Source organism: Phoca vitulina, unplaced genomic scaffold (genome assembly GCF_004348235.1).
Source record: "Phoca vitulina isolate PV1807 unplaced genomic scaffold, GSC_HSeal_1.0 scaffold2, whole genome shotgun sequence".
NCBI classification, from domain to species: Eukaryota; Metazoa; Chordata; class Mammalia; order Carnivora; family Phocidae; genus Phoca; species Phoca vitulina.
In genome coordinates, this window is record NW_022589705.1 from 2,954,594 (window position 1) to 3,026,682 (window position 72,089).

Here is a 72,089-nt window from a genome sequence, read left to right on the forward strand (position 1 = left end):
AATATACCGATGCAAATATGGCCATTATATGTTAGATAAAATTACAAAAGCAAATCAATAGAGAAAGGATAGTCTTTACAACAAATGGTTTAGAAACAATTGCACATCCATATGCAAACAACAATGACAACAACAATCTTGGCCTATATGTCATATCTGATGAACAGATGGACTCAAGATGAATCATAAATCCAAATGGACAATGTAAAACTATAAGAATTTTAGAAGAAAACACAGGAGATAATTTTCATGCTGAAGAGTTAGGTAAAGAGTTCTTAGACATGACATGAAAAACATGATACATGAAGGGAAAACTGATAAATTGAAGTCTCTCAAAATTAAAAACTTCTGCTCTGCCAAAGATCCTATTAAAAGAATAGGGAAGACAAGCTATAGCCTAGGAGAAATATTTACAAATCACACAGATGAGAAAAGGACTTTCATCCAGAATATAGAAAGGAATCTCAATACTCAACAATAAGAAAACAATGGACTCAATTAAAACATGGGGAAAAGACTCTAATATACACCTCAAAAAAAGAATATATGGATAACTGTAATTACATACATGAAAAGATGTACAACATTATTAGCCATCAGAAAAATGTAAATTAAAATCATGATGAAATTCACTATCCATTTATAAGAATGGCAAATTTTTTTAAAAAAACTGATAATATGATGTATTTGTGAGAATTAAGGGCAGCTGGAACTCTCACACATTGCTGGTTGGGGTGCAGTGTGATACAGCCACTCTGGAAACAGTTCAGTAGTTTCTCATAAAGTTAAACATATGACTCAACAGTCCCACTCCTGGGTATCTACCCTATAGAAATAAAGACTTATGTTCACACAAAAACCTATGCAGTATGTTTATACCAGTTTGATTCATAATAATCAAATAAGACAATCCAAATCTTTTTCAACAGGTGGATGGATAAAGAGATTTTAGTAAATCACATAGTGCAATGCTAGTCAGAAATAAAAAGGGATGAATTATTGATATAAGCAACAACTTGGTTGAATCTATAAGGCATTATGCTGAGTGAAAGAAGCCAGTTTCAAAACAATGAATCATGGAACAATACATCAAAAAACTAATGACGTAATGTATGGTGATTAACATAACATAATAAAATTAAAAAATTAAAAAAAGGGTTATATGCTGTATGAGTCCATTTGTGTGACATTCTCAAAAAGACAAAACTATAGTTAGTCCACTGAGGACAGGTCATTGTTTGCCAGAGGGTAGGACTGGGTGAGTTTATTACTCTTTAGGAGTAACACAAGAGAGCTTTTTTTTGGAGGTAATAGAACTGTTCTGTGTCTTGATTGTGGTGGTGATTAACATGAATCTGTGCATGTATTAAGAGTCATAGAACTAACTGCCTTCCTCCCACAAATGTCTATTTGACTGCATTATAATTTAAAAAAGTTTTAAACAACAACAACAAAAAACCATGATGCTGTGCTTAGAGTGTTATGACAAATTCTTTACATTGGCAATCAAGAAGAAATTGACTTAAAAAGTTGATGTTTGAGGGGCGCCTGGGTGGCTCAGTTGGTTAAGTGACTGCCTTCAGCTCAGGTCATGATCCTGGAGTCCCTGGATCGAGTCCCGCATCGGGCTCCCTGCTCGTCAGGGAGTCTGCTTCTCCCTCTGACCCTCCCCCCTCTCATGTGCTTGCTCTCTCTCATTCTCTCTCTCAAATAAAAAAAAAAAAGTTGATGTTTGAGCAACAGTCCTGAATGATGAAAAGATGTCAAAAAGAAGGTCTATCAACTTTAGTTATAAAGTGATACATATTGTAGGTTTCTGAAAATACTTCTGGGATGATAAAAAATGAATAGATGAATGACTTCTAATAAGTGTCTTTTAGAAACCTTGTCTTTGTGTAACATTAACAGTACAGATTTCATACATAGTAGCAATATCATGAGGGAACAGAATGTACCCTCTCTATAGGTTCCCACTTTTTTCTCTGTAAATATAGATTATTCTGGCAAGGAGTACAGAAGAATTTTAAAACATAGTCCTTTGGAAACAAATGATGAATAGAAAAGAAAGAAAAAAGAAAAGAAAGCCTCTACTATAGCAAACAGCAGGACAAAACCTGGAAAAGCTGGATATTTATAAACATCTTGCAAGTACGTAGCACATGCACAAGTATTTGCCACTTATGTAGATACCGTCCAATGTATGATGGCCAGAAAGAGACCATGTATTTTCCATCTCTGGACAAATGAACCCAAAGGAGATTGATGTAACTGTTTCATACTCAGCTAAATAAAATAAATATGGATTCAACCATCATTCATGTTCCAAATCCATACTCCATTGCCCTTTCCCAAGAATTTAGGACCTAAAAATACTATTTTTGCTCATTTATACAAATGTGGCCTTTATTTATTCACCTATACAAGTTTGTTGAACAAACTTATAAGCCCCACTGGGTTGAAAGGATTCAATTCAGCTTAAGAACTTAGCTTCTGCAGAACATCAGTGGTACAGCTCCTTGGAAAGGCCATGCCTCCTAGTAGGTAAGTCCTTGCCTTTCATGAGTAAGAACAGATTTACTACTGTTTTACTTCTCTATTCCTCTTGGCTCAGTGTTCTTACCTAGTTAAGAGAACTCACTTTAGTATCTGCCTGGTAATTGAGAAATACAATTATCTTTGCATTTTGGAAAAAAGAACATCTTTCCCTTTTCCTTTGAATTGCAAATAGCTTTAAGATGGTAAAAGATCCTAAGAGGAAAAGGGTGAGAGGGAGTGTGGACAAATACTTGTGCCTGCATTGAATATACAAATGTAAGCTATGGAGTAAAAGGGATACTCCCAGGAGTGTTTGTATGGGACTCTCCTTTGCCATTCATTCATTCATTTATCCTACATGTAATTATTAAACAACTGCTACGTACCACTATTTTCAGTGTTAGGCTAAGGCCGATGCTAATCAACAAGTAAAATGGGATTTTGAATTCTTGAGTAAACTTATACAAAAAAAACACAAAAAAGCCCACTCTCCTAGTCATCCCTCCTTATAGAAATACTCTCACTATGTTTGGGGAAAATGAGAAAGACCCTACTTTTATGGGCTCCCAAGCCTGGGTGACAGGTTGAATCAGTAACACAGAAAGTCAGAGCTCAAAGGGTCCTTGTGAGTGTAACCTTTTCCTTTTGGGAATGAAAAAAACTGAGGTTCAGAATGGAAATTTGGTCAAGGTCACAGAGCCTGTTTAGCAGTAGAACTATATGAAAAACCAGTCTCTTAACTGGACATTCATTGCCTTTTTTCCCTCTGATCTACCTTATTGTACATTTCAAGGAGGAGAGAAAAATACCTCCCTGCAAAGAATTTAGCTATCTGAGCCTGGGGTCAAGTATGAGTTGGTTTCTCTCTTCCTGCTCTCCACCTTGCTTAAAGACCTTGGTGGTCTATTTCCCATTGATTTTATTTTTTTAAAGAAGTCTTCAATTATCCTGTAAGTCTCAAGGCTTGTCCTGGCCTGACTTATTTGGATCACTGTGCCTTGGCATATGTCCTTACCCAGGAATCCCTGCCCCCTAAAACATGTCTTCCCACTAATGACAGTATAAACCACCTTTTCTACTTTTGTCTTACCCCTGGGCATCTGCTGTTATTTATCATATAATTATCGGGCTATTTGTCCTCTTTAAAATGCATTTTAGAACTAGAGTGTCTGACACTAATCTGTAAGTGGAATGTCCTGTACTCTTGCAGGCCTGGGAGTATGTTATCTAACTGGATATTGGCCACACACACACACACACACACACATACAAAGTCTGTAGTCTCCCCAATATCTAGTTAGCATGGAATTGAAAGGAGAACCTGAGACTTCTAAGGAGAACAGGGAAGTCTGCTAAAATTGCAGGTCAGGTGTACACCAAAAACAAGACAGCCTAACAGGCTTTGCAAACTCCAGGACAACAGAGAAGTTCCTTAAATATATTTGAAGAAAGAAGACAAGTAGGATAGTTACGGTGATGATCAGGAATAAAAACAAAGTGGTAAAGCAGATGAATGACATCTTTACCTTGTTATTTATTGAAAAAGTTTTTAGCAAAATTCACAGTCCAAATTATTTTCTCAAATGGCCATCCCAGTAATACTAGATCATAGTGGGTTCCTCCATGGCAGTAATCCCTGCCAAGACCCCATCTCCATCCCTTGATCATGTAACAGTAGGAAGAGAATGGGCATGTAGATGTAGACCTGTTATCTGGAATTAAGAAACAGAATGCAAAACTGGAAAGAGAAAAATAACGAGGAAACCCCACACAGTATAAAGGATATGTGTAGCTTTTATTTATTTATTTATTTATTATTTATTTATTTATTTATTTATTTGATATGTGTAACTCTTAAGGCCAAACTTGATGAATTTCCTTTTATAGTACCTCCTTAGAATTCAATGGACAATTCAAATGTCTGTTTACCATAATATAGTACTTTAGAGTTTAATAGAGCTCTCACTTACTTCATTCAATTCTCGTTTGACATATATTTGTTTACTAAGGGCTGTAATTATCAACCTGCTAATTTACTTTCCATTAAGTACTGCATAAGCGAGTCTGTGTTTATGAGCATCTTGATTATAATTTCCATATTAGGATAAAGCTTCATTCTGAGCATCTAAAAAAAAAATAGAACCTTACTGGCAGGTTCCACTCCAATTCAAAAGTTAGCAAAAGACCACTGGAGGAAAAAAAGTTAAGGTGTTATGTTAAAATAATCAACATAATTGGGGTCATACTGGTAAAGTTCTGTTAGAGGATAGGGGTAGGAAAAGTACCAGGTTGGAGGGTTCAAACAGGAGGGACTTTACTGGAAAAAGAATCAGTCTCACTTTGTTTCTGTTAATTCCTACTTGGAGGGTATAAATTATTTGATGCTTCTTTCTGTCTTCCCCATCACATTTGGGTTTCTTCTGCTCTGATTGGTTACCACTTGGCCATCCACTTTCTTTTTTTTTTTTTTTGTCGTGTAGTTTTTTTTTTTTTTTTGTTATTATATTATGTGAATCACCATACATTACATCATTAGTTTTTGATGTAGTGTTCCATGATTCATTGTTTGAGTATAACACCCAGTGCTCCATACAGTACGTGCCCTCTTTAATACCCATCACTGGGCTAACCCATCCCCCTACCCCCTCCCCTCTAGAACCCTCAGTTTGTTTCTCAGAGTCCATAGTCTCTCATGGTTCGTCTCCCCCTCCGATTTTTCCCCCTTCATTCTTCCCTTCCTGCTATCTTCTTCTTTTTTTTTTTTTTTAACATATAATGTATCATTTGTTTCAGAGGTACAGGTCTGAGATTCAACAGTCTTACACAATTCACAGCGCTCACCATAGCACATACCCTCCCCAGTGCCTATCACCCAGCCACCCTATCCCTCCCATCCACCACCACTCCAGCAACCATCAGTTTGTTTCCTGAGATTAAGAATTCCTCATATCAGTGAGGTCATATGATACATGTCTTTCTCTGATTGACTTATTTCGCTCAGCATAATACCCTCCAGTTCCATCCACATCATTGCAAATGGCAAGATTTCATTCCTTTTGATGGCTGCATAATATTCCATTGTATATATATACCACTTCTTCTTTATTCGTTCATCTGTCGATGGAAACTTGGATCTTTACATAGTTTGGCTATTGTGGACATTGCTGCTATAAACATCAGGGTGCACGTACCTCTTCGGATCACTACATTTGTATCTTTGGGGTAAATACCCAGAAGTGCAATTGCTAGGTCATAGGGCAGCTCTATTTTCAACTTTTTGAGGAACCTCCATACTGTTTTCCAGAGTGGTTGCACCAGCTTGCATTCCCACCAACAGTGTAGGAGGGTTCCCCTTTCTCCACATCCCCGCCAACATCTGTCATTTCCTGACTTGTTAATTTTAGCCATTCTGACTGGTGTGAGGTGGTATCTCATTGAGGTTTTGATTTGGATTTCCCTGATACCGAGTGATGTTGAGCACTTTTTCATGTGTCTGTTGGCCATTTGGATGTCTTCTTTGGAAAAATGTCTGTTCATGTCTTCTGCCCATTTCTTGATTGGATCCTTTGTTTTTTGGGTGTTGAGTTTAAGAAGTTCTTTATAGATTTTGGATACTAGCCCCTTATCTGATATGTCATTTGCAAATATCTTCTCCCATTCTGTCAGTTGTCTTTTGGTTTTGTTGACTGTTTCCTTTGCTGTGCAAAAGCTTTTTATCTTGATGAAGTCCCAATAGTTCATTTTTGCCCTTGCTTCCCTTGCCTTTGGCGATGTTTCTAGGAAGAAGTTGCTGCGGCTGAGGCTGAAGAGGTTGCTGCCTGTGTTCTCCTTTGGGATTTTGATGGACTCCTGTCTCACATTTAGGTCTTTCAACCATTTGGAGTCTATTTTTGTGTGTGGTGGAAGGAAATGGTCCAGTTTCATTCTTCTGCATGTGGCTGTCCAATTTTCCCAACACCATTTGTTGAAGAGACTGTCTTTTTTCCACTGGACATTCTTCTCTGCTTTGTCAAAGATGAGTTGAGCATAGAGTTGAGTGTCCATTTCTGGGCTCTCTATTCTGTTCCATTGATCTATGTGTCTGTTTTGTGCCAGTACCATACTGTCTTGATGATGACAGCTTTGTAATAGAGCTGGAAGTCCGGAATTGTGGTGCCACCAGCTTTGCTTTTCTTTTTCAACATTCCTCTGGCTATTCGGGGTCTTTTCTGGTTCCATACAAATTTTAGGATTATTTGTTCCATTTCTTTGAAAAAAGTGGATGGTATTTTGATGGGGATTGCACTGAATGTGTAGATTGCTCTAGGTAGCATTGACATCTTCACAATATTTGTTCTTCCAATCCATGAGCATGGAACGTTTTCCATTTCTTTGTGTCTTCCTCAATTTCTTTCATGAGTATTTTATAGTTTTCTGAGTACAGATTCTTTGCCTCTTTGGTTAGATTTATTCCTAGGTATCTTATGGTTTGGGGTGCAATTGTAAATGGGATTGACTCCTTAATTTCTCTTTCTTCTGTCTTGTTTTAGGTGTATAGGAATGCCACTGATTTCTGTGCATTGATTTTATATCCTGCCACTTTACTGAATTCCTGTATGAGTTCTAGAAATTTTGGGGTGGAGTCTTTTGGGTTTTCCACATAAAGTATCATAACATCTGCAAAGAGTGAGAGTTTGACTTCTTCTTTGCCAATTTGGATGCCTTTTATTTCTTTTTGTTGTCTAATTGCTGTGGCTAGGACTTCTAGTACTATGTTGAATAGCAGTGGTGATAGTGGACATCCCTGCTGTGTTCCTGACCTTAGGGGGAAAACCCTCAGTTTTTCCCCATTGAGAATGATGTTTGCTGTGGGTTTTTCATAGATGGCTTTTATGATATTGAGGTATGTGCCCTCTATCCCTATACTCTGAAGAGTTTTGATCAAGAAAGGATGCTGTACTTTGTCAAATGCTTTTTTGCATCTATTGAGAGGATCATATGGTTCTTGTTCTTTCTTTTATTAATGTATTGTATCACATTGATTGATTTGTGGATGTTGAACTAAGCTTGCAGACCAGGGATAAATCCCACTTGGTCGTGGTGAATAATCCTTTTAATGTATTGTTGTATCCTATTGGCTAGTATTTTGGTGAGAAGATTTGCATCCATGTTCATCAGGGATATTGGTCTGTAATTCTCCTTTTTGAAGGGGTCTTTGTTTGGTTTTGGGATCAAGGTAATGATGGCCTCATAAAACCAGTTTGGAAGTTTTCCTTCCATTTCTATTTTTTGGAGCAGTTTCAGAAGAATAGGTATTAATTCTTCTTGAAATGTTTGGTAGAATTCCCCTGGGAAGCCATCTGGCCCTGGGCTTTTGTTTGTTGGGAGATTTTTGATGACTGCTTCAATTTCCTTAGTGGTTATAGGTCTGTTCAGGTTTTCTATTTCTTCCTGGTTCAGTTTTGGTAGTTGATACGTCTCTAGGAATGCATCCATTTCTTCCAGATTATCTAATTTGCTGGCATTGAGTTGCTCATAATACGTTCTTATAACTGTTTGTATTTCTTTGGTGTTGGTTGTGATCCCTCCTCTTTCATTCATGATTTTATTTATTTGGGTCATTTCTCTTTTCTTTTTGATAAGTCTGGCCAGGGGTTTATCAATCTTGTTAATTCTTTCAAAGAACCAACTCCTAGTTTCGTTGATCTGTTCTACTGTTCTTTTGGTTTCTATTTCATTGATTTCTGCTCTGATCTTTATTGTTTCTCTTCTCCTGCTGGGTTTAGGCTTTATTTGCTATTCTTTCTCCAGCTCCTTTAGGTGTAGGGTTAGGTTGTGTATTTGAGTCCTTTCTTGTTTCTTGAGAAAGGCTTGTATTGCTATATACTTTCCTGTTAGGACTGCCTTTGCTGCATCCCAAAGATTTTGAACAGTTGTGTTTTCATTTTCATTGGTTTCCATGAATTTTTAAAATTCTTCTTTAATTTCCTGGTTGACCCATTCATTCTTTAGTAGGATGCTCTTTAGCCTCCATGGATTTGAGTTCTTTCTGACTTTCCTCTTGTGATTGAGTTCTAGTTGCAAAGCATTGTGGTCTGAAAATAGGCAGGGAATGATCCCAATCTTTTGGTACCAGTTGAGACCTGATGGTGACCTAGGATGTGATCTATCCTGGAGAATGTTTCACGGGCACTAGAGAAGAATGTGTATTCCATTGCTTTGGGATGGAATGTTCTGAATAGATCTGTGAAGTCCAATTGGTCCAGTGTGTCATTTAAGGTCTTAATTTCCTTGTTGATCCTTTGCTTAGATGATCTGTCCATTTCAGTGAGGGGGATGTTAAAGTCCCCCACTATTATTGTATTGTTGTCAATGTGTTTCTTTGCTTTTGTGATTAATTGCCTTATGTAATTGACTGCTCCCATGTTAGGGGCATAGATATTTAGAATTGTTAGATCTGCTTGTTGGATAGACCCTTTAAGTAGGATATAGTGTCCTTCCTCATGTCTTATTAGTCTTTGGTTTAAAATCTAATTTTTCTGATATAAGGATTGCCACCCCAGCTTTCTTTTGGTGTCCATTAGCATGGCAAATGGTTTTCCACCCCCTCACTTTCAGTCTGGGGCTGTCTTTGGGTCTAAAATGAGTCTCTTGCAGACAGCATATTGATGGGTCTTGTTTTTTTATCCAATCTGATGGCCTGTGTCTTTTGATTGGGGCATTGAGCCCATTTACATTCAGGGTAACTATTGAAAGATAGGAATTTAGTGCCACTGTATTGCCTGTAAGGTGACTGTTACTGTATATTGTCTGTGTTCCTTTCTGGTCTATGTTGCTTTTAGGCTCTGTCTTTTCTTAGAGGACCCCTTTCAAGATTTCTTGTAGGGCTGGTTTTGTGTTTGCAAATTCCTTTAGTTTTTGTTTGTCTTGGAAGCTTTTTATCTCTCCTTCTATTTTCAATGACAGCCTAGCTGGATCTAGTATTCTTGGCTGCATATTATTCTCATTTAGTGCTCTGAATATATCATGCCAGTCCTTCCTGGCCTGCCAGGTTTCTGTGGATAAGTCTGTTGTCAATCTAATGTTTCTACCATTGTAGGTTACATATCTCTTCTCCCGAGTTGCTTTCAGGATTTTCTCTTCATCTCTGAGACTCGTAAGTTTTACTATTAGATGTCAGTGTGTTGACCTATTTTTTTTAATTTATCTGTGCCTCCTGGATTTTGATGCCTGTTTCCTTCCCCAAATTAGGGAAGGTCTCTGCTATAATTTGCTCCAATATACCTTCTGCCTCTCTCTTTCTTCTTCTTCTGGGATCCCAATTATTCTAATGTTGTTTTGTGTTATAGTATCTCTTATCTCTCAAATTCTGTTCTCATGATCCAGTAGTTGTTTATCTCTCTTTTTCTCAGCTTCTTTATTTTCTATCATTTGGTCTTCTATATCACTAATTCTCTCTTCTGCCTCATTTATCCTAGCAATTAGAGCCTCCATTTTTTATTGCACCTCATTAATAGCCTTTTTGATTTCGACTTGGTTAGATTTTAGTTCTTTTATTTCTCCAGAAAGGGTTTCTCTGATATCTTCCATGCTCTTTTCAAGCCCAGCTAGTATCTTTAAAATCATCATTCTGAACTCTAGTTCCGACATCTTACTAATGTCCATATTGATTAGGTCCCTGGCAGTTGGTACTGCCTCTTGTTCTTTTTTTTGAGGTGATTTTTGCATCTTGTCATTTTGTCCAGGGGAGAATAGATGAATGAGAGAACAAAATGCTAACAGGGTAACAACGTCCCCAGAAAAATATACACCAAACAAATCAAAAGGGACCTGAAACCAGGGGAAAAGAAAGGGAAAGAAAGAAAAAAGAAAAGAAAAAGAAAAAGATAAAAAACAAACAAACAAACAAACCAAACACCAGAATATGATCAAATATGATCAGGCTGGTGCATAGATCAGTGCCACACACTAGATTTTGGGCGTATTTTGGTCTGTTAGAAGAAAGTGCCTCCCAAAATTTTAAAGAAAAAAAACCTATATATGTACAAAAATAAGGTTTAATACAATGAAGGGATGGAATATGACTGTAAAGATGAAAATTATAAAAGATTTTATAAAAGAATTGATAAGAAGTTGGTTGAAAAAAGAAAGAAGAGGATTAAAAAAAAAGGGGAGAGAATGTGATCAGGCAGGAGACTAGAACAAAGCCATACACTAGAGATTTAGGGTATATTTTGGTCTGTTAGAAGAAACTGTATCTCAAAATCTTAAAGAGAGAACAACTTATATATATGTACCAAAAATAAGGGTAACTACTATGAAGGGATAGTATATGACTCTAAAAATGAAAAATAAAAAAGATTTTTTTAAAAAGGGATTGATAAGATGTTGGTTGAAAAGGGAAAAAGAAAAATTCAAAAGAAAAAGAAAGTTAAAAAAAAATTAACTTTGAAAGACTAAAGAATCATGGGAAAAAAGCCATGAATTCTATGTGCTGTATTTCCCTAGCACTGGAGTTCTGCTGTTCTCATTGATCGGTAACCTTGGTCTTGGCTGGCAGTTCTTGCTGATCTTCTGGAGGAGGGGCCTGTTGCAGTGGTTCCCAAATGTCTTTGCTGGAGGTGGAATTGCCCCACACTTGCCGGTCCGGGCTAAGTAATCTGCTCGGGTTTGCTCTCAGGAGCTTTTTTTCCCTGCAAGCTTTCTATTCAGTTTTGGAGGATGAGAGTGAAAATGGTGGCCTCCTAATCTCCACCCCGGAGGAGCCAAGAACTCAGGGCCCACTCCTCAGTGAGCCCCCAGAGAAAAGCAGTCAATCACTCCCATCTCCCTGGTCTCCGGCTGCACTCCATGCTCACCTGGCCTGTGACCGAGCATCTCTATCTCTGGCACCCGACTCGGTGTGGAGTCTCCAAACACAGCAGAGTCCTGCAGTGCGCTCCTGCGCCACTCCTCCCAGGGCAGGAAGGGGAGACTCCCCGGATCTGCCGCTTGTTGGGTCCCTGCTGGAAGAGCAGTGGCCCGACTGTGCTGTGGATCATGGTTTATGGCAACCCCAAGCTCAGAGCCTGCTCCTCGGCTCCATCCCCGCTTAGCCACTGGAGTGACATCCCTCAGCGGAGCCGACTTCTAAAAGTTACGATTTTGTGCTCTGCTGCTCTATCACTTGCCGGTAGTGGCTGATGGAGGTCCCCTCCCCCGCTGTCTATCTTCCCAAATATCGCCTTGGATTCACTTCTCGGCACATCCTACCCTCCAGAAAGTGGTCGCTTTTCTGTTCAGAGAGTTGCTGCTATTCTTTTCTTCAATCTCCTGTTGAGTTCATAGGTGTTCAGAATGGTTTGATCCCTATGTGCTGAATTCCTGGGACCAGAAGAAATTTAGGTCTCCTACTCCTCTGCCATCTTGCTCCTGTTCCCTGGCCATCTACTTTCAACCTCCAAATTTTGTTGACATCTCTCATTCCTTACTCATCTCTTTTCACATTTATTCATGGTTATGCATTGAAATTTAAGAAATTCCTTTACTATCTTTATACTGGGATCTCAAGAGGGAATATAAATCAAAATAGGGAAATTTTGTTAGCCCTCTAAAGTGTAAAGCTGATTCTATTATATCTTATCAATAATGCTTCTATTCAATGGAGTTTTTTTTACAGAAAAAGAAAAAACAATCCTGTAATTTATGTGGAACCATAAATACCATGTAGTTTCTAGTTGTCCTCTTAATTTCTATAAAAATTTTAATGAAACTGCAGAAAATGAAACACATCCAAATACAAACTAGACATTGCTCATCCATCTACATATTTGGCAGATGGTACAAATGTAAATTTTGGCAAATTCCATTCAGCCTATAAACTTTTTTCTAAAGAAAACAAAAAGCTATTACTTGCTAAATATCCTACGCACCTTGTATACAACACTGCCAAAAAGGAATATGACCTGTTTACCAGTGATATTGAGACTTCCATAGTGAAATTTTTGGTTACTTTTAAAAATTTCTTTGAAGTGTGAAGAAGCAGTTAATGAGATTTTTGACTGAATGGAAAGAGAAGATAGCCTTCTTAAACATATGCTTATGAGATGGCTATTGTGGCCAGCCATGGGAAAGATATTAAAATGTTGACCTGAAGTAAAATTGTATTTCAAAGTGTGGAATAAGAAGAATATTTTTATTTAATTTAGAAATATATTGAGGGTGAGCATAGAGAAAAGAATTACAGCAAAACAGAAATGTATATGCTGTTTTACCAAAATTGTTTAACAGTCTTTGAAGAAACCCTAAGGAGCCTTGAAAAGGATGAACTAATGGCACCTGGATTGTTTGATGTTACAGATGTTGTGACAAAAATTCATACTGTTGGACACAAAACTGCTTTGGACCTAAAGAACAAAAACAAAACACAAAGTTACCATAAAAAGGCAATCAAGTCAAACAGAACTTTTTAAATTTCTTTTTTTTTTTTTTACTTTTTAAATTTCTTTGCTAAAACTATGGCTTATTTTGAATCCAACTTCAATTTCATAAATTCAGATAACTTCTGTGCTTTAAAACAAATCTCTCTGAAAAAGAGAGCTTTAACTTAGGATGATATTCAGTGTACTTTAGAAATAATGTCTGAAAATGATGGGCCTCTTATTACTTATTTCTAAAGAGATAGAAGTTTACTGAATATGCTACAGGGAGCAACAGGAAAAGGAGAGACTCTCTGCCGCAAGGCAGTGGTGAGAGGCCACGTTATAGGATAGAGTGAGGAGGAACACATGGAATTTTCCCTTTTTTGGTAGCTGTGCCTGGTTTTAAGAGGCCCATTGGTTAGTTAGGGCCTACAGTGATTTTGAGGTGGTTCGCTTAATGAGCCTGCTTATGTTCAGCTTAGTGGTCGCTGTGGGCCGATTTGTTGCCTAAAAGTGGCCTCCACATTCCCCTGACAAATCAATAATGACAGATCTTTGGCATTTGGGCAGAGGTCTCATCTTCACTAGTTTCTTCCTGCTGAATGGGGGGTGCAGAGATGTCCCCACCTATGAGTTCACATTGGTCAGTTGGGAATTTGTATGTAGGAATTACAAAAGGCAGAGGCAGCCAAATCCAAGGTAGAATGCATATATGAATCTCCCTGGGTAGAAATGATCATCTGTCAGCTTGAAGTTGTAGCGGTGAAGGACTCTTGGCAGCAGGCAGAAAGACATTGGAAAAGACAACAAAATAAGATGATGATGATGATGATGATGATGATGATTAGAAAGAGAAGCCAGAATAAAAGACCTCTGATAGTTGACCAAAATCCTCCTCCAGTCCAGGAGTTTAACCAATTAAAAGAGAGAGAGAGAGAGAGATGGTTTAAAGCACTAATTTGAGTATTCATGTCTTTTAGTAACCCTGTCACATTATGGTGGTAATCTGGAATATATATATAATATTTGGTTTTAATGAAAACATAGGTTCCTCTTTGAGATGAAGCAAGGGCCATTCAGTTTTGGAGGGCCGTGTTTTGAATTGTGGGTGAATTCATGTTGGGTTTAGTTAAAGGTGGTTGCTTTATGCTTGGCTAAAGCATCTCTTTGCAATTTTATATCAATAAAGGCTGCTCCTAGGACAAATACAGCTAAGGGATAAAACCATCAAGAAGTTCTCTTTGGTGTCTAGCCTTAACAATACCCTTGTCATGAGCACACTATGAAGGCACATACATGAGTTGTGTCTTTCCACAAGGTCAGCTTTATTCAATCATAAAGCAAAATTAAATCACAATTATAAAGCAGGTTCACGATTCCGAACTCCATGACAATTCACCATGTGATTAAACTTGGCTTCTTACACAGCACACAAAGCAGGACAGAAGACAAGCCACTCAACAAAGAAGATAACAGAAGGGTGCAGGAAGTTAATGAACCAAACGCGAAGTCAGTCTGTGGGCGTGCAGTTGAGATAAGGCCTCAGTCTGGTCCGAGTCAGCTCTCAGCACTTAGGGCTTCTGATGTTCAAGGAGTGAAGGATCTCAGTTCTGTTCAGAGATCCATCGGGCAGAGGCTTCGAGGGCAGTTGCCTTTTTTAAGTGGTCAGACATAGAGGGGTCAAGGTCTGAAGAGTCTGATGGTTTGCTGCCCAAATCCTTCCCTTTTTAAAGGGATTTCATCAGTTTTGGGTCTCTGCAGACCTCCTCTGGTTCTGCTCCTTATCAGTTCTGGAGAGTCAGCTGATGTTGGTCCGGCGATATCTCCTAGCTGCAGTACCTTAACTGCTTGCGTCATTGCTTGACACAGGCCCCTGCTTGACCTGAGGGACTCCATTTTGCTCTCTATAATCCTAATTATGAGGAATTGCTGGCAAGCGGGAGAAGACTTGTCTCAGGAGATAAGGGCATCCCCAAGTGCACCATCCAATCCAATCATAAGGAAAGTGGGGTCATCCATTATTTCCATAAGCACCTAGTTAACTTATGGAGTGGGTATGCTCTGATATTTAAGGAGTGGTTTGTCATCCCAGCCATCCAGAATTGGTCAAGGTGGTAGTTGACTTATACAATTGTTGGGGAGGAGTCCATCCCATTTTCTAATGTTCAAATAATCATATGTCCATGGGGTCCTGTTATTATCCCCACAGAGTAACAAGCATGAAGATTGTCTGTTCATGAGTTATTGTGGTAGTTTCTCTGAAGTTTACCTCAAATTGTCTAGCTTAGGCAAAAACAAACACTTAAGGACAATCAGAACTAGAATTTAATATCCACAAAGGTGTGTTATTGAAACAATTTTTCTCTCTAAATTCACCCTTATTTCCAGAGATAGCCAAATCAAGATTAATTTGTTTGTAAAACAAGTTTTAACAAACTTGGCCTAATTATTTACATAAGCTCAGCAAGAACAATGATTTACCATATACATTCTTTAAAATTTGTTTTACTGAAATGTATTATAAGGAATCTCTAGATTGAACTTTTAATAGACACTAGAGGCCAAAAGCCAAACCAAGAATTTGCCATCATACATGTCTGCAGTACCTGTAGATTTGGGTGAATTCGTCTTCTTGAGGTCCCCAAAATACGCTGAGCTTCCTGCACCGGCCAGGAAGTGACATTCTTTACTCACCTAGTAAGGTTGCTGGGTACTCTGAAAGCAAGGTATCAGGGCAGTATTTTCAAGGAGCTTCATTGGCTCCATAAAGTCAACCTTAATTCCTTAGAGCTGTCTGTTCATATCTGAATCTATGTATGGCTTTCTCAAATATGACATTCCAGTCAAAACCTTGGTAATATAACCAGTGTTTCCAATGGTGTCCTATTACAAGGAGAACAGATTCTCATTGAACTTATGCAAATAACTAATTGCCATGAAAGAAAGAATAGTCACTGAGAGTTTCTGAATTTCAGAGGGTTCAGGTAGGGAGAAAAGTTAAATGTTTCAGTTTGTGCCAAAGGAATACTTTATCATATTTCTGTAAGTCATAGATATTTTAAGAGAAAACTTTCTCAATCTGGAAGAGCAAATGGTAGAGAACCAGCAATGTTTCAAATAAGGTCACAAAAACTATAATCATCTTTCTCAATTCATTTAGTCCCATATTACCAATTTTAGTTGTTCACAGCTTTTTTGTTAGTTCTTGAAATCCTTACCCAGTTCAGTTTTATGATCTTAAAAATATCAAATACCTATATTGTCAAAAAAAAAAAAATCCTTTTCATGAATCTCCTTGAAGGTAAAACTCATTTTGTAAAAGCATCAGAACAATAACTATAAATGACCAAAAAAACTCAGAAATAGACATGGTTAAAGATCTGATATGAGAGTTCATTATAATGTAGCTGACAAGGAAATCCAGTTATTTCTTTTTTTTACATATCAAGTTTTTACTTAAATTCTAGTTATTAAAACACATATTTTTAAATTTTTACTTTTTGGGAGGGTGTATATATAATTATCCTTTTTTTCTTGTGATATTTGTTTCATACAGATGGATGACATATCTTCCAATGAAGAATTCAATTCATAAAAAATGAATACAATAATTTAACCTGTTCAAAAGGGAAGAGAAATAAGTACTAATATAATTAACTCTTTTTTCTATTGATAAATCCTTAACAGTTACTTTTTTAAATTACTTTCAGAAGTAGAATTTAGTGATTCATCATTTGCATATAACACCCACTGCTCATTACATCAAGTGCCCTCCTTAATGCCCATCACTCAATTATCCCTTCTTCCCACCCACCTCCCCTCCAGCAACCTTCAGTTTGTTTCCTAGAGTTCAGCATCTCTTATGGTTTTCCTCCCTCTCAATTTTCATCTTATTTTATTTTCCTTTCCCTTCCCCTATGTTCATCTATTTTGTTTTTTAAATTCCACATATGAGTGAAATCATATGGTATTTGTCTTTTTCTGACTGACATATTTCACTTAGCATAATACCCTCTAGTCCCATCCACATCATTGCAAATTGTCAGATTTCATTTTGATGGCTGAGTAATATTCCATTGTATATATATACACCACATCTTCTTTATCCATTCATCTGTTGATGGACATCTGGGCTCTTTCCATATTTTGGCTATTGTAGACATTGCTGCAATAAACATCAGGGTGCACGTGCCCCTTCGAATCACTGTGTTTGTATCCTTTAGATAAATACCTAGTAGTGCAATTTGTGGGTCATAGGGTAGCTCTATTTTTAATTTTTTGAGGAACCTCCATACTGTTTTCCAGAGTGGTTGACCCAGTTTGCATTCCCACCAACATTGCAAGAGGGTTCCCCTTTTTTCACATCCTCACTGGTGGTAGGTGGTATCTCATTGTGGTTTTGATTTGTATTACCCTGATGCCATGTGATGATGAGCATTTTTTCTGTCTCTTGGCCATTTGTATGTCTTCTTTGAGGAAATGTCTGTTCATGTCTTCTGACCATGGATTTTTTGGATTTTTGCTTTTTGTGTGTTGGATTTTTTGTTTTATGGGCTTTGAGTTTGATAAGTTCTTTATAGATTTTGGATACTAGCCCTTTACCTGATAAGACATTTGCAAATATCTTCTCCCATTCTGTAGGTTGCTTTTTAGTTTTGTTGACTGTTTCCTTTGCTGTGCAAAAGCTTTTTATCTTGATGAAGTCCCAATAGTTCATTTATGCTTTTGTTTCCCTTGCCTTTGGAGATGTTTTTAGCAAGAAGCTGGTGAGGCCAAGGTCAAATACGTTGCTGCCTGTGTTCTCCTCTATGATTTTGATGGATTCCTGTCTCACATTTAGGTCTGTCATCCATTTTAAATTTATTTTTGTGTAAAGTGTTAAGAACGTGGTCCACTTTCATTCATCTACATGTGGCTGTCCAATTTTCCTAACACTATTTGTTGAAGAGACTGTCTTTTTTTCCATTGGATATTCTTTCCTGCTTTGTTGAAGATTAGGTGACCATAGAGTTGAGGGTCCATTTCTGGGTTCTCTATTCTGTTCCATTGATCTATGCGTCTGTCTTTGTGGCAGTACCATACTGTCTGGATAATTGTAGCTTTGTAATACAACTTGAAGTTCGGAATTTTGAGGCCTCCAGCTTTGGTTTTCTTTTAAACATTACTTTGGCTATGCAGGGTCTTTTCTGGTTCTATACAAATCTTAGGATTGTTTGTTCCAGCTCTATGAAAAATGCTGATGGCATTTTGATAAGTATCACTTTAAATGTGTAGATTGCTTTGGGTAGCAGAGACATTTTAACAATATTTATTCCTCCAATCTATGAGCATGGAATATTTTTCTATTTCTTGGTGTCTTCTTCAATTTCTTTCATAAGTGTTCTATAGTTTTCAGAGTATAGACCCTTTACCTCTTGGGGTAGGTTTATTCCTAGGTATATTATGGTTTGGGGTGCAATTGTAAATGAGATTGATTCCTTGATTTCTCTTTCTTCTGCCTCATTGTTAGTGTATAGAAATGCAATTGACTTCTGTGCTTTGATTTTATATCCTGCCACTTTGCTGAATTCATGTATCAGTTCTAGCAGTTTTTGGGTGGAGTCTTTTGGGTTTTCTACATAGAATATCATGTCATCTGTGAAGAATGAGAGTTTAACTTCTTCTTTACCAATTTGGATGCCTTTTATTTCTTTTTGTTGTCTGATTGCTGAGGCTAGGACTTCCAGTGCTATGTTGAACAACAATGGTGGGAGTGGACATCCCTGTTGTGTTCCTGACCTTAGGGGAAAAGCTCTGTTTTTCCCCTCTTGAGGATGATATTTGCTGTGGGTTTTTCATAGATGGCTTTTATAATATTGAGGTATGTTCCCTCTATCCCTACACTATGGAGAGTTTTTATCAAGAATGGATGATGAATTTTGTCAAATGCTTTTTCTGCATCTATTGAGAGGATCATATGGTTCTTGTCCTTTCTTTTATTAATATTGTGTATCACACTGGTTGATTTGCAGATATGGAAACACTTGTAGTTTAGGAATAAATCCCACTTGGTCATGGTGAATAATCCTTTTCATGTACTATTGGATCCTATTGGCTAGTATCTTGGTGAGAATTTTGGCATCCACGTTCATCAGGGTATTGGTCTGCAGTTCTCCTTTTTGGTGGGGTCTTTGGTTGTGGGATCAAGGTAATGCTGGCCTCACAGAATGAGTTTGGAAGTTTTCCTTCCATTTCTAGTTTTTGAAACAGCTTCAGAAGAATAGGTATTGGTTCTTTTTTAAATGATTGGTAGAATTCTGCTGGGAGGCCATCTGGCCCTGGACTCAAAATTATTGAGAGATTTTTGATTACTGATTCAATTTCCTTGCTGGTTATGGATCTGTTCAGGTTTTCTATTTCTTCCTGTTTCAGTTTTGCAATTTATATGTTTCTAGGAATGCATCCATTTCTTCCACATTGCCTAATTTGTTGGTATATAATTGTTTTTAATATTCTCTTATAATTGTATTTCTGTGGTGTTGGTTGTGATCTCTTTCATTCATGATTTTATTAATTTGGGTCCTTTCTCTTTTCAATAAGTCTGGCCAGGGGTTTATCAATTTTATTAATCCTTTCAGAGAACCAGGTCCTAGGTTCATTGATCTGTTCTCCTGTTCTTTTGGTTTCTATATCATTGATTTCTGCTCTGAGCTTTATTATTTCTCATCTCCTGCTGGGTTTAGGCTTTATTTGCTGTTCTTTCTCCAGCTCCTATAGGTGTAAGGTTAGGTTGTGTATTTGAGACCTTTCTTGTTTCTTGAGAAAGTCTTGTATTGCTATATACTTCCTCTTAGGACCACCTTTGCTGTATCCCAAAGTTCTGAACTGTCATGATTTCTTTTTCATTTGCTTCCATGTATTTTTAAAATTCTTTAATTTCCTGGTTGACCCATTCATTCTTTAGTAGGATGTTCTTTAACCTCCATGTATTTGTGTTCCTTCCAAATTTCCTCTTGTGATTGAGTTCAAGTTTTAAAGCACTGTGGTCTGAAAACATGCATGGTATAATCTAAATCTTTTGGTACTGGTTGAGACCTGATTTGTGACCCAGTATGTGATCTATTCTAGAGAATGTTCCATGTGCACTCGAGAAGAATGTGTATTCTGTTGCTTTAGGATAAAATGCTCTAAATATACCTGTGAAGTCCATCTGGTCCACTGTGTCATTCAAAGCCCTTGCTTCCTTGTTGAGCTTTAGCTTAGATGATCTGTCCATTGCTGCGATTGGGGTGTTAAAGTTCCCTACTATTATTGCATTATTATCAATGTGTTTCTTTAATTTTGTTATTAACTAGTTTATATATCTGGCTGCTCCCAGCTACACTTGTTAGATCTTCTTGTTGGATAGGCCCTTTTATTATGATATAGCATCCTTCTTCATCTCTTATTACAGTCTTTGGCTTAAAATCTAATTTTTCTGATATAAGGATTGCTATTCCAGCTTTCTTTTGATGTCCATTAGCATGATAAATGGTTCTCCACCCCCTCACTTTCAATCTGGAGGTGTCTTTGGGTCTAAAATGAGTCTCCTGTAGACAGCTTATCAATGGGTCTTATTTTTTTTATCTAATCTGTTACCCTATGTATTTTGATTGGAGGATGGAGTCCATTTACATTCAGAGTAATTATTGAAAAATATGAATTTAGTTCCATTGTATTACCTATAAAAGTTGCTATTGCAACTCTGTTCCTTTCTGATCTTTGTTACTTTTGGGCTCTCTCTTCACTCACAGGATCCTCTTTATTTCTTGCAGGGCTGGTTTAATGTTCACAAAATCCTTTAGTGTTTGTTTGTCCTGAAACTCTTCATCTCTCCTTCTATTCTGAATGACAGTCTTGCTAGATAAAGTATTTTTGGCTGCATATTTTTCCCATTTAGCACATTGAATTTATCATGCCAGTCCTTTCTGGCCTGCCAGATCTCTGTGGACAGGTCTGCTGCCAGCCTTATGTTTCTACCCTTGTAGGTTAGAGACCTCTTGTCCCAAGGTGCTTTCAGGATTTTCTCTTTATCTCTGAAATTTGTGAGCTTCACTATTATATGTTTAGGTGTTGACCTATTTTTATTGATTTTTAAGGGGGTACTCCTGGACTTGAATGCTTATTTCCTTCTCCAGATTAGGGAAGTTCTCAGCTATAATTTGTTCAAATAAACCTTCTGCCCTTCTCTCTCTCTCCTCCTTCTGGGACCCCTATTATCTGGATATTTTGCTTTATGGAATTGCTGATTTCTTGAACTCTCCCTTTGTGATGCAGTAGTTGTCTTTCTCTCTTCTTTTCAGCTTCCTTATTTTCCATCATTTTGTCTTCTATCACTGACTCTTCTGCTTCATTTATCCTCACTGTTAGAGCCTCCATTTTTTACTGCATCTCAGTAATAGTATTTTCAATTTTGGTGTGATTAGATTTTAGTTCTTCTATTTCTACAGTAAGGGATTCTCTAGTGTCTTCTATGCTTTTTTTTCCAGTCCAGCTAGTATCTTTATAACCATTGTTTTAAATTCTAGTTCAGACATCTTACTTATATACATATTGATTAAATCCCTGGCATTGAATATTACCTCCTGTTCTTTCTTTTGTGGTGAAATTCTCCATTTCATCATTATATTTAGAAAATAATAGAAAAGAGAGAAAAGACAACAATACCAACAACAGGAAAAAAATAATAAACAAACCAGAAGAAAACAAAATAAGAAAAAATCAAACCAGAAACAAAACAGAATGAAACAAAATACTAGATCCTGGGTGTATTTTGGTTTGCTTGTTAAAAGAAAGTAGATCCCAAAATGTGAAAGAAAGAAAAACTTAAATATATACAAATATAAAGTAAAATAAAATACAATGAGTGGAAACCATATATATATATATATAATACATATGTAAAAATAAAAATTAAAAAAGAATAAAAAAGGAATTGAGAAAATAAGAAAATAGCTGAAAAAAATAAAACTGTAAGATTAAAGAATTTTTAAAAAAGAATGCTATATGTTTTCCCCAAGAGCTGAGGTTTTACATTTCTCTATGATCCATAAACTTGGTGCTAGCCAGTTGTTCCTCCTGGTCTTCTGGGGGAGGGGCCTGATGTGCTGAGCACCTCCCTTGCCAGGGGGCTGGGCTCAGTGTAAGGGGCTCCAGATTGCACTATGTGGCACTGTTTTGCTCCCTGAAGGTTTTCAGCACCGATAGGGGGGATGAATATGGCGGTGCCCTGCTCTCTAGCCCCAGAGCTGAAAGTTTGCACCCCCTCACTCTTTAGTAAGCCCTCACAGAACAGCAGTCAATTATTTTTGTCTCCCTGGTTTCCCTCCAAACTCTGTGTTCACCCAGCCTGGGACTGAATGTTTTTTTTCTCAGGCACATGACTGAGTTTCAAGAATCCAAATTTTAGGGACTCCTGTGGTGCAGACCTACACTCTTCCTCCTGGGGGAGGGAGGAGGGTCTTGCCAGGCTTCTGCCTTTTGCTGGGCCCCAGCCAGGAAAGTGGTCTCAGGACCATGCAGCAGTTTGCAGTTTATGGCAACACTGTGCAGAAAGTCCCCACTCCAATGCCTGGGAACTCTGCTGCACTCAGGCACCCCAATTCTTCTTGTGAATCCAGAGATCCTGAGACCAGGCTGTCCCACCTGGGATTCTGCCCTGCTTTACCACCTGAGCACCTTTAAGCCAGAGACATCCCCCACTGTAGCAGACTTCTGAAAGTTCTGATTTTGCACTCCACTGCTTATAATACTTTGCAATACCCTCCTAAAGCTGGCTCTCTCCCTTCTCTGTATCCTCTGCTATATCGCCCCAAATTTAAGTCTCCACACCTCCTACCTTCCAAAAAGTGGTTGCTTTTCTATTTGTAGAATTTCAGCAGTTCTTTTCTCAGATCTCCGATTGATTTTGCATGTGTTCAGAATGATTTGATAACTCTCTAGCTGAATTCCAGGGACTAGATGAACTTAGGGTCCCCTATTCCTCCACTATATTAACTCAGGAAATCCAGTTATTTCTATGACACATAACACTTCAATAATCAGAATATCAAGTATGACCTTATACTAGAACATAATATACCAAATAAACAAGCCTAATTAGTAAAAAAAAAAAAAAAAAGGACTTCATTTACAATTCAAATCTTAGAGAAGTTTGTTAAAAACCTTAGAAGTTTTAAAGCACATGCCTAAATAGGATTATTTACATTTAACCAAGGTGGCAAAAAGGGATTCTATAGGAAGCTATATAGTTGTTAGCAAAACTTAGCTCCTTTAACACTTGAGGAGTTTTAACTTTCTGAAGTAATCAAAGACCTAATAAGGACAAAACATAGAAGTTTTGGTTTTCTGGGCAGATAAAGAAAAGAAAAAATTTATAGAAATTAAAGAAAATTATATTTTCTGGCCAAGAGTGGACAAACAATCCAAGAAAACTTTGTCATTTCAATCTTAGTCCATCCTGACCACACATAAAATTCTTTCCTAAAACTTTCTCTTCATAAACCTTCTACAACCTCCTTTTGCATTCAGATTTTGCCTTTCTCTCCAAAACACTAGTCTCATTTTAGGACAAAATTACATTCTTTTTCCCCTCAACAAAAATTTATTCTCATTCCTTATATCTTTCTTACCCAACTCCTACTTTCCTACATACAGATTGGCTTTCCTTATCATTTCCATCAGTCTTAGTTACCTTTAGCAGAATTTTAGCTCTAAGAAACAGTCTCCAGTGAAAACTAAGTAGTAACCAATGGTGAACTATCTATTACACCAAGATTCTTTAGATGGCAAATTTATGAATACATTTCATAATTTTTAGGAATATGCATTTTTCATAGTATAGTGTTTCAATAATGCACAAAGCATGTTTTCCAACAGACCCAAGTATCTTTAGTTTCTCTTCAATAAGAAGTCAAAAGCAGATGGACCTTATGTTTAGTAATTAATGTTTCAGTACTTTATCTTATTTGGAAAAGACTTAAACATCCAATGAATTAAACCCAATTTATCACTTAACTTAGCAAAACTTAAAGTTTCAAGTTACCAAAGATTTTGAAATCTAAATGCAGGGTCAAACGGACCATGAAACTGAGTAAGACACATTCTATAGTTTTTGCAGAGAATGGAATTTTTGGGACAGTGTCATGAAGACTTGCACATATGAGACCTCCAACCAGCAAAAGAGGTCAAGCTGGAAAATAGTATTATAAGAAAGAGTTCCATGAAGGGGCCATACCCTTTGATCTGGGAGTTTGTACTGAGGCCAGGAAACATTATAGAAAAAGATGAGACTTTTTCCTCAGGTCTTGGAGAGGGGGGGTCAAATTTCTTCCAGCTTTTAAGAATACAGCCCAAGGACAAGTCCAAAGGAATAGAGAGGGGTTTGTCCCATAATGGGAAAAACCAGCTGCCGATTCTGAAAGGATCCCACCAAGGGGAATGGAGCTCTAACTCATGGTCATAATTTTAGTCAGAGCATCCCACTGACCTGAAAAAGACTGGACCTTATACAGGCTGACTGACTCTACTGGGGTGTCCCACTAAGGAGAGGGTCATGGCAAAAGGCAATAGCAGTGCCTATGGGGGCATCCCTTGCAACAGGAAAAGCCAACTGGGTGGCCAAACCAGGCCAGAAAAAGGAGGTGGAGGACTCACCACTCAGACACATAGGAATGTGTTTTGCCTATAGATCAAGATGGCAGCTGGATCTGCAAGAACAAAGGGAAAGGGGGGTGGGGCAAAAGAAGCAAGGTGGCTGAGAGTCAGCCAGCATCAGAAAAAGGTTCCAACTGAGTCCTTAACATGTGCAGATTCACCATGGATGAGCTGCAGACAGAGTAGGAGAGGAAAAGAAAGGGGTCCTTTGCACTCATAGGCGTGGGCAGTCTGACCTGTTTGCCCTCAGATCTTTAGACCACACCAGGGAGCCACCCTGGCCAGAGATCTTCAGTTATCTGAGTAATACTAGGGTTAAACCATGGAAGGGCTAAAAAGAGAAAGAAGAAGGGAAGGATTCCTCTGAAGGGCAACAGGGGGAATCTCTCACCCTTTTGGTCAAGGTTGTTCTGAGGATTTCCCCTGGGTTTAATATCCTCACCAAGGAGTAACCTCAGCTGGAGGTCATCAGTTCCCAAAGGAGTGATAGAGTTGGTGCACTGAAGGAAAGTCCCAAGAAATTCCTGGAGAACCTGGGGAAGGCCCTGGACAGCAGAGGGTCCCCATATGGGCCACCAAATATGGGGCAACCCATTCAGGTGGAGGCTGGCTGCAGAGGCAGTGAAAGAATTCACCCAGAACAAAAGAGATAAGGGGCACCCAGGTGGCTCAGTCGTAAAGCATCTGCCTTTGGCTCAGGTCATGATCCTGGGGTCCTGGGATTGAGTCCCGCATCGGGCTCCCTGCTCCATGGAAAGCCTGCTTCTCCCTCTCCCACTCCCCCTGCTTGTGTTCTCTCTCTCGCTGTGTCTCTCTCTGTCAAATAAATAAATAAAATCTTAAAAAAAAAGATAAAAGTTTATTGAATACACTACAAGGAAGCAGCAGGCAGGACAGCAAAGGAGACTGTCTGCCAATGAGGGACAATTTAGATGCAAATAGTGCACTAGTTTTCTATTGCTACATAACATATTACCACAAACTTAGTGCCTTAGGACAATGTCATTTATCATTTCTCAGTTCTGTAGATGAGAAGTCTAAGCATGGTGTTACCTGGGTCTTCTATTCAGAATCTCGTAGATCTGAAATCAAAGTATCAGATAACTCATGGTCCTTATCCAAGCTTATGGGTCTCTGCTTTCTTGATGGCTGTTGTGTGGGGACTGCTCTCAGTTCTGTTAATGGCCTTTGTCATCAGCCCAGGTGGCCCTATCTATAACATAGCAATTTACTTCTTCATGGCCACCGGGAGAATATCTCTCTCACTTTGAATCTCTTCCTACAGGAAGGCCTTTTAAAGTGCTCCCCTGATCAAGTCAGGCCCACCAGGCATAACCTCCTTTCTGATTAACTCAAAGTTAACTGACTTAGGGACCTTAATTTAACCTGCAAAATTATTTGCCTTTGTCATATAACATAACTTCATCATGAGAGTGAACTACATCCTATGCAAAGTCACACTCACACTCAACATGAGGGGATTATACATGGCCTGTACACCAGGTAACAGAAATCATGAGAATCACAAATAGACTATATGATGGATTTATAGGTGCAAAGGACCTGATTGACAGTTGGTCTACCAAAACAAACATAAATACAAAGTGGACGTATGTTTTTGGAGAGCTGCAAACTAATTCCTAAAAACCTAAAAACTTGCTGTTGTTAGTAAAGAAAATTCTTAGCTGATACTTTGATTTCAACAAGAATACTTTTCTTGTTGAGAGGATATTTAGATTGGTGTCATCACATTGGACTAACCCAATGAATCAATGTAATATGGGCTTGATAAGAGCACAGCTGCAAGTCAAAGTACATTTCACATTTTACTGTATTCAATTTTACCACTGCACCAAAAAACAGACTGTCCAAAAGGTTTAAGGCAGTCAAAGAAATATTATTAGAAAAGAAAGTAGAAGAGTAAATAGTATGTAAACTTTGATATTAAAAAATAAAGCAATCATTAACTCCAGGGAAAATTAAAAAATGGTACAAAAAAGGAAATAAAATTGTTGTCCTCTTTTTACCTTACATGTGAATAATATTTCAACAATTATAATAATAAACAGTGAGATATATTGAGAGAATTGGGGAGGACAAACATATGCATGTCATGGAAGAAGAGGTTGATCCTCATTTTCCTACTAATTAAAATTGAAAAGTCAATAAATTGCAGTATAAAGATGGTAATTAGAAATCTGGAGGCAAATAAAAGTAATGACTGAAAGAGTTGGAAGTGGTTGCCAATGGAAATAAAATAACGGTAGTTAGGGATACAAAGAAACTCTTTTTTCTGATAAATCATGTGGCACTGTTTGATTTTTTAAAGAATACATATTGATAAAAGTAAAAATGAAAGAAGGAAACTGAATTGTTTCTTTAGAGACACAGAAGGTTTAATAGGGCTTCTTGGAAAGGATAGGTGCTATTAGAAGGATATGTATTATCTCACTCAATTCTCAGTTCATTCTATGATATATGATATTTTCTACTGAAGAAATCAAAATTTCAAGACAATAATTGCAGTGGCCAATGTCATGCAATTATTAAGTGGAAGAGTCAGGTTTCAAATCCAGGTCTTTAAAGTAATGACTGTTAGGTAGAAGGATGAATACAATATTCATAGGGGATGCTGACATCTTAGATGGAACATGAAACATTCATAGGACTCAAACATGTGGAAACATAAAGGAAGAATATTCCAAGTATTGAGAATAGCTTTAGAAAACCAGAGTTAGAAAAATGAAGAAGGCTTAGAGGCAAAGCACCTATTAACTAAAAGAGTGGGGAGATGAAATTCAAGGCCAAGTACAGAATCTTTTGACAATGTTTATCAACATTTTTGGCCACATTAATTTTTTTTCTGCTTTAAATTGTAATGTGTTTTCCAGTCACTTTTTAAAATTCTTCGTATTAACACAAAGCTGGTCACTTGCAATACTAATTGTACTTATCTGGCGTGAAATAGAAATGAGAGTATTTACATCTTACATAGGCATAAGCATATACATAAATATCTACATACACAGATAAAACATGTAGCAATTAAAAGTTCCTATTTCTTGTCTTACTTGATTATTGTCTTACTTGATATTGTCTTACTTGATTATTGCAACAAACCTCAAAGCTGGAGATAAGTTATCATTATTATTACACTTATTTTTATAGAATAACTGCTTATTTTATAGAATAACTGCTCCTAAACGGTCATGATAGCTGCCCAAGTTTAGACAGTAGGTAAGAGGTACAGTCAGAATTTGAACTCAGGTCTTCTGATGCCCAATCACAGTGTTCTGTTATCACATACTGTCTTCTCTAAACCCTTACAAAGGCTTCTCTATACTTGCTCAACACCACCAAGTAAACTAAAAAAGAGCAATACCTACTATTGGGCAAGGTGGGATTGTTTCCACACTGACTTAGGAGTTTTATTCCTAAGCCTGTTCTCAGTTGACCAGTCTGAAGCCAGGCCAATGGCACAGATAGAGAACAACTATTTGACTTATTGTTTTAAAAAAATTCAGCAAAATTCAGACCAAGCAACTGGAAAATTGTATTTTGCAGTTGTCAAACATCTACTCAAGCCTGAACATCTGGATAAACATTCAGTCATCCAGATGTTTTCAAATGACTCAACATTTTGCGACATGACCACCAAATATATAATCAATTGAATGCTTTGTAAATATCCAGATGTTTTAAACTTCAAATGTAGTCTAATTGTGGATGAGTTATCTCCTTTCATTTTCCCCCCTGTAACAGTTAACCTCTTTCATGAGATGCTTAAGTATGGTAAGGTACAAGGAGACCCTTCATAGCCTGAGATATGAAAAGTATTAATTTTCTGGCTGGATATTTATATGGCCAAAACTATGTATTACTCATCATGGGATGGGTTATGAAAAATCCTAACACTCATTTGTTATTAATTAATACTGGCCCACCCGCCAGAACCTGGGAGCTGACTTTGTTCTCCAAATTTCTCCTGTTTCAAGTAGTATCCATCCTTTGCATTGCAAAGAATTATTATTTTCTAGAAGTTAGATCCTGTCTTCCACCCTTTAGCAATATAAGAGCACACAGAAAAGAGGAGGAAAAATAAAATAACAGATAAAGCCATATCCTTCATTGGCCTCTTCCTAATTCTTGCCTTTTTCGAGAGAAAATCAACTGCCAGATCTCTTATTAAGTCCCTTTAGGATTTCTTGGACTCTGACATCAATTAATTAATTAATTTATTCTTTCATTGAGGATTGAACCCAATGGATGAAACATTGTATAAGATAATGTGGTAAGTAGCCAAAAAGAGGCATAATATCATAATGCTTTGGAGTTTATACTCTCCTATTCTCTTATTCTCTCCTTCTCCTATACTCTCCTATTCAATATTCATAATAGCTTTGAAAGATTGGTAATGGATGCCCATTTTATTCATAAAGCCGCTGTAGCTCAGAGAGGTTAAGTAACTTATAAAGGAGATGAGTCTTCAACCCAAACCTGACTCCAAATCCAAATTTTTCCAGTCAATCAAGTTTTCTAATATTGTGCTCAGTGAAAATCCTGGGACTTGAGATGTTAGTTAGGTGTCTTGTGACTTAATGTTTGTGTCCCCCCAAAATTCCAATGTTGGAACCTCATTCCCAGTGTGATGGTGTTTGGAGTTGGGGCATTTGGAAGATGGTTGGATTATGAGGGTGGAGAGCTCATAAATGGGATAAGTGCCCTTATAAAAGAGTCCAATGAGAGCTCCCCTCCTCCTTCCACCATGTGAAGACACAGGGAGAAAATGACCAAAGATGGCCATCTATGAACCACAAAGCCTGCCCACACTTTATATATGCTCCCTCCTTTATTTTATGCCCCATCCCCATTTTTCATTTCCATTAACATTTTATTTTTTCTGAGATATTGTCTTGCTCCTTTTCTGTTGCCTTGCTTCTTAATAGTGTAGTCTGAGAATCAGCAGACAACAAGTCTGTGGGCACCTTGATTTTGGATTTCTTGGCCTCCAGAACTGAGAAATAAATGTCTATTACTTATAAGCCACTCAGTCTGTGGTATTTTTGTTGCAGCAACTTGAATAGATTAAGACAAGGATGTTCCTTACGAAAATGTAGAAATTAGTTAACTTTAACAGCATCTGCCAAACTTATTTGGCTATAAAAGATTTAGCCAAAAACACTTATAAATTCCTATAGTTCTAGGATTTTATAGAACAATTTGGGAAATGGTGCACTATCATAGATTTGCCCCCAATATAGCTTAGTCATTGGTGTCAGCAAATCCTCATTTCCTTTTAGAAATGTTTTTCTCGTCTCCTTGCCATCAGCCAAGAGTGGGTACTCTCTTACTATTTACTTGATATGCCTTTTTTAGGTATTTTCTTGTTCTCTCTTATCTGCCTAAATTTTATTTCACCAAGGCTGCCTCTTTTATTCTGTGCTCCCTCCATTATTCTATGCCCCATCCCCACTTTTGGTTTCCATTAACATATTCATTTTTCCTGAGACAGTGTCTTGCTCCTTTCCTACTAACTTGCTACTTAAAAGTGTAGTTACCAGCAGTATCGGCATTACCTAGCAATGCAGAATCTAAGGCCCCACAGCAGACCTAATGAATTGGAATATACTTTTAGACAAATTCCCAGGTAATCCCATGAACATGAAAGATTGAGAAATCCTGTTCTATCACAGTATTTAAGCCCTCTCTTGGTTTGTCAACAATTAGTCCCCAAAGCTATAAAAAGATTAGTTGTGAAGAGTAGGTCCCATGCTGGAGAGTGAATTATATATAGATTATTAAACATGCATGTTTATACTTACACTTACAAAATCACAATTATGTCATTTTGCTACTACATATCTTTCAAAAGTTACCCATAGAAGGCATGATAAAGTCTAAGCTCCACAGCATGAAAGACCCTAATGATCTGATCCTGCTTAGCCTGTCAGCCTCATCTTCACCATCTTTCCCCCAAATCCCCTCACTGTTATTTATGTTCCAGCCATACTGAAAGACTGGAATTTGGTAAACACTCTGTGTTTTTTCTCTTGCCTCTGATACTTTGTTAATTCAGCCCTCTCTGCCTGGTATGGCTTTCCTATTCCTTTTCACTTGGCCTATGCCTACTTGTCTTTTAGGTCCCATCATAGCTGACTGTGCCTCTGGGAATTATTTCCTGGCCCTCTCAGGACCCTAATCACCCTATGGATTCATTTATTTCCTCAATAAATACTGATTACATGCCCATAAGATACCAGCTACCTTTTTAATAGCATTTAACATAATTACAATTGTTTGACTTATTGTTCTTACTAGGTTAGAAATTCTTTGAAGATAGGAATATATTCATTCCTTTAATAAATATTTATTAAATATGCCTAACTACATGTTTTATAAATGGTTCCACACATGGAGGATGTATGTTTGAAAGTCCTTTATTAAAGGGTTAAGGGAAAGGATCCCATTGATATCCTTGGTGTGGTCTCTATGGGATGTTAGAGATTTCATCTTTGTCTTTTTGTGGACAGCTTCAATTCAAAAGTTTCACTCCTATATCCTCCAGAGTGTCCTAATTTTTAATTAAAAAATATAGCTACCACAATAATCAAACTCAATATTCTCATCATCTTAAGCAAAGGCTTAAAATGTGGGTATGTTGTGTTATAGGAGAGATTATACATGCCAGGGAAGGACATAGGCTGTAGCAAAAAGGACTATGGCTCTGGGGCTAGACTTCTCTGGTACAGATCGCCATTACAATGCTTATCTATTTGACCTCAGAAAACTTATTTCAACTTTCTAAGACTCCATTTTCTCATCTCTAAAGTGAGAATAATAATAACAGTTCTAACTTACAGAGCTACTGAGGGATTGAATGAAAAAAGTGCAAAGAACTCTTAGCACAGGAACTGGAGTAAAATAAATACTCCATAAATGTTTACTACTACCACTACTGCTACTATTTGTGCATAGGATTTATATCTGAAGAAAGTTTTCAAAGCAGTATTATACCATACAAGAAGGTATTGCTGCTGGTAGAAAATTTGAGGTTCCTTCCCATATATTAGAGACAATGATTTACCCTCTTTCCTTCTCCAAGAATTCAAAAGGAAACAATAGTCTTTCCTAATTGTAGCCCACTCAGTTTACCCAAAGACTCCCAGACCAACTCTAACAAATTGAGGATAGCCAATTGCAAGGTTGTAAGCAAATTGTCATTACTTCGCAGACCATAGGAAATTCCAAAAAATTGTGAAAAAATACAGACATAAAAGAATCCCATTCGACACTCAAGTCCTTGGCTTGGGACTATAACAAAAATGTTCCCAAGGACAGCAGAGACCTTTTCCATTGTTCGACTCAGCATTCCACTCAGGGCTTAATGACAGAAGGCATTGCAGTTGTAATTATTCTCCTCTGGGTCCCACCCAGGCCGCCTTCCAACAGCTTCTCTGTAGCCCTGCCCAAGCCCTGTAGAAGAGAAAAGGCACAAAGGGGGATATTTGTGGCCAGACTGTCTCCAATTAGTCAGAATGAGAACAATGATTAGCCTTTCTTCTGGGCCAGCCTGGAAAAAAAATCCTGCATTTTTGGGCGGGATGGGGAAGGAATTTTTGGCCAATGAATCAAATTTTAACCAGGAATTTTCAGGGATCTATATTGACTGTGACATATTTCTCCCAAAGCAATCAGAGCCCCAGAAACTCATACGAGGTATGTGGCCAGTGGGTTTAGAAAGGACCGTGTGGCTGCTAAATCACTGCTTCTCAAAGCCTAGAGCATGTAAAATTTACCTGGATGCTTGTCTTACAAAGGCAGGTTCCCATCTCTGAAAATTGAGTCAGTAGGCCTGGAACAGATCTCAAGAACCTGAAATTTTAACAATAACCCCTCTCCCCCAGAATAATTGTATTCCAGGTGATCTGCATACCAAAGTTCAAGGGGGGAAAATTGCCCTGAATGATGTCTGGGGACTGGTTGCTAATAGTCCGAGGTTCAGGCCAGATCAAGCTGACTTTCCATCTCATACATGATAAAACTATGCTAAGACATTAATAGTTAGCATCAGGACTGAAGAGTAATGAGCAGAATAAAAGTCAAATATCAGGTTCAGTTCTAACTCCTATACCAAAGGCCTGGAAATGCATAATTTTCTAAGATTCCTGCTCTTCAAGATGGTGAGAAAAAAACAAGGTTGTTGTTTTGAGTGAGGCACTATGTTGTAAATGTGCTTATAAATTGTAACATGCTCAACAAATATTTTTGTTGTGGTTAATATGACTCTTTCAGAGGCAAATGCATTTTAACACTGGGATCCTGAACATTCTAAAAGTTAAGCCATAGAAACAACTTTTGAATAGAAATTTACAGAGAGATTTTAGAGCCACTAATAAATAGATTTTAGAACAAGCAAGGGGCTATCTAGGGTCTCCAAATCTCACTGTGTAGATTAGGAGTATATATTACTAACATATACATATTTATGCATATGCATATATGTATACAGCCATACCTATGCAGTGTATATGACTAATTCCCTATCTGTAGAACCAGTAGTTCAAGGCCCCAGTATCTTCTATGACCTGGACTCACTCATTACTTTCTCCTGAAGTCCTTACACTTCAGTGAAAAGTGATGAAAAAATCCTGTGACAACTTTTCCACTTTGTTTTGTAAACCCATCTGCTTATTAGTCAACTGCTTCTTGAATTCTTTTAAGCTGTAGAGAATTTTCCAAGCCAGCTCTGTCTTTTCTAAGTCTAGGGTTACTGGACTACTGAATTGTTGGGGAAAGAAACACCCCCATTATTGGGTCTGGCTCACCCCAGAATTCTGTAGGATCCTGGGAAAATACCTCAGGGCCCAACACTAGTACTGGGAATTCTTGGGAGCTCCTTCTCCCTACCTTAGTACTTGAGCAAATTTAGGAACCATTTGGCTATAGCATATGTGAGAGGAGAAAATAAAAATGGAGATAAAAACTGGGGGCAGAGAGGGAAATAACATGAAGAAAAAATTGAGAAAGAAGAGTCCCCAAGAAACTCTAGCCAAATATGCTTAATAATTTTTACATCTGGTGGGGAAATAGCCAGGAAAGAACCCCTATGTAGGTGGTGGGACCTGAGGGAATGTCAAGTTGATGAAGCTATCATTCACATGCTCCAGCTTTGGCCCCCCTCACCCGTCCCACTCTCACATGCTGTTCCTTAGATCAGCAAAGGGTCTCCTCTCTGCAAATGTACCTTTAAATATCAAGGTCCTCTGTAGGCCCAGTGCCTCAGCTTTCAGGAGAGCAGAGGGCTTAAGTCAAAAGGCTGCTCAGGGACAGCCACTACTAATAAGCAGAGAGTCAGAGGAAATGGATACTTAACCTCCACCATACCCAGTATATCACACCTCCCTCACAGCCCAGAGATGGCCCCAAAGAGACGGAGGCAGGCTGAGTGCTTCCAAGCATGAGTGCTGGCAAAGCTGGATGTTGCTGACAGTTCTGTGCATAGACAACTGAGGAAAGCTGGTGAGTGTAAAGAGAAGTCAAGAGTGTTTTCGCCTTTATTAGTGTGCCCTGAAGCAATTTGCTTTAAGCTCTCTCAACCCAGTTTCTTGATTTATCAAATAAAATGGACAGCATCTGCCCCAATTCCAACAGCATAGGATTGCTAAGAAAATTGGAGTCATAATCCAGTATGAAATGGCATCTGGCCATCAACTCTTGATGTGTTCTCCTCATTCCTATTAAGAATCTAAGAAGACATTGAGCAAAATAAAATCTTAGTGACAACATTGAGAACTGCACCTATTAACTATCTCTACTCTTCTCTGTCAATGCTCTGGTTCAATATCAGCCACTGCTGGACACTTGGAACTTGCTGATTTCCTGGATTCTGTTATTGGTCTCCAATGATGCATTTTCTATAGAGGATACATAAGGACTGTAAACAACTTATTATTAAATATATCATGCATACAAAAGAGCATGTATAATATAGTTGTAGAGTTTAAGAATAACAATAAACAAACATCTTGCTTAATAAATAGATTACCACCAATACCTACAACTTCCTGTGGGTCCCTTTCTGACTATGTTCCCCTCCTTTTTCCTGAAAGCTAACTACAATGCTATATTTTGTTTTATCATTTGTTTGCTTTTCTTTGTATCATTACCACAAAAGTATGTGTCCTTAAATAAATTGATTAGTTTTGCCTTTTTATTAAGCTTCATTTAATGGAATCATACTAAGTATTCTTTTCTTACTTGCTTTTTCTTGTTCAGTGTAGAATTCCCAAAATTCACCCATACTGACGCATATGGTCCTTTAAATTTTACAGTTGTATAATATTCCACTGTATAGCTAAACATAATTTATAATGCCTTCTTCTATTGATAGACATAGGGGTTATTCTAGTGTTTTGCTTGTATATCTTCTCTAGTACACATTTCAGAGTTTGTCAAGTAATATCTCCAGGAGTGGAATTGCTGGTCATTCGGTACACGTGCATCTCTGACTTTAACAGATTATATGGAAGTGTCTACCAATGGAGAGATTATACCAATTTATGATTTCACCAAAAATGTATGAGCTCCTCTTGTTCCATATCCATACAAGCAGTTGGAATGGTCACATTTTATAGTTCTGGCCAATTTGTTAGTTTTAATTTGCATTTCCTGATTATTAATGAGGGTGAATATATTCAGATGTAATTATTGGTCATTCATGTGTCTTCCTTTATGAATTACCTGCTAATGTGGTCTATTTTTATATTGGGTTGTTTTCTTGTTTATATCTTCTGAATGCTAATTCTTTTATGTGTTATATGTTACAAGTATATTTGTTGGGTGTGTGGCTTATCTTTTCATTTTATTTGTGATATCTTTTGATGAAAAATAACTTAATTTTAATGTAAGATTTATCAGGTATTTTCCTTTATGGTTTACGTATTTTGAGTCTTGTACAATAAATCTTTTCCTATCCTAAAGTCATAAAGAATTCTACTATATTGATTCTAAAAAGTTTTGTTTTGCATCCCAAATTTATTCTATCTGAATATTTTTTTAAAAGATTTATTTATTTATTTGACAGAGAGAGAGAGCACAAGCAGGGGGAGTGGTAGAGGGAGAAGTAGGCCCCCCACTGAGCAGGGAGCCTGATGCAGGGCTCGATCTCAGGACCCTGGGATCATGACCTTAGCTGAAGGCTGATGCTCAACTGACTGAGCCACCCAGGTGCCCTCTGAATATTTTAAAAACATTTTTTATTACAAAGTGTAATCATATATAGAAAAGTTCATAAAATGTAAATAAATTAATTGTCACAAAATGATCACCTGTGTAACCACCTCCCAGGTCAAGAAATAGAAGATATGCCAGTCCTTCAGTGTTCTCCCCATATTCTCTCCCAGTTACTATTCCATGCCTACCACCAAGTATAGCTACTATTTTAGCTTCTAACCCAATAGTTTGGTTTTGCCTGTTTTCAAAGTTCATGTAAACGGAATGAAAAGGTATGTGATGTTCTGTGTTCAGCTTCTTCTTTCATTCAACAATATGTTTTTGATGTTCATCTGTGTTGTGGCATTTAACAGTAGTTTGTTGATTTTCATTGAGATATGAAATACATTATTGAATGAATTATAGTACAATTTATCCACTCCACTGTTGATGACAGTTATTGTTTCCAGTTTGCATTGTTACCAATAATACTTATCAATATGAACATTCTTGTGCATGTCTGTTGGAAAACATGCCATTATTTCTGTTGGGTATATACCTAGGAGTAGAATTCCTGGGTAATAAAGTATGGGGATGCACAATTTTAGTAGATATTTTGGGATTTCTGAAATAGTCAAAGCCATTTACAATTCTGCCCGCAGTGTGTGAGGGTTGTGGGTGTGACACATCTATGCCAATAAAAGACATTGTTCGTCTTTAAATTTAGCCATTCTGATGGATATGTAGTGGTACCTTGTTTGGTTTTAATCTGCAATTTCCTAATTATTAGTAAATATGAGCACCTCTTCATATGTGTATTGATCTACTGGATATCCTCTTTTGTGAGGTATCTATTCAAGTCTTTTGTCTAGTTTTCTATGAATTGTCTGAAATTCTTATTGAAATTTATGTATATTGGATACCTGCTCTGGGTTATATATTTCAAATAGATACAACTCCTTTGTTAGTTATACGTGTTGTGTGTGTGTGTATATATATATATATATATATATATATATATATATATATATGGCTTGCCTTTTTATTCTCGTAATGCTATCTTTTGATTATCAGAAGTTCTTAAATTTAATATTATTCAGATTATCAGTATTTTCCTTTATGGTTGGTGCTCCTACATTATTTTCTTTTTAAAAAATTTTATTTTTTATTTTAATTCCAGTATAACTAACAACTGTTAACTATATAGTGTTATATTAGTTCCAGTTTTATAATATAGTGATTCAACAATTCTGTACATTACTCGGTGCTCATTGTATGTGTACTCTTAACCCCCTTCACTTATTTCACCCATCCCCCTGTTTATTTTCTCGGTTTTTTTAATTAATTAATTAATTTATTTGACAGAGAGAGAGTGAGAGCACCCAAGCACAGCAGGGGAGCTGCAGAGGGAGAGGGAGAAGCAGGCTCCCCACTGAGCAGGGAGCCTGACATGGGGCTTGATCCCAGGACCCTGGGATCATGACCTGAGCCGAAGGCAGACACTTAACCAACTGAACCCCCCAGGAGCCCCTATTTGTAGTTTTATTTTTATTCTTCACATTTAGATTTATAATACACATAAAACTAATTTTTATATATAGTTTGAGGGAGGATTTGTTTTTCCATAATATAGTTAGATAAATGACCAAGTACCATTTTTTGAAAAGACCATCATTCCTCATGAACCAAGGACCCATGAATATATGGTTCTGTTTCTTGGCTCTCTAATCTGTTTCACTGGTCTATTTGTCTATATCTGTATCAAAATCATGTGTTTTTAATTACTCTAGGCCTATAATTTGTCTTTTTATATGTAGGGCAAATTTACTACTCTGTTCTTCAAGTGAGACTTGGCTATTCTTGACTGTTTACTACACCATAAAGTATAAATTTTAATTTATAAATTATAGAATCAAGCTGCTAGTAAGTTCCATAAAAACACTGTTGGGGGGGGCAGGCGCCTGAGTGGCTCAGTCAGTTGGGTGTCTGCCTTCGGCTCAGGCTGTGGTCCTGGGGTCCTGGGATTAAGCCCAGAGTTGGGCAGGGAGCCTGCTTCTCCTTCTCCCTCCTGCTCATGCTATCTCTCTCACTATCTCTCTCCCTCTCTCAAATAAATAAATAAAATCTTTAAAAAAACAACAACAACACTGTTGGGATTTTAATCAGATCTTCACTAAATTTGACAAAAATTTACTTCTTTATAATTTCAGTCTCCTCCTCCATGAACTTAGTATATCTCTCTATTTATTTAAACCTTCTTTAATAAATTTTAATATAATTTTTTTCAATATAGGACTTGTATATCTAGCAAAAGCACCTTATATTTGCTGTTGTTGTTTTAAAGAGTTTTAAATATTAAATATTAAAGGGTTTTAAATATTTAAATAAATATTGCTGTTGTTTTAAATATTATACAGTACTGCAAATAACTTTTTATGTTGATTTTATATCAGACAAGCACTCTATTTGTTTTCTCCTAACATATCTAGATTATATTTTTTTTCTATATGAGTTATATTATCTGCTCTTACCAATACTTTTGGTCTTTTTTCCCCATTTCTTATGCTTTTATTTTCTTTTTCTTACATTTTTCCATTGATAAGGATCTCCAGTATGATGTTGAATACAATTGATGATGTCAGACATAGTTTAGTGGAATGCTTTTAATATTTTACAAATATGATATTTAAGTTTTACAAATATCCTTTATTATGTTCAGATATTTCTCTTTAAGTCCTGGTTTGACAGAAGTTCTAATCATGAGTGGTTACTGGGCTTTGTCTTTGTGTGTGTGTGTGTGTGTGTGTGTGTGTGTTTTGTCTGTATCTATTGAAAAGAGTCATGTAATTTTTCTTGCTTATCTTGAGATGGATTACATCAATATATTATTTTCCCATTGCTGAACTAAACTGAATTCTGAAATATTCACTACTTGGTCATAGTACTGTTTCCCATGTACTGTTAAATTCAGTTGCTAATATTTTATTTAGGATTTTGGCATACATGTTTATAAATGAGTTTGACCTATAACATTTCTTTCTCATTTTTTAAACTGTTCTTGTCTGGTTTTGATATCAAGAGTATACTAGACCATGATTATTTCCTCCCTCTCCCCAGTCCCGCATGATCTGGAAGAAGTTTTGTGTTATTTGTATTTTCTAACCCATAGATGTTTTGTTAAAGTTCCCTACAAAAATTTGTGCCTATTATTTTCATTGTAAGATGTTTTTAAAACTACTATTTAATTTCCTCAGTGGTTGTAGAACTATTCAGGTTTTCTGTTTCTTATTGAATACAATTAATAATTTATATTTCTTCTAGGAATTAAATATTTCATGTTTTTAAATGTGTTACATAAAGTTATTCATAATTTCATTTTATTATCTTTCCATCCCTGCTACAGTTGTGGTTATATTATATTATATTCTTTTAAAATCTGATATTTGTGCCTTCTCTCTCTCTGTTTTTCTTAGCAAGCTTATTTATTTTCTTCTACTTTACAGGTGTATTCTGTTGTTCTTTTTTCTCACTAAGTTGTATGCATAGTACATCAATTTTCAGACTTTTTTCTCTTCCAGTATTAGTAGGCAAATCTATAAATTTTTTTAAACCACCATGTTAGCTATATCCCACATATTTTTACAAATGCTGTTTTTCTTCATGCATAGTTCTAATAATTTCCATTATGATTTCTTTGTTGATCTGTTAGGTTGTATAGAAGTGTAGTTTAAAAATTCTAATATGGGGGTTCCTGGGTGGCTCAGTCAGTTAAGCGTCCAACTCTTGATTTTGGCTCAGGTCATGATCTCAGGGTCTTGGTGAGTAAGGGACAGGCAGGGATAGGTAGGGAGAGATAGGTAGGGGGCTATGTGACCAGGCTCACAGAAATCCCAGATGTGGAAAAATGTTATAGATGAGATATTTTCATGATAGTTACAAACAAAACCAGAGATAAGGGAACGTAAGAAGACCACCTGGTTTGTCTTAAATGTTATAGACAAGGTATTTTCATGAAAGTAACAAATTGACCACTGAAAGTTACCAAACTTCAAAGGATAAAGTAAACATGGTGCTACCAGTGGTGACATCAAGAAGATTTACATTCCCTGGTCAGTTTTTTATAAAAGACCAACCATAATAGACCTCAGTTGCCACCCATTCGGGACCCCTCTAACTCTAGAGAGCTTTTTTCCTTTCCTTTATGTTCTCACCTTCACTTAATAAACTTTCACTTCACTTCATCCTTTTGTGTCTACAAGATTCATTCTTTGACTCCGTGAGACAAGAACCCTGCAACCCTGCAGCACTGGATGAGCCTCTGGTCAGGGTCCATGCACAGTGGGGAGTCTGTTTGAGGATTCTCTTCCTCCCTCTCTCTCTGGCCCTCCCCCTGCACATGTGCTCTCTCTCTCTCAAATAAATAAGTAAATCTTTTTTTAAAGGTCTAATCTGAAAATAAACAAAAAAAAGTCCTCCTACTGGGAAATTTTAAAATAAATGAAAAATAAAAATAAATTTTTAAAATAAATGAAAAAAAATTACATTTTAAAACTATTTTCAAATAAATAATATAACCACTAATACACACACACACACACAAAATCAGTTGTGTTTTTTTCTATACATTAATAATGAACAATCTTTAAAGAAAATTAAGAAAACATTTCCAATAACATCAAAAAGTATAAAATACTTTGGAGTAAATTTAACCCATGAGATGAAAGAATTGTACACTGAAAACTACAAAATATTGCTAAAGGAAATTAGAGAAGATGCAAATAAATGGAAAAACATCTGTGTTCATGGACTGGAAGACTTAATATTATTAAAATATCAATATCCAAAGTGATGTACAGATTTAATGCAATCTTTATCAAAATGCCAGTTGCATTTTTGGCAGAAATAGAAAAATCATCCTAAAATTCACTTAGAATCTCAAGGAACCTGTAATAGTCAAAAGAATCTTAAAAAAGAACAGTTAAAAGTCTCACACTTCCTGAATTTAAAACTCATCACAAAGCTACAGTAATCAAAACAGTGTAGTAATGGCATAAAGACAAAAATATAGACTAATGGAATAGGTTAGAGAGCACCAAAATAAATCCTTGAATAGATGGTCATATGATTCTTGACAAGGGTGCTAAATCATTCAGTGGAGAAAATACTCTCTCTTCAAAAAACTTTTGGGAAAACTGGATATCCATATGCCAAATTATGAAGTTGGACCCCTACTTATACCATATACAAAAATGGATCAAAGACTTAAGAGCTAAAACTGTAAAACTCAGTAAAAAACATAGGAGGAAGTTCTATGACATTGGATTTGGTAGTGATTTCTTGGATATGCTATCCAAAGCACAGTCAATAAAAGTAAAAATAGATAAATTAGACTACATCAAAATTAAAAACTGTGCATCAAATGACACAATCAACAAAGTGAAAATGCAACCAACAGAAGGGGAGATAATATTTGCAGATCACAGCTATCTATATCTCTATCTATCTGTCATCTATAGAGAGAGAGTTCATACCCACAACATATAAAGAACGTCTACAAATCAAATACTGTATATATTCTAATTAAAAATGGGCAAAGGACCTAAAAAGACATTTCTCTAAAGGATATATACAAATGGCCAACAAGCATATGAAAAGATGCTTAACATCACTAATCATTAGGAAAATGTAAATCAAAATCACAATGTGATTTTGCCTCACATCCATTAGAATAGGTACTATTAAAAAAAAAAAAGAAAATAACAAGTGTTGGTGAGGATATGGAGAAATTGGAACTCTTGTGCATCATTGGTAGGAATGTAAGATGGTGTAGCCACTATGGAAAACAGTAAGGCAGTTCCTCAAAAAATTAAAAATAGAATTACCATGTAATCCAGAAATTTCACTTTTTCAGTATATATCCAAAAGAATTGAAAGCAGTTTCCCAAATAGATATCTGAACACTCATGTTCATATAGCAGCATTATTTACAATAACCAAATATCTTGGACAGATAAATGGATAAACAAAATGTGGCACATATAATACGATGGAATATTAAAAAGGAAGGAAACTGACACATGATACAACATGGATAAGCCTTAAGGACATTATACTAAGTGAAATAAGCTAACCACAAAAAAACAAATACTGTGTGATTCCATTTATATGAAGTATCTAAAGTAGGCAAATTCATAGAATCAGAGGGTAAAATGATGTTTATCAGGGGCTCCTGGAAGAGAGGAATGGGTAGTTGTTGTTTAATTAGTATAGAGTGTCAGTTTTGTATGATGAAAAAGTTCTGGAAATTGGTTGCACAACAGTGTGAAGACACTACTGAACTGTACATTTAAAAACAGTTAAGACTGTATATTTTATGTATTTTACCACAATTTAAAAAATTTTTATGAATATAGTTAAGCTAATAAAATTTGTAGTGGCCCAAAGGTAAAATAAAACCAAAACTCAAACCAAAATTATAACCTGAAATATCATTTCTTACCTATAGCATTGTCAAAAATGAAAAAAGCATGACAATACATTCTGTTCTCGAGGCTTTGGGGAAACAAGAATAATTACATATTGTTGATAGGAATGCAAATTGGCATTTACCTTTTTGGCAGGAAGTTTAAAAATAACTAACACAACTAAGTTATGTGTTTACCTTTTGACTCAATAATTTCATGTCTAGAAATTTACCTTAAAGTTTCCCTCCAACAATATCAAAATAAATGTGCACATTAGAGCTTTGTTTATAATTGCAAAATGTTGGATATACTCTAAATTCCTAAATACAGGAGAGTAGTAGAATAAACTATGGTATATCTGCATATTATACATTATAACTGATACATGCAATGTTTTATATAACACATATATGGGGGGAAGGTATTTTCCCACACATAAGATTTAAGATTCTGGACCTAGTGTACAAACACTTCACTAGCTTTTCTATTTGTTGCCATGTCACTGTCCATATTTTTACTGCTATCGGTACTATATAGATGTGCTAATCTTACCAGTATTGAGTATTATAATGATAATTTGAAGAATCTAGCTTCATATATGTAAAATGACACCATCAGTTTGCTTTGATTTACACTACTCTAGTTAATATAAAGGATAAGCAATTTTTATATTTGTTTTCTATTTGTGCTCATCTGTGGATTTTTGGAAGTCTAAGAAGAAAGAGTCACCAAAAAATAATATGGCTTCAACAAGTCATTCATATATCTATTATCAAGATGATCACTTTAGAAGAATTACTGAGTGTATTATTATTACTATTAATGAATAATGGCATACCCAGTATGCTTGACACACCATCCTCTATATAACAAATTGTCAGTAACAGTCATTAAATAAAATGAATAATAATGGTAAAAAAAAACAGGAGAGATTTTTTTTTCAGATATCTCACAGACCTTAAGATTTCATTTCTACCAGGTTTAAAGCAGTTAAAAGGTTGGATATTCATTTTTTGTCCCAATATCCACAGTCTACAGCCAAAACAAAATAATTATTTCAGTCTTGAAAAAACTGGCTTTTTTTTCAGCGTTTGGTAAAGATTTATAAAATCATGAAGATGTCAAGTGTTGACTGCTTCCTTTGCTCTTTTCTCCTTGTCTTTGAACTGCAGAGAATGGTCCATATTTATTCTGAAAAGGTTCGCTTCCTTTCTTTACCAGATTAACTTTTTTCATCTGGACATAGTATTGACCAAACAGGAATATCAAAATAGATTAAAATATCATTCACTGTCTTATCTTCATCAAAGTCTTGGCTTTACCCGTGCAATTTTCTTCTCCTTTTTATTTATTTCAATCCTGTCAGTGTCTATGCTAACATTTCCTTTCTCTTCCTTGGTGGCAATGCTTATAGAGAATGATTCATTGTTGTCTTTCATCCCTGTGTTGTCTGAATCTTGTGTTGTTTCTAGTATCCATGCTTTGGATGTGTCAACTTGCACTCTTCACGATTTTCATAAACTCTATGCAATGTTGAAGGCATTACATATTTCAAAATAGATCCAGACATTGCTACAATTGCCTCTTTTGCTTTTTTAAAAGATTTTCTTTGTTGGGCTCCACTGGGTTGTTGCCCTTTCATGTTGGTATGGATTTTTCACTTCACATTTCTTTACCAAATGCAGAAAAATTATCAAATACTTTCTGGTTTCAGAACAATATTCCAAATGACTGAAAGGTCCTTCAAGTTTCTATAGGACAAGAGTGCAGAATTTGATAGCTTTTATATCAATCTGGCAGTTTTAACTTAGGTGTTTTTGTCAATATATATGTAAAATATTTTTATGGAAATAATTATCTAAAAACTATAAATGAATTTTAATACAGCCAGAATATCTTCAAAAGGGTCAATTTATATAATGACTGAATTGTACCACTAGAGAAATGTTTTATTTTCTAGATTTGTTTTTTGGCTTAAAAACAAATAGTGAACAATTTAAAAGGGAATACACTTAAAGTTTTTAACTATTTTCCAAGATCATTTAAAAATTTTATGTATGAAATAAAATTTGCACTTTCCAAAGAAAAATATTACACCTCACAGTTTTCACTTTGTTCCACTGTTTAAATTTTAAACACAAATAATAATTCCATGTGGCCATATAGAATGACAAAATGGAAGTAATTCAAGTTCTGTCTCTTCATTACTACAATCACAATGCTATCACTGTTTACTTCAAATCTACAGTTTAAATGCAGGTATATATAGCATTATAAGAATTATAGATGAAATTGTACACAAAGTGCACTCAAATTATTCTGAATTTTACTAACTTATGCTTGGAATGAATGCATATATATACTTGAGTCTAACTGTGTTGGGGACCAAGTAGGCACCTGGGAGTAATCCAAATTAACTTCTTTGTGGAATACAATATTTATTAAAAATTAAGTAAAAAATGTGCTTATTAGAAGCTTAAATATTCATTACAAAAAATCAATATTAACTGTAGCAATTGTTTAGAACTTAGACCAACAAAAAATTCTAGGGGAAGATGTATTTTATCACTGATGTTCTTTAAAATTTCCAGGACATAGTGATAATAAAAAAAACAGATGAACTTTGACTCAGTTTTATTTTGTTTATAATTATCCTCAAAAAGAGTACCCCCTCTTGGTTGCCCAGCAAGGACTGCTTTCAATGCCCCTTCCCAGATAGGCCACAATTAATGAATAATACTTTAACCATTTACTGGATTCATGTCTCTTTCTTCACATATTATTTTCTGTCCCTGGTCTCTCTCTTACCCATGGAGGACTCCAGGTACATGTATGTTAAACTTCTTGATATAGTTCCACAGGTCTCCAAGGGTCTATTCATCTCCCAGAAAATTTTTTATTTCTGCTCTCCAACTTGGATGCTTCATCTTCAAGCTCACTGACTCTTTCATCATCTCCATTTTGTAATTAAGCCCATCTAGTACATTTCCTATATTTCAAGTATTGTATCTTTCAGTACTACTCCCTTCCTTTTTTATTTCTCTTCTAAGAATTTTGCCATTTTATCCATTATGAGAATATTTCATTTACTTTGTTAAGCATAATTATAAAAGTTCCTTTAAAATTCTTGTCTATTCTAAGTCATCTCAGGATTGGTCTCCACTGATTGTCTTTCTCCTTGAGAGTTGGTCAGGTTTTCCTATTTCTTTCCATGTTAACACATTTAAAAAATTTTTTTCCATGTTAACAAATTTTATATTATATCATGGACATTGTGAATAATATGCTGTAGACACTAGATTCTTTTATATTCCTCTGAAGAGTGCTGATTTGGGGTGTGTGTGTGTGTGTGTGTGTGTTAGCAGGTACTTGACTTTACTGGACTTATATTGGAAACTGTTTCCCTGTGATGACTGGCAACTTAAATAATCTCAGTTCTGTGATGTTAGTTTGAATAGTTTTTCCAAAATATGAGCAAGATACCATGAGGCATCAAGCGCTGATAGTGCCAAATTCAAACAAGAGTTCAGAAGCCCTGCTCTGGTGGTTAAAGCCAGAAGAACCCTTGCTCTATTGAACAACACTGGTGGTGATAATAAAGAGGAGTGAAAATAACTAGGTAACATTTAAGGTTATTACAATTTTAAATTATTGAGATTCAATGGCTTTTTACTTTCTACAGTACTAGTTTTAAACTCCTTGAGCTTGGCATTTAAATTTTTCTAAAAATTAAATTACATTTACTTTTCATATCTTTACTGCAATTACATCCTACCCCACAGAAAAACTCAAACTAATCTGGAATAATCATCCCTCAGGTTTACTCCTGCCTCTATCCCTTTGCTTATTACTGTATCTTTAGTCTCTAATATTCTTCTTTATATTCTCTATCTACTGGAAATCCTACTTCATCCTTCATAGTTCAGATAAAATCCTACATCAGCCATTGTGTTTCTCTGATTACTTCCATCCACAGTGAAATATACTTCAGTTCCATCATTTACTACCTCTATGAACCTCAGGTCTTCAAAAAGAGGTATTATTATCCCTGGTTTATAGGAGTGCTTTGAGGATTACAGATAATACTTTTTAAAGATTTATTTATTTATTTGAGAGAGAAAGAGAGTGCCCCCCACCCCCACGCTCATGTGGGGGAGGGGCAGAGGGAGAAATCCTAAGCAGACTCCCCACTGAGCTCTGAGCAGAGGCAGGCTCAATCTTAAAAACCGTAAGATCATGACTTGTATGCTTAACCTACTGAGCCATTTAGCTACCCCAGATTACAGATAATACTTATAAAACAAAATATAATAATACAATTAAACAGAATTTAGTTTGTGCCACACATTGTTCTATAGTCAAAAGGAGATCCAGGGTTTAAACTCAGTTAGGCTCCAGAGCCTATATACATTCTCATAGTAAATATACTATGTTACTCAGCAAAAGATGGCATTCAATTCAATAGTTGCTATTATTATTTTTATCATGTATGGCTACTGAATTTCTCATGAATGCATTTCTTATTTTACTGAAAAAAGTTTTAGCCCTTTGAGAACAGGGACATTGTCTTATATATATTTTTTTACTTTTACAGTATTGTATTTGCATAGGATATGCTTAACTAATATTTGTTGAATAAGTGAATAAATGATGAACCATTTACAGAGAGATTATTTGCCTCTTAGATTTTGAAATCACTAAGTTTTACCTCTCACCACATCCTTCTTGGAAAAAAAAAACAGAATATTCATACAGTGCCTGCTTCTAGATCAAATACAAATTCCCCCAAGAGATTGAACTTCAGTATTGTTATTGATTGTTTCTGTGCACTCCTGGAGTTATCATTCTTAAGCACTATACCAGGTTTTGCATTCCTTGGAGACTTTCCCATCAGGATCTGTATTTAGTGGCTTCCTGTGGTTGCTAGGGAGAAGTTGAAACCCCAGTCCTGATCAGGGCAAGCAAAGATTCTAAAGGAAAATAAGGTTCTGATACCCACAACAAATTCAATACTCTGGATTTGACTGAAGTATAAACTACTGAGCCAACAAACAAAATATGTGCAGCAAAAACTTGCTGCAAACTGATTGTTGGGGATTTCTTTTCTCACATTTTGGAATATTTAGGGCTGGCTGACTCTGGCCTAATTGGACTAGCAGTATGAAGGAACTTCTGTGTAATATTTAGCATTTCCAGTGACTTTGGTGTTAAGTCTGGACATTTTGTTTCTTAAGAAACAGTTTTCTTTACACATCTGTCCCAATGACCCTGTCATCCTTCCTGCTCACCAGAAAATGTCTCAGTTCTGAACATCATCGGGCTATGTCTTTCATTCCCTAATGACATATTTGGGGACTTCCTTTTATTACCTACTGGGGCTAAACTGTGAATTCAGGGTCACAGGCCCAGTCCTTTAAGTGGGAAGTTAGAGTAATGTCTCCAAGGATCCTGTTTCTTCTCTCAGTCTGGGAATGGAATCAAGCCCCACAATTACCTTGTCAACCTTTTCTCCAAGAGCCAAAACAGTTTTCCACACTGTGCATTATATAAATATATCAAACTTATTCTTCTAAAATTATTGCATGTTGTCGGGCAGTTATCTGTATTTTCACAATAATTACAAACATAATTATATAATTATAATATAATAATTATAACCATATTTTTGCCTTTTAATTTTCTAATCATTTTTGTACAATAGAATACACAGATATTGAGTTACAGGTACAAGAGAATTTTTCCTTTTTGATATATATATTTTTAAAAACAGCTTTATTGAAGTACAATTGGCATAAAATATAATTCAACAATTTAAAATGTACATTTCAATGAGTTTTGATAAATGTATACAATCATGTAACCACCACAATAATCATGAAACAGAACAATTCCATTACCTCAAAGAGTTCTGTCATGCCCTTTTGCACTCATCCCCCTTCCTGCCAACCCTGGCTTCTGGAACCACTGATATATTTTCTAACACTATATTTTTGCTTTTTATAGAAATTGGTATAAATGGAATTATATTTAATTTAGCATAATGATTTTGATATTCACCCTCATTGTTTTTGTGTCAATAGATCATTCCTTGGTAGTTTGTTTATACATTAAGTATGTAATAGACATTTGAGTTGTTTCAAAGTTTTGAGTGTTATAAATAAAGCTGCAATAACTATATAAATATAAGTCTTTGTGTGAACACATGTTTTTGTTTTCTTTTGGGTAAATTCTTCAGTGAGACTGGTAGGTTGCATGATAGGTGAATGTTTAACTTTTTAAGAAACCATAAAATTGTTTTCTAAATTGACCATACCACTCTGTAATCGCTCCAGAAACATATGAGGGTTCAAGCTGCTCCAACACATCCTTACTAACATTTAATATTGTTTGTCTTGTTAACTTTAGCCATTATAGTAGGTATGCAGTATGTCATTGTGATTTTAATTTGTACTTTCTTAATAATTAATGACAATAAACATCTTTGTATGTGCTTTTATGTTATTAATATATCTACTTTAAATGTCTATTCAAATTTCTTGTCCATTTCTTCAGTTGGGTTGTCGTCTTATTTAGCTGTAAGAATTCTTTATATATTCTGGATACAAGAGAATTACCAGTTTTTCTATTTTGCAAATATTTTCTACCTCTGTGGCTTACCTTTGCATTGTATTTGTAATTTGAATTTTGATGAAATCCAATTCATCAATTTTTTTTTTCTCTTACAGTTGGTACTTTTGTATCCTATCTAAGAAATCTTTACTTAACCAAAGGTCATAAAGATTTTCTTTTATGTTCTCTTCTAGCAGTGTTATAGTTTTAGCTGTTACATTTTGGTCATTGATCCATTAGCTAATTTTTAAAATATATGGTACAAGGTAATGGTCTATGTTCATGTTTTTGCATACTGATATCCAATTGTTCCAACAATGGTCTGGTTAGCACAGGAAATTTCCTTGCCATTCATTGAGCTGAACTGTACCTTCTCCAGTGAGATCTGAACTCTGGCTTTGGGCAGTGATTCTCCCCTCAAAGTGTGTTCTTACTTAGGAAGTTTCCCTGAGCCCTACAGTGCTGTTTGGCGTTTTCTGTACATCTTATTCTATACTAGTTACACTTTTCTTATGGCCCATTATTTCTTTATACTAAACTAAAGCAGTAGACTAATATCAACCAGGAATTATACCTAATTTGTTGGACTTGTTTTCTTTTTCTGGATGAATTCACCCTTTTGCCATTATGAGATTTCTCTTTATTTCTAGTAATACTACTTGTCTTTAAGTGTATTTTGTATGATATTAATACATCCAGACCATATTTTTTTGTGTGTGTATTGATTAAATGATACCTATTCTTCCATTGTATCACTTTCAAACTATTTCTGTCATTCTTAAAGTGTCTTACTTGTAAAGATATAGTCTATCTTACTTTCTAATACAGTTATCAGTATGGTTGGTGTGTCTGCCATATTGCTATTTTTTTTTTTTTTTTTTTAGTTATGGCATTTGTTGGTTGCTACTGTTATTTCTTTTCTCTCCTTTTCAAACTTTTCTCTCCTTTTCAATCTTGTATGGACTGGGCATTTAAAAAAAATATTTAGTATCTCGTCTACTGGCTTTTAACTATACCTTTATGTTTTATTTTTTAAAGTGATTGCTGTAGAGTTTTGAAGCAATCACAATCAACTCTGAATTAATATTATATAACTTCATGTATAATGTAAGACCCTTACAACAGTATTCTACAATTATCCTCCTCCCATTACTTGTGCTATTCTTATTTACATTTTATGTCTTAATGTACTAAATCTCACAAAACATTATTATTTTTGCTTTAACCAGAGAATACTCTTCTGACAAATTAGGAAGTGAAAAAATATCTCTTATTCGTCCACATGTTTGCCATTCTCAGTATTCTACAGATCTGAGTTTCCATTTAGTTTCATTTTTCTTCACTCTGAGGAACTTCTATTAATAACTCTAATAGTGCAAGTCTCCTGGAAAAACTCCCTTCACTCTATTTAACCAAAAATGTCTTTACTTTGCCTTCATTTTGAGGAATATTTTCACTAGAATTGAAATTCTGGGTTGATTCCTTTTTCCAGTACTTTAAAGATCTCATTACATTATCTTCTGGCTTCCATCATTTTTGATGAGAGGTTATTAGTAAGTCTTATTGTTCTTCTGTTATATGTGTCTTTTTCTCTGGTTGCTTTTAGGATCTTCTCTTTATCATTGGTTTAGTAACTTTGTAATGTGTTTCTTTCTGACTCTTTATACTCCTTGAAGTCCATTGACCTCCTTGGATCTGTGGATTTATGTTTTCAACAATTTTGAAAAATATTCAACTATTACCTTTTAAAAATATTCTTTTCCTGTGTCAATCTCTCTTTCTTATTCTTCTGGCTCTCTAATTACAGATATGCTAAACTGTTTCATTTTGTCCCACAAGTCACTAAAGTCTCTAGAGGTTCACCGTTCATTTTCTTGTCAGCCTTTTTTTCTCTGTGTGTTTTGATTTGCCTAGTTTCCATTGCAATGTCTTCAAGTTCACTAGTATTTTCTTCTGTAGTATCTAATCTGATAGTAAACCCATTCAGCAAAATTTTCATTTTAGATATTGTATTTTCTAGTTCTAAAATTTCCATTTGGTTATTTTTTAGTCTCCTTTTCTCTATTTAGATTCTTATTTGTTTCCTATTTATGATAAAGTTTTTCCTTTAAATCCATGTGCATGTTTATAATAGATATTTAGTCTCCATGTGTTAATTTCATCAATTCTCTCTCTTTATTGTTTTTTTCTTCTAGAGAGTGCTAATTTTAACTCTATTTGTGAAAGTACAAAAAATGGCTGCACAAGACAAGGATAGATCATCTCCAGAAGAGATGGGTCAAATTCTCTACCAAATTCCTGATATGGATGGTGCTTCTATCTCCTATTTTTCTGGGAGAGAGCAATGAAAGTTAAGATTACTACCCAGGCCCTGATGGTCTTGCCAAAAGCTCCTTAAACCTAAACTTTTCTCCATAATAATGAGCTATAGAAGCAACCATTAGTATTATTTATCATTATACTTGACAAGAATATGCCTACTCTTGTAAGCACTTTAAAAATTAGATCTGAAATCCTCCAATGGCTTTGCAAGATGGGTATCATTACCCTTATTTCATAGAAATGATCTGAGGCTCAGAGAATTCCAAACTGGGTCTGCCAGTCTGTCAACAAATCTCATGCATTTGGTATTATCCACACTGCCTCTTTTCTCTGGATGGTTTATCTATGAGTGTTCGCTAAAGACCCACTAGGCGGTCCTGATGTAATGCATGATCAGTGCCTCTCATAAGCATGGTACCTTAATTTCTGTTGGACTTGCCAGTATCTGATGTAACCTTCTCTCTTTTTACATACTTTTTTTAATCCATTTTATGGCAAATATCTCTTTCCTAATTCACCTTTCTTCTTTATTTATAAATTCTACCAACCAAAAGAGAATTTATTCACCAGACTATCCACTTCTCCATGGCACCCTTAGAATTAGAAATAAATTCCCTGAAAGTTTTATAATTCTACAAATAAATACAGAGATCAATATACCACCTTCTTTCTAATTTGGGGGAATAAAAACTACCTAAGATGCATTTAGTCTCTGGTGTCAACAACACTTTCCACACATTTCTACACAGCCAAGTGGCCACTTTAATCTAGGTCAATTATCATATAATTTTTATTTATAGAAAAAAAGTAGAGTTCCCTACCCATTAAATACATGTTTCTCTGTAAATATTTCTAAAGAACAGGGTACTTCTCACCGAGGGATTCCCATAGGTTTAGAGTCTTACTTTGTTTTGTACCTTATCCTGTCTGATCAGATAAAGCTCAAGTGTCCACAACCCAGAGCTTCAACTCCCCCAGAAGGACTGCAGAAAGTGTGCATTTCAAATTATGCTCTTCTTGGCTGTGAAATCTTTCCCCCACAGTTGAGAGATTTTTAAGAAATTCTGACACACATGATTCAGTTGCTGCCTCAACCTTGACAAGTCCTAGAAGCTTCTAGGCCAGAGTCCATTCTGTTAGGTTAGCTCTTGCTTTGCAATGAGGTTAAGCCATTAGATATTCTAATGAGGGCCTAACTTGTACATTCTCACTAAAGATTAATTTGGCTTCCTTGCAACATCTGTGTTCTGCTGACTCCTATCTGTTCCCCAGGCTGCAGGGCCAAACACATCCATCATCACAGACAGGCCCTTGGAAGCTATCCCTTGCTGTTGCTTCCACATATCAAAGAATGAGTCAACTCAGGCAGGGAGACTCCTGGAATAGCCTGTCCCAGGGGCTCCCTCTCCTCAGAAGCCCTTCCCAGGTCTCCCCACTCACCTTTTGGGGCTGAATCTTATGAAGGCAACAATACAGCTGAGTCCTTGAAAGCACAGCAAATGGAGCATGTTGAAAGGTGGCTTTACAGAGGCATTACAGCCACCCAGAATCTGGCATTTCTGCCATAGCTCACTACCCAAAATAGCAACTGGTGAAACTTAACCTGAACACTGTTGTCAAAAACAAGTGTGAGTATTTTAGTTAATGTTTGGAAGCCATCCCATATGTGAGTGTGGGTTCACCCTGAGGCCCAGTGAGGGATTTCAAGAGCCTGGCTTTGTCCTAGGCTTTTGCCCTAAAGCTTTCCTTGCTTGTTGACAGAGTGCTGCAGGTGAGCAGGAACTGGTCCAAGTGTGCAGTTAAGAGAGGAGCTGAGAGAAATCCATACGTACTGGCAGTCTTCAGAGTCACAGCTCCACACACACTGGGCACACACTCCTCAAAAAGGTTGTCTGCATGGGTATGGATGACTGCCCTGTGTTCAGTGTGCTTGTGCTGCCCAGACTTCCAGAGGCAGAACTCTGACTTGACATCAACTCTGCATATTATAGATAGGCGCCCCACCACAGGTATAGGTAGCTGTGAAATAGATCCACCTGTATAACATATAATCCACGTGAAGAAACGCAATCAAAGATGATCCAGTTTGGAGCGGTAGGAAGTTTCTTGATAATTGAGGTATTCAAGCCTCAGCTGGTAGACTGTAAAATGAGGAAGTCATACAGAGGGTTCAAGCATCAGATGAGTCATTTTAAAAGACTGTCTTTGAGGACTCTTCCACTCTGAAACTACATAGTCTATGAATTCTCCAGTCAGCAGCACATGCTAAGTTGATAGCACAGACATATACTACCTGCAAATGTGTGCATCAAGCCATTTACAAGTGTATACCATATATGTGCTTAGCTTTAGTGCCTCAATTAAACAGAATAACCAAGCACAGAAGCCATTTATGCACATTTGCACAAATGCACTTGTTTGTATACAAAGGTGTGCATACAGAACAGCCAGGGTGACTAAAGAGCCTGGGAGCCTTCATGCTGTAGCTTAAGGGATTTGTTAATTCCTAAAACTAAAAAGGAAATAGTCATTTTTACAACCCTTTTCCTTCTTCACTTTGTTGAACTGAATAAATGGTGAGGGCTCCCTAAATAATATGGTCCTTTGGAAAAAATGAGAGAAAAGTTAGATGGTTGGGTAAGTGCAGGACATGGAAAAGCATGCTTTATTTCTCAGAAATATCACTGTACTTATGAAAACACAGGAGGAAGAAGGGGAAGGGGCTAAGAGCAGGAAAGCCTTCCCCTGATTACAACTGTCATTAACACAGGGTAGAGGATATTGAGTTGCCTCCTGGACACAAACACAGAACCCCCGCTCCCCAGTCTAGTCCTCTAGTGCATCTGCTTCTGCTCGGCACCAGCTAGCTTAATGCACAGCCCACTCACTCTATTTATTGCCTCTTACTCTCTTTAAAGTGAAGCTAGGGGCCTTTGTACCAACATCGATCAATGAGGGAGCATTCACTCCTTTCCAATGTCAGATGGAGAAGAAAAGAGAGGAAAGTTATGGAGGAAGAAGGAAGAGAAACAAATGATAATAAAGTGGACAAAGTTGAAGTGTTTCTAGTATGACTGCATTGGGAGATCTAAGGAAGGCACCAGGATGTCCCTTACAGAGGACTTTTAGGGAAACAGTAAGGCAGAGTTAATGGGGCAGGCACTTTTGCAGACTGTACTCCAAACCCGGTTAGGAAGCATTTTGTTAACTGCCTCAGATTTCTGCTTATTCCCTACTTTAAGGTGTGTGTTGGGAAGGGGCTGAAGTGCAAATCACATAGCCCTTATCTACTTTTACCTGGTCAGCTTATTAGAAGCACATTTACCAATTATAAAGCTAATATATTATACTGGATAAGCTTAAATGCAAAACTGTAATGAGAATACTGACACAATGAAGTATTTATAAGTCTTAATACCAGAATTGACTAATTATCTTTATTCTGGCCAAATCTATACAGTGAATTGGTCTGAATAACAAAATGGCTTCATCCATTGTCCCCAGTTGCCTTAAACAACTATATGAGAGTGCACTTAATGACAAATGTAATTATACCAATAGTACTATCTACCATTTCTTTGGGCAGGCACTTAAAAATTATCTTGACTTCTCACAACAACACTGCAGATTGGTATTAACCAATTTACAGAGAGGGAACTGAAACAAAGAGATGTAAAGTTCCTTGACCAAAGTCACACAGCTAGTAAACCAGGGAGCCATACCTCCTTCTATAGCACTCTCTACACCCCCTACTCAAATTTTCTGAATACAAACATAGTCTAATAGGATTTGTGTACAAGGATTAGGTAGAGATGACAACCTAACATATGGTATAGGCTCTCACTTTATCACCCTCAGAGAAGCTGAGGGGCCCTCAGCCGCACTATCTTGGCTCAGCAAAAGTGCTGTAGAGAAGGAGGTGGGAACACTTTGGCCACTGTGACCTTCTCCTAAGCACCAAATATACAGAAATACTATATCTGCTCTCTCTCTAACTCACATGAGCAAAGGCCAGGGAGAAACTTACTAAAGTTCAAATAGAAGGTTTTCATGGGCTGCTGCTGATCTTATAGATTATCAACAAATTCTGAAACAAGAAAGGTCATAGGTCATCACCTCTCCAATCTATACAGGGAGATACTAAGGCCAATGTTGTTGTGAAAGCTCAAGTTCACACTTGTCATGCAGTATGTGATTTGGGATCCACGCTGATTCAAATGCTTAGTTACCAGAAACCTTATTACTTATAGTGTTGTCTGTGGACCAGCAGCCTCAGCCTTGCCTGGGAACTTACTAGAAATGCAGAATTTCAGGCCCTACTCCAGACCCACTGAATCAGAATCTATATTTTCACAAGATCCCCAGTTTATTTACATGTACATTAAAGTTTGGAAGACATTACTCTAAGGGACAGTTGTACATGAAGAGTCTAAAATGCTGGATTCTTAAGGAGACAGGTTATTTGACAAAAAAGTGCAGCTGAAATTGTTTTTATAAGTATAGGAACTGCTAAAAGGGCATTTTTAGCAAATATAGTCCCTGAAAAATGTCTTGGTTCATGTTGTAAGGCTCAACACACCTTTAATTGGTTGAGGCATCAGAAGCTCTAAATTTTACAGCCCAGATACAGTCTCAACATGACTTGTAGAGTATTCATGGAAGGGCAATAAGTCTTGCTTCATTGGTTTCATGTCTGACTCTGAATTTCCTTTCTCTAGGATTTAAATTTCATTAGCAGTATTATAGTTAGAAAGGTATAAGGCCTTTTGCATGACTTTTTCTCCAGGAATATAAAATTACCCTAAGAAGAGTAAGTACAGAATTTAAGCAGCACCGAAAATCCATGTTTTATATTTAAGATGATGTGATAACTTTAAAGCTACAAGGTGAACCTCAAGGGAGTAAAAAGGTCCTTTTACAGAATCTCTCTATAATCATACAGAGTTATCAAAAACATTGAGGCCAGTGCAGCCATAGCATTAACCTAGGAATGCCCATTCAGGCGACCCTTGGTGAGGCAATGAGCATCACTGGTAAGTTTCAAACAGAAGTAATTGCTCAATTCTCTAACAGGTCACCAACTACTCGAGATGCAATCACACAGATGAGTCTTTTGAGAAGGAACTGTGTAAGCCATTAAGAGCCTTCACCATATTAGAAAAGGGTAAAAATATGATGGAAAGACAAGAGATAGAGAAAGAGAGAGAGAAGTGAAGGAGGAAACGAAGAGAAAGGAAGCAGGGAGGGCAAAACAAAGGAGCAAAGATACACGTAATTACTTTGAACTAGGTGCTATGGTAGATCCTTTAATATGTATCTTCTCAAATACAGTTAATAAAATTGAGGCCCAGAGTTTTAATAATTTTCCCAAGGTCAAATAGTAAGTCTGAGTACAGAATTTTCATCTAGATTTATAACAGCACCAAAGTGCAGTGTTTTCTAAATGTCTGCTGATCATAGAATCACAGACCACTACATGTGAATGATCTAAATGATCCACTGTAAGGGATTTATTTGCCTGAGATCACACAGTAGGTAGGCAAGAGCGCCTACAGAAAACAGAACTATTTTTGAATGTATCACCACACACAGCAGGCCGGTATTTTGCAGAGCATAATTATTGAGCAATATGGTCACCACTCGCCTGGTCTGAGATAGTTTGCTCAGAAGTGCAAAAAAATTGGTTTCCACATGATTGAAACCAACTTGGGATTTGCAAGTGTCCAAAACTTAGCCACTCCTAGAACTTGTCCAGAGGGAATTGGCTTACCCAAAGTCAAGTATGACTTCCTGTTTTTAAGAAATAAGGCTTAAACTGCTTGTTAAAAAAGCTCATTGAATTTTTTGGCCAAGATATAGCTTTTTAAAAAAAAAAAAGTCTATTTTGATGATATAAGTGTAATTGAATCAGAACCATATGGATTGCATTCCCCCTTTTAAACTGCACATGAATTAGAAATTAAGTGTTCATTCTCCTCAAAGTAATTAATGAATCAATTGATTAAATATGATACTGGCTTTAATCACCATGCTGAGCTCACACTGGCTCCGTTTTGCAGGAATCAAGATACTTGCTAACTCCCAGACTCAGACAGCTCGCATACATTCCTGTTTATGTCCTAGGTTAGTTTTGTTTTGTTCCCCACAAATAAGATATACTCTCTGATAAGCACATGGGCAGCCTGATCATGAATGCAATACCTTTGCTCAGACCTCTTTTCTTTTAGGTGGGCCCTAAAGGGAGGGGAGGGGGCACAGATTCTTTCTGTTCTGGCTCCTGATTGGGTTGAGCTTTGGGGACAGAGGCAGAAGGCTGGGAACTGGGAAGCTTCAGGGAAGTGGCCCCTGTCTGACTAAAGTACCTCTCCACTCCTCATCATTCACAGAGCTATAGTCCCTTGAAAATATTATTCTCAGCCAACCTAGCTTAATATATTTCTCAGTCACCTCTCAGCCAGTCTAGCTCACAATCTTCACACTTGTCTTCCTAGCAGATCTTAGGGAGATGGCAAGTAGGTATGTCTCTTTACACCATTATTTTACGTTTTGATTGCTCCTTCTGACAAAGGCATTCATACTTGCTGTGCTCCCACCTCTTTTCAGTCTCCATACAAGGTAGTTTTCTCACAACTACCCTTAAAGGTAAGGTAGGTATTATCAGCTTTGTTGAATAGAAGAGGAAACTAAGACTTGAAGAGGTGGAGCAACGTGCTTAAAGCCACACAGGTGGGAAGTTGTGATTCAGATGGCTCAGTCAGTTCCAGAAGACTCCCAAGCCTCTGCCTTTGCACCATACTGTCATCCTCTCAGATACTGATACAGACTCACATCAGCCTTCTGTCCTAAATGGCCACTAGCCCCCATCTTTCTCTTCTGTCACTGGTTTATTTTAGAAGTACAAAGTGAGCAAAGAGATGGGCTTGTGTCACTGACGCACATGTAAGGCAGGACAATAGTCATTAGTTCTTACAGACTACCCTACCCAAACCTTACCCAAAGAATCAAGAAGCTAAGGAAAACCATCCTTTTGCCACTTTTTCCAGCTTCTACAGTTTCTGTGCTTTTCACAAAACTTATCATTTTGAAAGATAAAACTAAAGATACACGCATGTATTATTGAATGGGTTTAATGTCTATTACTTCAAACAGTTGTTCATTTGTAAATCCTTACTGAGAGAGTTACTACATGTCAAAATTTAATATAATGGTAGAATCCTATATATGTTTATAAGCATGCTTTCAAAATTCACAATATCCCACAGATAGACCTAGTACACCAGATTACTACCTATATGCACACATTACTCTGTTGAACTACTTGGACACAGGAAAACCACACATTTTTATACAGTTCACTCCTTCATAAACAAACACACCCACATAAACACATGGAAATAATATGCAAACACAAAGAGATTTGCAAATGTACTCACAAATAAATCTGCAAAAAAATGGAAAAGTCACATGCTCATTCACACTTCTCTGTCATCCCTCTCTTCCCTCCTTCCTTTTTTCTCTCTCTCTCTCTTTCTCTCTCTGATACACACAGACACACATATCAAAGCCTCGAAACAAAAAGCTTTTCAAATTGAAATACTGAGCCAGCAGAAATCTTTCTGATTCAAAGTATGTTCTCTCGGGGGACCTGACGAGTAAGTGTCTTTATAAGTCCAGACATGCTACAGGGGTCTCCATTTGTAAAATTTTTGCTTTCATAAGGACACTGTTCATTCTAGACCTTAAAATATCTTCCCAAACTCTCAAACTTGCTATGTTCTCCAACACGAGGTTTATCCAAAGGAAAATCTTGCTTTTTTTCTTCTGCTGCTGCTGCTGCTTCTCTTCTCAGTCCTCCCCCTGTTTTCACTGGTGATAGTGGTCAAGCACAAAAAAGAAAATTCTGTTCACTCAGAAAACTTTTTGAAGTGCCCTCGATAAGTCATAGTAAGGATAAGGTATGTAACTCTGAATAATAGTTTCAAACTTCAGAGAATAGTGCCAGGCGTGGATTTAGATATAATAATTCAGTATCACGTGAAGTTCATTTTCAGAATTTCAACAAGAAAAAAGAGCAGAGAAGAGGCTGGGAGCTACTAGGCCTGGGGGAGGAAGGAAGGTCTTTCCAGAATAGGTGGCATTACTGAGAGAGGAATTAGATAAGTTTTGTAAGCAGAGTAAACAACATGTGTACAGGCACAGAGCAGGGGGATGCAGACCATGCCCGGGAAGCTCAGTGTGGCTGGGGTTATGAGGTGAGCATTTCAGAGGGTGTGGCAGGGGAGTGAGACTGGAATGGCAGGTAGAAGACAATAACTAAGCTTAGACTTTCTGGTACTGCACGCAATGAGCATCAATACAGGGCCTTACGCAGGATGGTCATCTGGCCAGATTTTAGCGTAGGGAAGAACTCTTTCTTCAGTAAGGAAGATGGAGAAACTGAAGGCAAGACCAGTTAGAGGATTACTGTGATGACACCAGAGGGAGAGAGGGGGGTGTGTACTCAAGCAGTACCCCACTTATATGTCCAGGTCAGAAACTCCAGAATCTCCTCCGGACTCCCATTCTTCCTTCTTCCATCATCCCCATCCTCTATATTACCAGTGTCTTAATGAGTCTGCCTCATAAATTCTTCCGAAATTTATTGCCTCTTTGACACCCTAGACTATTTCAACATACCCCCACCCCCAACACATATCCTTTCAGACTCCTTTGGTCAGTTCTGTTCCATGCCTAAAATTATTGTATAGTGTCCCCTTGCTTTAAAGTCTAAACTCATTAATGAGAAACATAAGACCCTGCCTACCTCTCCAGCCCCATTCCTAACTACTTCCCTTCCAGTTTTATCAAATCATCTTGCTCTTTCTCACTAATGCCACACTGTCTCCTGCTTATATTACACATATTATTTCTTTGGCCTAGAATAACATCCCATCAGTTGTCTGACAAATTCATTCTTCAGGAATGAGAACGTACATCACCACTTGAGTTTAGTTTTGATTCAACAGGTTTATTGAACATACACAATAATCTGGGACTGCTACCAGATTCTACCCTCCCAGAGCACATTGTGCATAGCTCTATTGAACCATCTCTCACACTGGACTGCAAATGTTATTTTTTTATCCCATATCCCCATACTCACATCATTAGTAAAGAAACCTGGGTCTTATCCAAGCCCTCTGGTGCTCAATACAAACTGAAGTAAAAAATAAAGTAAAAGAAGAAGATTTCGAGGGGGCGGAGCAAGATGGCGGAGGAGTAGGAGACCTGGATTTCGTCTCCTCTCAGGAATTCAGCTGGATAGGGATCAAACCATTCTGAACACCTACAAACTCAACAGGAGATCGAAGAAAAGAATAGCAACAACTCTCTGAACAGAATGTATCATATGACCTCACTGATATGAGGAATTCTTAATCTCAGGAAACAAACTGAGGGTTGCTGGAGTGGGGGGTGGGGTGGGAGGGATGGGGTGACTGGGTGATGGACACTGGGGAGGGTATGTGTTCTGGTAAGCGCTGTGAATTGTGCAAGACTGTTGAATCTCAGATCTGTACCTCTGAAACAAATAATGCAATATATGTTAAGAAAGAAAAAAAGAAGAAGAAGAATGTAGCAGGAGGGGAAGAATGAAGGGGGGGAAATCGGAGGGGGAGAAGAACCATGAGAGACAATGGACTCTGAAAAACAAACTGAGGGTTCTAGAGGGGAGGGGGTTGGGAGGATGGGTTAGCCTGGTGATGGGTATTGAGGAGGGCACGTTCTGCATGGAGCACTGGGTGTTATGCACAAACAATGAATCATGGAACACTATATCTAAAACTAATGATGTAATGTATGGGGATTAACATAACAATAAAAAATTTAAATGATAAAAAAAAAAAAGAAAGAAGAAGATTTCAGAGACATTTCTGAAGTTGATTTCACAGGTCTTAGTGCCTAAATAGATGGGCTGGGTTGGGAGGAAGAAAGAAAATATTTCTATCTCTAAAGACTACTGTTTGGTCTCTAAATGACAGTGGGAAGCAGTTTACATTGCAAAGGAGCAGATATTAAATTTAAATTTGCATACTTGTGGGGCATCCAGATGAAAATTTCTATTGGTCGTCAAAGATTCAGAATGAAGCTGAAGCCAGAAAGTATACATGTTCCCCCAGAAAAAGCATGTAGAACAACAAGAAAATGAGGCTAAACAGACCCTGGGGAACTTGAAGCCAGAGAATAAATGTTTCCCTTGACTAAAAGAATAAGCATCTTTGGGGATCCTCCTTCCTTGGCCCAGAATACTTGTAGAAGGAACAAGAAGGCTGTGCTTGCATCTGTATAGGGTCTGTATTTGTTTCTAGTGACATAAACATCTAGGTAGTGGTTAGTAGGGTCAGGCCTGCACTTCCCAGCTAATACTCAGCACGCAACCTGCAGTCACTGAGTTTGGGAGGCTACTGCTCAGTGAGGTGAGGGTCCATGCTCATAAAGTAGAAAAGACCCTGACACCCCCATGAAAGAATTATTCATACCCTGTAGGTATCTAAGAAAGCTCCCCATACATACTTCTTAGTATCTTTTAAAAGGTGGGTGCTGCATACACATGGAATATCCCACACATGGCACCTTGCTCAGAGCACTACTGGGGCCCTCCCCAATAAAGGCAACCCTCTGCGGGCTGCCATCTTGGAAATAAACCCACCTTCCCATGAGTCTTAGGTTACTGAGTTCCCAGATGAAGAAACTAGATCATTCTAAAAACACTAGGAGCAGGGGTTTGTGCTTTCCTAAGTTTCTCAAAGCATTAACCAGAAAAGATGACTTAAGGAACTTTGAAAATTAAGAAGAGTCAAAGTTCTATTTTGAGCTAAGGTAAGGCATATCTTATTGTATCTTGATACCATTAAAACCTAAGTATATCAAACTGGGGCAAGGATTAAATAATGTGGACATCAAGGCTGGTTGTTGGAGGAGGGGATATGAAGCTGTTAGCAGCCATCTTCCCCCTACCATGTCCATTCTAGCATGATATCCAGAATTTATTACAGAATTATTGCTTATGTGATGTTTTCTTTTAATAAAATGCAAATAGTCCAAGATGAACTAACAGTGATAGTAACAGAATCACAAGATGTTAGAAACTGGCTAGTCCATTGTTTTGTTTTTCTTTTTTCTTTTTTTTCTTTTCTTTCCTTCCTTCTTTCCTTCCTTCCTTTCTTCTTTCCTTCCTTCCTTCCTTCATTCCTTTTTTAACCTTAGAGCCTTTTATTCACATAAAAGCTTACTTTTGAAGTTCAATGTGAATAAAGGAAAAAAGCAAAGCTGCACTAGTGTTTATCAGCAACAAAGCAAAATACCTGGAGTCCAGTTTTTAAAACCACTATTGTACTCCAACACTTCCACATTTAAAGAAGCTCTTTTGCATAACTCCCTTTACACTAGACTTGGATGGGATTAATGCTGATTGTGATTACTAATCAGAACTGAAAAGAGCCCCACCTCCCCCATCCAGCACTTCAACATTAGCCTTTGTTCCACTTTGAAACCTAGGAACTGTGATTCCTTATTTAGTCCCATTTCCTCTGCCCACTCCATTTCATTTCCTTGCTTTGCCTATATACACATCTATTTCCCTCACTAGATCATATCTTTGTTATCTTTATCCCAACTTACTGATTCTGATATATCCCACACATTCTGCTCATGGTACCATACATAATGCTTTTCTTTATGAAGAGCATTTCTTTCTTTTTGAAACAACCTAAGTTGTTTGGACCAACTTTGAAACAACCTAAGTTGTTTCAAAAATGTTAAATAAATAGATTTTACAGAATTAATCACAGGTCCACAGAAATTAAGCAGTATTCTCTATTTTTAACATACAAGGACAAGACTCAGTTCCTGGCACCTATTGAATGTCTAACAAATATATGAATGCATGATTGGATGAATGAATAAATGAACCAGGTGATAATGTATGTGAATGTACCTTGTAAACCATAAACTACTTCACAAATATGAGTTTTATACAGGTTATGTGGTTATTTTCTAGCTCTCCCATCTGTTGCACACTTACTGAATTCTGGCAAGTTCAAGTAAAGCCCAGGAGGAAATCTGTGGCATGCCTCAGGGGAAGCTGTGAAGGCAGGCATAGAGAGATAAATCTAAGGGGGTGTCCAGAAGCCCAAGGGCCTGGAACAGAAGGCTCCCTGACTGCTAATAATCCAGTTCGCACCTTTGAATTTCCAGTGATCAGCAGTAAGCAAACATGAATGTTTTAAGCAGCTCATAAATCTTGCTGGAGCCTGGGTGCTGAGTAAGTCCTAGGAAAGTGGTAATGGTGGAAACAGGATCTCCTCTCTGGAAGTAGTTCCTTTCAGGGCAGCTTTTGCCCCTGTTAGCTGCTAACACACATACCCCAGCTGCCTCAGTGAGGCTCATATTCCAATAAAACAGGGCAAACGGAGGAATAGAGACCGGACTTCCTGTCATCCCTGAGTTTCCCAATTGGAGACCCTTCGGTGTATGATGCCACCCACCCCCCCACCCCTCAAGAGCTTATGTATTGGAGATCTGTCCCTGAGGTCTGGCAACCTACAAGGACATGGTTTCCAGACTGAAAGAACAGGCCAGAGTTACTCAGCTTCTGCTCAGTAACCCAGAATGAAGAAGAGAAAAAACAAACCCACAAAGAAAGGTTATAAAAACTTGACTGTGGAATCCAACCTGAATTCACATTAAGCAGATTTCTTACTACATTTTGATGGCGGGGGGGGGGGGGGGGGGGGGGGGAGGGCAGGGAGAGACCAAAATCTTGTTTCAAGCATTTTCCTGGTTTATGACTGTGTTCGGAGGAGGTTAAGGATTCTCAGAGTAGAATAAAACCAGAGGATCACATTCTAAGCAGAAGTAGGCCTTTCCTCTGCTCCTGTTGCTGGCTTCATGAATGTATTTCAGCAGCTATCCATGTATTGTAATTATTTCTTTACATGCCTCCCAGATGGAAGGGACTCTATCTTGTTTATCCTTTAGTGGCTGATTGACAGCCATTAACACACAATAAGCATTCAATAAGGACCTTTCCCAATAAAATTTTGGTATTGATAACACTGATTTATTTAACAAAGTTTATTGCCAGGATGTGATTTTTATTCAGGACAGGTTTAAAAACCCAGAGTAGCATAAAATAAGAAGTGTTGGTAGGTATGATGGATCCAATGCACCACAACATTCAGTACTCGACATTGGACTGGCTCACCTTGAGGGAACTCCAATCTTCTATGGCTAGGGGGTGGGGTCAGAGAGTTATATATATGGCCTGAAGTGGGATTTAGATTTAAGAGTATTTTTCGGAGAAAAATGGCGGAGGGCTCTGCCAACAACTCGAAAATGTGTCAACTACAGACTCCATATATAGATATATGTCTTAAGATAGGAAGTTCATGCAATTTGCTTAGCTGAGGTGGTGGCGTGTGTGATACTATTTTTTTTAATTTAATTTTATTGTATTATGTTATGTTAGTCACCATACAATACATCATTAGGTTTATTTTTTTGAATGCTTTACTAAATCTCCAAATAAGATCAGGTTCTTTCTCCTTTTTGTTTCTATATTGCCTTGTATCTATTTTTAATATGACCATTAGCAAATTGCATTGCAAACATTTATTTATATATTAGTCTCCTCCATTAGACTGTGATCTCAGTAATTGATGTATCTTTGTCTTATCCTGTACCCTGGCACATTGTTCCTAGCACAGTGCCTTGGAGTTACAATAACAAATAAAGACTGGATCCTTTCCTCAGATTGTTTATAATCTAGTCAGGAGATCAGATTGGTTAAAAAAAAAAAAAGTATAATTTAAGTGAATTAAAATAAATAGAAACAAATACAATGGAATTTCAGAAAGGAAAGTTAATTCAGGGTTGTTCAATCGAAGAAGGTCGCCTTTAATCTAGGTTTGTAAGGAAGGGTAGGGTTTCAATGGACTTGGAGCCATTTAAATCTATACCAAGATCCATTTATTTTTGTAAAGGAAACATGCTCTCCTGAGGAGTGTCCTGGCCTGCTCTGACGGCTACTGTATTGAAGCAATGTTACCAGTAGGAGAAACTGCCTGTTCATTAAGGGTGAATTAAATCCAGCCACCTTTTCCTAAGCCCCCTGTTGGGAATCACCTTTATTTGCTGTTGCCTTTAAAGCGATCTTGTCAGGTTGTTTAGACCTTTAACGTGACTGATCTTTACAGTTGTGTTTTTGAGCAGGAAATGGCCAGACCCCACCCTGAGTGCTCTGTCTTTTTTAACAAGAAGCAAAATCCATCATTCCAACAATGAATCTCTTTTCTCAGTTTAAAGGGACATTTAAAAACAGAAAATCCATGTAAGAAGCTTAAACAAGAACAGTTACTTGCAAAAATCTAGCCTTACTTAAAATTAGTCATAAGGAAAATAACCCAATTTAGTTCTAGAACCTTTAGTTCTAGAAATTAATGGAAAGCTTTATATTATGGATAGGCAAAATTGGGACTATAACCTAGTCTATGAAACTGAATTTAATCCTAGAAGCCAAAAGGACTTTCTTGCTTTAAGATGTGGACCTTCTTGATTGAGAAGGGAAGAATTTGGATAAGGCAAGGATTGTTGCAATTCTGTGAAGAAAACTAAATAGAAACATTTTTTTCATTAATATGGTTATGTCTCTTTTATAGCATTCTCTGGATGCAGCTTGGAAAGTAAGATTACACATTCACAAAAATAGATTTATTGCAGGAATTAAGAATATAATAATGAGAATTTAGCCCCAGTATAACCTGCCACTTCCTAGGAACTTTCTTAGGCTCTTAAATAAATAAATAATTTCTTCTTCTCCCATAAAGAAAAAGAGAAATAATCAAGCTGCAAATGAAATATAAAACACTTATATGGAGGCACCACAATTTTAGAAAAATCACAAATCTCACATTTTATTGAGAAACTTAAGTAATGACATCAGTATACTTATCATGATGCAAATTTTGGGTGAAATTGACCTTCAGAAATTGTTCAATCCCGTTTCCAGCCTCCCAGTAATATAGCCTCTGTTAACCTTAAAAAATAGACACTGCCAGTTATTTTACCAGCAAAAAACAGGTTTATTCGAGAATAAAGGAGAATTACAATCCTGGACAAACAAGCTGTGGCAAAACCATAGGCAAGTCCAGGGAACAAAGGAGAGACACACTTTTTTAAGGAGAAAAGGGGTAAGTTGGGAAGGTTATTATGAACTAAAAGTCCACTGGAGTAAACTGGGAGTTTGAAGTGTGGTGGCTCTTCATTGGCTGAGCTGTTGCAGGGCAAGGGTGATGAGGAAAGCATTTTTCTCTTCTGCTGGCGTAGTAGAGTAGTATCCCTGTGCAAGGTCATGTCCGAGTAAGGTCATCTGTCTCTTCCTGATGGGTCTGCAACTGACTACAAGTGGTAGTGCATGAGAGCTCTCCCTGCCAAAACCTCTTGATTCCATTTTAGTGAGGTTTCCCATTACTAATTTTCACACCTCTAAGACGACTTAATTGCCTAAATACTCTATTTTATTTCCACTGCCTTTGGGAAGCAGAATGTGAATTTCACTTTAATTTTTGAAAAGAATTTCTATGCTACTATAAAAGTTGGCCCAGTATATCCCAGTCTTATTGGTTATATAATTATATAATGTGATGAAAGAGTATTAAAATCAATGGAAAAAGGTTTTTTGTTTTTTTTTCCCAAAAGAAATTACATTGAATGCTTTGGAAAGATTCAGTAAGGTTAAGTCATAAAAAACTTGCTGTAGGCAAGACAATGTAGAAGATGGAGGAAATTTTTGTAAAAGTACAGAAGGCTTCTGCACTCAGATTGCTTTAACAGTAATTTAACAGTCCTTAAATTCTCACTACATATTTTAGAAACTATAAATGGAAATGAGAGATGCTGCTTTATGGTGACACTGAGTTCATACTCAGAGATTCATATTCAAAGAAAAAGCTTTGGCCTTGCATCAAAAAATTGGCTTATAGTCATTCACACGTTTAAAGTTATAATAAAATTCATAAGGTGATATGCATGTAACCTTTTTTATGATTTTTCACTTTAACTGGCTTTTCTGATCAACAGAGGAACTATGAGTCCCAACTGCATTAGATAAGATGATTTTAAATGAACTACTTGATATAACAGTTAATAATGTTAGGGGATGCTCCTCATTTCTTACGGTAGTACAGACAGGATTTTGAAAGTATTTGAAAAAAAAATTAGATGATGGAACAAAAGGTCACTCAGAAGCAATAAGGAAGGCATCTATGCCTTATGTTCAGTATGATAATATTTCTTAACACTTTTCCCTGGCAAAAAGAATACTGAATTAGATGGATATGTAATCATACCAACTTTTACCAGTATCTCAACTGTCCTCTACTGGAGACAAAAAAACATCAGTGCCCTTCTACCTTTCATCAGTCCCTTCAGTCCTCCATCTTGTCTTCTGTCATCTATGCCTTTTCTTTCTTTGTTTAAATTTTATTTGAGTATAGTTGACACACATGTTACATTAGTTTCAGGTGCACAACATAGTGACTTGACAAGTCTATACATTATGCCGTGCTCACCACAAGTGTAGCTACCATCTGTCATCATACAGTGCTAGTACAATAGCATTGACTATATTCCCTATGCTGTACCTTTTATTCCTGTGACTTATTTATTCCATAGCTGGAAGCTTGCACCTCCCATAGATATGCTGCCTATAAGAAACTCACCTCAGACCTAAAGACACACAGACTGAAAGTGAAGGGATGGAAAAACATTTACCATGAAAATAGAAGCAAAAAAAAAAAGCTGGAGTAGCAATACTTATATCTTTCTTTTTTATTTATAATTCCTTTAACCATTTTGCCCACCCCCATCCCATATGCTTTTTCTTTTACATTGAAAAGTTATCAAAATTTACATTCTGATCTATAAACATTAAGTTTTTATTGTTTCAACTATAAAGCAATTCTAAAAGTTGAAAAACAACAAATAATATTATTATGAGTATGTGACTGAGGCTCCCTATAAATTGTAGGGTTGCCAGATTTAGCAAATAAAATTACAGGATGCCCAGATAAATTTGAATTTCAAATAAACAACAAATACTTTTTTAGTTAGAGTATTCCAAGCAACATTTGAGACATACTTATACTAAAAGATTGTTGTTTATCTGAAATTCAAATCTAGGTGGGTATCTTGTGTTTTATTTGGTAAGTGGTCTATAAGGATTATATTTTTACAGGGATTATATTTTCTTCATGGATCTAATGCCACAACCCTGGACTATTCAAAGAAGAATATTCCTGGATTGAAAGTCAAAGAGGTAATCTTTTTTAAACATCATCAATTATTTAAATCACAGATCTCTTATTTAAAATCAGTCCAAGTAGGGACACCTGAGTGGCTCAGTCGGTTAAGCATCTGCCTTTGCCTCAGGTCAGGATCCCACTGTCCTGGGATTGAATCCTGCATGGGGCTCTCTCCTCAGTGGGGAGCCTGCTTCTCCCTCTGCCTGCCACTCTCTTTGCTTGTGCTCTCTCTGACAAATAAATAAATAAAATCTTAAATAAATAAATAAATAAAATCAGTCCAAGTAAACAAATAGTTTTGTTCAGGACTCAGCATTATCTTATTCTTATTCCCTTTGGTCATTCTGAATCATGTGATGGGTTTTATGTCTCCTCATCCTAAAAATGAAGAGATTAGACTACTTGTGTGTTTTTTCACAAATACAACTTTTTTGTGTTTTTTCACAAAACGTGTTATTAAATAGCTGTTAAAGTGGTATTTTAAACACATTATTTAAAGTCACTCCTCTACTTGAAACCCTTCTCTGACTTCTGAATTCACTTTATATAAGGCACAAAATCCATTAAGTGGTCCTCAAGGCTATGCATGATTGAGCCCCTTTCTTCTTTTTAGTCCTGCCTGGTGGTGCTATTTTCATTTGATTCATGTTCTTCATATTGTTTTGTTGTTGTTCTTATTGTTCCTGGAAACTCAGTCATTCCTCAGCTTCATCAGATTGTTCCCTCTGCCCAAAATATCACCCTACCCCATTGCTATTCTCCTTTTCTTCATTCCATTAATTCCAATTCATCCTTCATATGTCTGCCCAAATGCTACTATCACAGAGATTCTTTTTACTTCCTGTCACATATGTTTATTTATTCATGTGATTATTGATGCTTGTCCTCTCCAGTGGAGAGACTGTAAGCTCTGCCGAGAACTGTATCTCCTTGGTTTTCTACCATATGCCCACCTCTTAGCATGGTGTTTGATATGTAGTAAACATTACATAAATATTTGTTAAATGAATAGATAGATGGATAAGTGAATAAAGAATGATTACAAGATGAGGGTGATATGGTTTTCATCATCATTTTATGAATTAGGAAAACTGACTTTTGGAGAAATTGAATAACTTGTTTACTTAACTAATGATGGGAGCCAGAATTGAAATTCACATCTGTCCATTATCTTTTTTCTGTTACTGCTACTCTCTAAAGTTCCTTCACATTCCAACAACCCATGATTATATGATCTATAATCTTCTTTTTAAGACTATTGGTGGGGAGCATAAAATTAGTTGGCTTTCATAGAAGTGTTTTCTCAGACATTAAGCTATGTGTCTTGGAGGAGTTGTGAAGGAGTGGGATTGGCTTGTGGTTTGGTGAAAGGGAGGGGCAGATTGAGCCACACAGCCACCAGAGACAGCACCTGGAACAGAAGAGAGTTTTTTGCCCACACACTGAGTATCTGGCTTCCAGATGGATCTTGGGCACACATTTGTTTTTGTAATTTCCCCCTCCTCCTCATCTCTTCATTCGCCACCCTCCTTTCAGAGGAATTTAAGGATGGGCTTTGTGTTGCATTGCCTCCTTTCTCCTTCTTCAACCCCACCCTCTCTTTCTCTTCCACAAACAGTGACCAGCAATGACAGACCTTTCCTGTGCTTCAAATAAAAAGGGAAATGAAATCTAACTGATTCACTCAGCACCCTTCAGCCTAGACACCTGGCTGTTTCTGCAGCTTTGGGGTAGAGGCTGATCTCTTTAGTTAGGACAATAGTAGCTCAGTTCATCTACTAGGACAAATTAGAAGTTCTGTGTGTTGAACTATGCTGATCTACATTCTATAGTTATTCCACCATTATAGTATCATGTGGAGTAGTTTCACTGCCCTAAAAATCCTCCGTGCTTTGCCTTTCCATTCCTCCCTCCCCAGTATCTTTTTCCAAAGAAAACCTTTAGACATTTTCAGAAAGTAGTCATTGTCTCATTCCATTCACTAAACTGAGGGTGGAGTCTAGGATGGATGGTCCTGGCAGAGGTCTGCTTCTATTATTCTTATTCTTCAGACCACATACCTGTGCTAGATGAGGATAGTTCTATAAATGGATCCAGGTACATCAGTGAATACATTCCAGGCTCCAGTTCACCATTCCCTTCAACCAGATTCTTTGAAGAAGACACCTGCCTTCATCTTTCCACATTATATGGGGGTGTGGGAGGGGTGACTCTGAAAAGGTCAAGGGAAGGTTGTAGCAAAGATGGTTTTTGTTGAACTAATGTCTGGTCTTTATCTTCATCTTGATTTTTCAGACTAAAAATACCAGAGCTTAAATGGTGAGTAGAAGACTATGGAATGTGAATTATTATCCCCATTTGTTTATAAGTTAATGGAGGGAGGGATCACATCACTGTCTTCCTTTCACTTTCCCTGTTATGGTAGATTGTTATTGTTATAAATACTCAGTGTTTCTCCATGTGAAAGGATGACATATTTTTGCCCTGTTGATATTAGATTTGGTTACGTTGCTTGCTTTGGCCAGTTAAATATGAGCAGAAGTGATATGGACCATTTTCAAGGAAACATTTTAACAGCCATAACACAATATTCTCTTTTCTCTCTACTTCAAGACTAGGAGTGGGGTGCCTGGGTGGTTCAGTCTGTTAAGTGTCTGACTCCTGGTTTTGGCTTAGTTCATGATCTCAGGGTCGTGAGATCAAGCCCCGCATTGGGCTCTGCACTCAGCATGGAGTCTGCTTGAGATTCTCTCCCTCTCCCTTTCCCTTCCCCTCCCCCCATATGCACGCATGCACATGCTCCCTCTCTCTAAAATAAACAAACAAACAAACAAACAAATAAATAAATAAATAAATAAATAAATAAAATCTTAAAAAAAAATAGACTGGGAATATCCCTGAAAAGTATCATTCATCCAGCCTGGGTTGTGGAAAGAAGATAAGGTGAGGCAAACCATAGGTAATCTACGGTGGCTATCGCTTGAGCAAGAAATAAATACATGTTACAAGTGAGTGAGATTTGGGGGTTATTTATATCACAACATAATTCAGTCTATATTCCCTGATCCAACTTCCCTGAATGTGGTTCAAAGTTAAGTAGTTATATCAACCTCCACGGGAACACATAGAACTCATAAACATTGAAGCCCCAATTCAAAAAAATACTGAGAGTGGCCCTGCTACTCATATGAATGGCAGTATCTGTAGCATTTGAGGGTCCTTAAAATTTTTCCTGTTTTAGAGTTAAACATCATGTAATTGGTATGATTTCTAGATACACTACAAGCTTCTGTGCCGATAAATTTCCTTTTTTCATCTATTCCAAGTCATTTGTCCAATCCAGCTTGCCAAGAGAGTAGTCTTAATCCTACACTTTATTAAGGTCTGGCAGCAAAGGAAGAGAGTAAAGGTATCAAAAACAGGAACAAAATGTGAGTAGGTACACCATGGAGTTATCTTGGGTTGGGATAAGTTACAAAGTTTTCCAAGAATGCCCTGTGGATAGAGGGTAATTACAGAATCAGATACTAGCCAGACTCCAAGAAGTGGGATTTCAG